This window comes from Ixodes scapularis, unplaced genomic scaffold, assembly GCF_016920785.2.
Source record: "Ixodes scapularis isolate PalLabHiFi unplaced genomic scaffold, ASM1692078v2 PGA_scaffold5__190_contigs__length_132052651, whole genome shotgun sequence".
Lineage (NCBI taxonomy): Eukaryota > Metazoa > Arthropoda > Arachnida > Ixodida > Ixodidae > Ixodes > Ixodes scapularis.
The window spans coordinates 102,330,969-102,402,795 of NW_024609880.1; the positions used below are offsets into that span (position 1 = coordinate 102,330,969).

Sequence of the window (71,827 nt, forward strand, 5' to 3'; positions counted from 1 at the left end):
ACTTTCACCGGGCAGGTAGAGTACTTTCCAAGAATACCTTTGGGGGATCGGGTAAAAAAAGAAAAAAATAAACACCGCCGCAGCCTCCTCTCCCAAGCGAGGGAGTCGCCAATATTCCTCTGGTGAACCTCGTCGGGATTCCTCCCTGAACCAGACCCACTGTCGGGTAGCAATACTGGCACTCGCCGGCATTGCTACCCGACGGAATCGTTTGGTAGCAATGCCGGCGAGCTATACTGCGGCCAATGTGCGCCTTCGCCGTCATCGCGCAACCTAATGCGGTTATTTTAGTTACCTTATTTCGAACAAGGGTAGTTTGTCTGTTCGTTTCTTTATTTACACCACAGGTCTGGGAGACTGGAGCAAAAGGCGGCAAACGTTGTAACTATAATCAAATTTCATTTACGATGTAACTGACCAAAGTATGCTGCTAGGCAGATTATATAACCCTTAACCTTTCTTCGGTATATAAAACATATTGAACAGTTCAACTGCCTGTTAGAGGAGTTCAATTACCAGTTTGAACAGTTCGACCACAAGTTTGAAGAGTTAGCTACCAGTTTGAACAATTCTACCACAATTCAAAGCTCGCAAGTTTGAAGAACAGTTTGATCATCAGTGTAACCAGTTCAGTCACCATTTTGAATAGTTCGAATAGCAGTAGGACCAGTTCTGCTATCACTTTCCCCTGTCTAGCTCTCAGTTTAGCCTGTTTGGCAAGTTCAGCTGTTTGTTTCTCAAGTTCGGCTGCCTGCTTGGCAAGTTTTGTTTCCTGTTTAGCAAGTTGGATTGCCTGTTTGGCAGGTTTTGCTTCCTGTTTGCCAAGTTCGGCAGCCTGTTTGGCAAGTTTGGCTCCCTGTTCTGCAATTTTGTTGGCCTGTTTGGCAAGTTCGGTCGCCTGTTTGACAGGTTTAGGTGCCAGTGTGGCATTTTAATGTTCCGATTCGGCCAGTTTATTTTCCTATATCGCCAATTCAATCAGTTCGATTTCCATTTTGCCCAGTTCAAATTCGGGTATGCCGGGTTCAAAATCATACTGTTTTTTTTTCAATAGGGTAGTGCAACTTAGCCAAGTGCCACGGAAGTCAACGTCTTCAAGGCTATGCAAACAAACTTTGTAGTTGTCATGATGGTTCTTATGCGCTTCGTGAACATAAAATTATTAAAAAAAATATCAAAGACGTTTACAAAACTCTGCAATGCGAAATGAGAGCGCAGCTCTTGAGGTATTTTGATTTTGCGATAAACCGTGCCCAACTATTTGTAAACGGAATATAATATGTGCAAATAGAGGTTACTCTGCTCAGATACTGGTTCTGAACCCTCCTCCTCTCCCGTGTACTCTTCCTCCTTCGTGCCGCCTTCCTCCGCATCCTCCTCTTCTTCCGTACCCTCCCCTCCTCCTCTTCCGTGCCCTGCACCCCTCCTCCATGGTACCCTCCCCTCCTCCTCCTCCATACCCTCCCCTCCACTCCGTACCCTCCCCTCCACCTCCTCCTACGGTTCGCCGCTAAATATAGCTGGAAAATTCACGCCACGTGATCTGAACACCAATCCAGTTTCCCCTCTGAATTTAGCGGGGAGAATGACGTCACATGACTCAGTGTCACGTCACCTACAAACAAAATCACTTTCCCCGCAAAATTTTGCGGTAAAATTGACGTCGCATGACCTCAACAGCAATTCAGTTTCCCCGCTAAATTTTGCGGGAAACTGAATTGGTGTAGAGGTCACATGACGTCATTTTAACAGCAAAATCTAGCGGAGAAACTGAATTTGTTCGTAAGTGTAACGACAGGCAGTCATGTGTCGTGATTTTTCCTTCTAAACTTATCGGGGAAACTGAGTTGGTCATAGGTCTGTGACGTCCAATAATGCAACGCGCGGTTAGGTTGACGGCGATGGGGACGGCTGTGCTCTAAATGTTTTCTTTGCACAAACATTTGCGCTAACGTACATAGCATGCCTTATTATATGAACCATAAACACGGCACTATGAATCTTTCCTGGTCCCGACAGGTATTTAATTTTTTTAAACAAGCAGAATTAAGAAAAGAAAAATCGTATCAACGGAAAAGGTGGCCTGGATATGATTCTCCGCATTGTGTGCGCGTGTTATTTTCCCGCTTTTTAATTAACATGCATTTTTTATATTTGTAGTTTTTAGTGTAACTTCGTATACATCGTGAAGAGAATTTCTGTTTCAGTTTTTAATTCACGAATTAAAGTGGCTCATTGGCTTTTTTTTTGTACTAAATAAATTTTGTCCATTAAACTAGCGACTTAAACTATGATTTAGCAATACCTAAGCTATTAGTTTAGGTATGGCTTAAAATGCTGACAGGCTCCACTATTCCTTCAACATTTCCTTTTTAAGAGCAACTTTCGTCTTGAGTTCTTGTCTCCTAACCTTTCCGTTATCAAATTTGGGAAGGTATTTCATAAAAACAACTCCTCCGTACAGGTGCTTGAAGACTGCTGCTTGTCCTGCAAACAAGAAGCTCAGGTTAAACAAGCACGAGGACAATGCAAATCAATCTCTTACAGGCTTCACTCTCTGCGTCTGAATATTTCTTATGGATATGAAATGCATTAAACTATACGGATTTATATTCTTGTAGCTTGTGGCTTTCAGAAAAGGCATGGTAGAAAGAGAACAAATTTAATCTGACGTGCCTTTAGCATTTCAGGAAGTAAGTTGACTGTAGCCATTGAGAGGTTGAGAAAGCCAGGGAATCTCTTGAGCATGCCCGGACCCTAGCACGCGCTCATTTGTTTTACTCGTGCTTTGACTTCGCATGCACACTCGAGGTACGCGAGACGCTGAGGCGTTATCAAGGCTAGAAAGCTTGCACTGGACGCGAGACAACTTAGGGACATCCGTGCTGTTCTAATTATATCAGTGACTAAAATGTTATTTTAATTTTCAAATCAAAGTTAGTTCAATTCAGCGAAGTGCCACAGAACAGAAGTTCACATCGTCAAGGTCATGCATAGAAACATTGCATTTGTTACAATGTTTCTTATGCACGCCTTCGCAGACATCGAATAAATTTTAAAAAGTTGTCTCTACAAAAAAATTTCTTCTGACGTATACAACAGGCCTTATTATATGAACCATAAACACGGCACGATCAATCTTTCCTGGTCATGGCAGGTATTAAGATCAGATTTTTTTTTATAAACGAGCTGAACATTCAGGTAAAATCATATCAACGTAAAATATGGCCTTTATATAATTCCCCGCATTGTGTACAAGCGTTATTTTCCGGTGTTTTAATGACAATGTGCTTTTGTATTTGTAGTTTTTAGCGTGACATCGTATACATCGAGAAAATCATCCGTGCTTCAGTTCATATTTCACGAAATAAAGTGGCTCGTAAGCGGTGTTTTTTTACTAAACAAAATTTGTACATTAAACTTGCCACTTAGGCCTCCAAATGCACAAGGTAGGACATGCTCAAAGTAAGCCAATGGAGGATATTTGAATATTGACAAGAGGATATATACCTGCGATGAGCTCGCTCAATTCTGTCACCAGACTCTCAAGGTTTTACTTAAAGCAACCTTTAAGAACGACACAAGCAGTTGGAGCCTCGCCGTACTTTGGATTCGGAACACCCACAACTGCGGCCTCTGCTACAGCCTTATGGGTCATTAAAAGTTCTTCCAGCTTAGCAGGGGTGACCACATTATTCATGTATTTTATCAGTTCCTATCGAAGTAGCAGCTAAATCTTCTGAAAAATTAGAAAGGTCATCTTCACAATTTTTGGAGCCAATGTTATTTTGTTTTTAAGTCGATTTGATTTATTCACGGGTTTGCACCGATTTCTAACACACGTCAGGAGTGTGGGCGAAAGGATGCCTTGCAGTTCGGAAATTTGCGCTCCTCCAGTTGCCACAGTCGTGCAAAACGTAAGCAAGGAGTACCTCCGCGAAGTGGTTTATGGTTGCTTTCTGAGGCATTCACATGTTTCTTGCAATCCGCTTTGAAGCTGATTTTAGTTTTGTACTAAATTAAAGGTACTGCGTGCCCCCTCCCTCTTCCCCTAAAAAAAGAAAAAATGTCGAGTGTCATTTTTTACCACATAAATAAACTACTCATCTCCGGGCTCTCAGTCAGTGCTACGGTTCGGACCATACTTTAAATGTTGAGAAATAACCATCATACAGTTCAAATGTTTTCTGCAATTTGTTTTAACTTTCAACGGGAAATGAGGCTCATTTCTTGTAGCTTCTAAAATCAAAAATAAAATGCTTACAAATTTTCAGTTGCATAACGGCAAGCTTTGAAACTTTTTCATCTGCTCCGGTTCATTAGCGTCATATTTGGACTTATACTAAGTGTTTAGTAATACTTAATATATTTTAATTCAAAAATTAATACATTTCTTGGGGGAACACGCACTTCGCTTGATGTCCTCGGCTCGTAATCTAAGGGTCTCATGGGTGTAAAAAAAGTTCGCAACAATATAATGTTTCCATTAGCGCTAAGCTCTCGGAAAGTGGCTTTTGTTTCTTATTTTTGGTATGGCAGACCTTCGACAGCCTAACTTTGGCAAATATAATCGAAAGGCAGAATTCCATCGTCTGAGTTAAAAACAAAATATGGCGTCTTTTGGCGACGGGGAACACATTCCTGTTTGAAATGTGCAAGCTCAAATGTATATTTAAACGGGTGAAGTGCTAATTTAAGGTTATTCATTTTGTAATTCTCATGTTATACTTGTTGTCTGGCGTTCGGCGTGGTTGATGGCGTTCTCCTAAAGGAATTATTTCATTGTGTCAAGTTCTTAGAAACAAACATCATTTTGCCTTTGTTAAACGTTTTGAACATTCGCAAGTGATGAAAATATTCTACCTACAGTCAAATATACAAGCAAACTAATAAGCATGTGAGACTAGTTCTATCAATTATCATTGAAGCATCGAATATGGATATATCTACCTATTTCACAAAACAGTTCTTGACTATTATAGCTCGAAGGGAAAACTGTGGTCAGAGAAATCTGATGAAGGGCACAAAAATAGGTCCACTAGCTAGACAAACGCAATATAACCATTAGGGTTTCAAATAGAATATTGGATTTGTTATAGAGTTTTATAAATAACAAGAATGAGACGAGTGTAGTACCTCTAGGGTACCAGCCGTTTGAGCTCACAGCTTCAACAGTAGCTTTAGGACACTCATGAAAGCTTTTCATGATACATGGTGTGTACATTTTGATTTCACCATTTTGATACGGGCCGATATACTCCCCGCTGATTAGGTCAATAACCTAGTGCTTCGGTTTAAAATTCCAGTCACTCTTTTCTTGGAATTAATTTGCTTGGGAGAGATACGGAAAAAGAGCGCCAATGGGACGAGGACAACCGCTGTTTTTCTCTCTTTTTGTTTTTTTGTCCTCGTCCGAAACGCGCTGTATTTCACTATGAAGACTTACCAGCTCGCCCAAATATCTATTCCTAAAAGGAGACAGCTTGCTTCACCGTTTTCGGAAATTGTTAAATAAATTTGGCAATATGTCGTAATGAATTGCCAGATTGTAATGTTTAGTTATTTCATTTGTATTTACGCCTAATTAGCCACCAGAAAGGTATGTTCTCGATATAGAAAAGGTTTCAGATAACGCTAAATAAAAACATGGTTGCGCAATGCAGACGGACTTCCTAAGCCAAGGGGGAACAGGATATGTTATATAGGGAACTTTCAGAAAGTAAGCACCTTCGACCGCATTAGTCTCGCGAAAGCATTTAATTTTGAGTCGTCCATGCACAGTTTTGTTCCCTGGTGCGTTAGTCACATGCTGTTTGTGGTTATTTCTCTGTGATTAATTTTATTATTATTGGTTTTGCAATTATCTCTAAGCCCAAGTAGGGCGACCCGCCAACCCCAAACTCCAATAAATGGTAAGTTTTTTTTTGTTTTTTTTTTTTTAATGCGTTAACCTTTTGCTTTTGCAGACACTGAATATATAATATAAAATTAAAAATGTTAAACTAATTAGGCTATGCGGCAAGCAATTATGCAGAAACAGGTGCAAAAGATTAAGGGCGACAGAAAGAGTTAGCGCTCATAATGCATTGCAGAGCACTAGGCCATTTATTATCCTAAGAAAATGAGTGAGGGAACTGAATAAAAACTTATGGAGAACTAACGCTTTACAACCTCTGATCTTCCAAACCACGCTTCTAAGATTTGATGTCATTGGCTATTAAAATAAAAACCAACATTTTATTACCACAAGTGACTTTTACAATAGATTCCAGAGATTTTGGCACAAATTGTCCTTACAGAATCTTATAAGGACGGGGAAAACCTTCTGCCGTAGTTTGTAAAAGGCCACCACATCAAAAGGTATTACATGGGAAGCTTTATTGAGCCAGACAGAAATCATTCAAAATTAAGCGTTTGTCAAACAAAGTGGCTCATCTTTTTTAAGTGATCACCTTTCTTGCTGGACGCACATTAAATATTGACTTGAACCAACACACAAGGAAAGAAAGTAAACAAAATGGTCACACTCCGTGTGCTCATACCGGAAAGTGTCTGTGCATGTTGCTCTTTCTAAGTATTCTCAAAAACATTTGCAACGAGACTAATTCATCACCTAGGTGTTTGAAGCATGAAGGTGACTTGCCAGGTAGGCCGCACCGTTAGTCGCCCTACAGTTCTCGTCATATTCAAGTACCGTTTTTTCTGCTACAAATACCTTTTACCGTTATCTAGGTCATATCCCGTTGTAATTGACAGTTTTCATAAGTCTATTTGTAAATAAATCGTACCTTCGTATAAGTCGCACCTATATAGAGTGACCCAAGTCACCAGGCTCGATCTGAAATAGTCCGTAAAAATCGACACCTGCACGTAGCAATCTAAAATTTTCGTCAAAGGTGTATTTCACGGGTCGGTTTTTTCTCGTAAAATTACAAAGCGTAGCTCTCTTTCTGTAAAAAATATAACCAAGAAACTTGCCAGGGTTTACGGCGAGCGGCGACGCAGACGACCAAATCCAGCAGCGGGGTGTGTTTGGCATTCGTATTAATAGATGGCACTACCTCATTATTGCGAAGGCTGGCGACCACCGTGGTTTATTGAAATGAACCTAAGCTTTTTTGAGATACACCTTTGGTTAAAAAATAAATGCGCACAATAAAAGGAAAACTTAAAAAGAATTTAAAAAAAAAACAGGTTTGCATAACGACGGCGCTTTTTCTGCCAAAGGATTTCGTCTGCGTGTCGTCTGCTTCCTTTCGCTGGTCGGTTGCACCTTCGGACGTTGCACCCGACGCCATCTATCAATATAAACGCTAAACACACGCCGCTACTTGATCTGGTCGTCTGCGTCGCCGCCCGCCGTAGACCCTGCCAAGTTTCTTGGCCCTATTTTTTACAGAAAAAGAGCTACGCTTTGTAATTTTACAAGAAAAAACCGCCCTGTGAAGTACACCCTTGACGAAAAGGTTATATTGCTACGTGCGGTAATCGATTTGTATGGTTCATTTTAGATTAAGCCTGGCGACTTGGTCACCCTATATATCTACTATCGGCGCGGCAAGAGTGCACTGATAAGCTTTCATTTGTGCAGTGATTACAATACACGCGCAAGCGGGATCCAGTTTCTATCAGTCAAACACAAAGTATAAATTCGAGGCAGAGTTTCGCAGTTAATACCCATACTTGTAGAAACCTATCAGCCACGTCATTCGCCAAGTGCGCCTTGTCGACAGCGTCTACTGACTCTCACAAGTGCATTGCGGCAAAGTAGATGCTCCCGAGAGCTTAGAACTTAGAGCTGTGGCTTGGAATCGGGCAGAAATATGGCCCCGCCAGGTACGGACGCAGGTATTTTCGGAGAAGGGAGGGGGTCAGGCGTATCAGGTGTTTTAGAACCCCCTCCCCCTCTCTCCTTTGTTTCCCCACCCTAAATTTTTACAGATGCACAAATCAAGAGGGGGTCAGAACATCCGGACCGACTAACCCGACCCCCCCCCCCCCCCCCCCCTCCCTTAATCCGCCACTGGGCCCCGCCGACGGCTCGCTTATCCTTGTGAGATCGCGTGAAAGCTTTTTCAATAGGCCGTTGGCTGTGTTTTTCGTGAAAACCCAGGGAGATGCAGACGCACATTTTTCGGTCCTGTTGAGACGGCGAATCCATTTCACGAAACTCGTCTCGCGAGTCAAGATGCGCCAGAAAAAAGCATCGTGTGACAGGGCCTTTAAACAACACACAATGGTTGCACTACACTTGCGTCTCCCCGAAAATAGCTGGATCGGCTTCTGCTTCCCCATAGTACCGTCAACTTTTCGATATTCGCCAGATTGAGTGAAAAGTTCGTAATTTGTGATTGGTTTTTCACTGGTGTAATATTTGGTGCTCACGGGCGTCGGGATTTTGGACAAAAACCAGCCCCAAAACGATTTGGACCCATCATAACGACCTCTCCTACGACGGGAAACCCGTTGGTGCCAAGCCGAGGCTGGGCGGGACGGGGGAAACGCTGGCTGCGTCAATGAGCGGCCGATATCACGCAGACGGGTGGACAGATGGGAGTATTTTCAACTCTCATTTCGTCTTGCGGAGGGTTGTCATACAAGAACTCCAGTTTAAAATGGGAGTAAAATCAGGTGATGTCGCTTCTATACCCCGTCCCTTAACGACCAGAGTAAAGTGGTGGTTTCTAGTTTTTATACTTCCATCTGCAGGAGTGAATGCTTTAGGTTTTGGAGTGTCATCAGCCTCTTAGTCTTAAAATCTCCCATCCGGGCTACTTTTCGTTTACAGTGAAGTTCCTGGAAATATCGTGTTATGCTTATACTTTCGGCTGCTCTCGCCCCGTACAAAAAGCGCCGTCCTCGTTAAGCCTTACTGTCCCCGCTTTGCTCAATTCGGCGCCACCATAATGAGATGCAGGCGACAGAAAAACTTTGTCACCTTGCTTTCAGGGACGAAATTTTCCCCTGTCTGAAGGAACATACGTGTCAAGAGGATCTCTCCCTTTAGGGAAGACTATATAAACCCTCTGTTTCTAAAAGTGTATACCATGCTTGTTCTGACGTCATGACATGACCGGCCATCCATACTTGCAAAATGCGGCGTACAGTTCGTTTTGAAGTTTCTAATTGATTTAGGAAATATTGAGGCGCCTTTTAATGACGTAAATATCAGAAATTACGATATTTCAGCTCACTCTACGTGACCAGCGCAAAAGCTTAGTAGTTTCCGGATTTCTCGGGCTATTCCATTAAAGTGGTCATGGTTTCATACTGCAAGCATCAAGGTCGGTGTAAACCGCGAGATGACATTGCTTGCCTTGATCTACCAACCATGTTTTGGATAAAGGATTCGTTAGAAATCACGGCTGAGAGTGCTTTTCTAGTCTCCCGCCGTGGCTCCCGCATGGGACTAAAGGGATGAAAAGACTCGAACAGAAATGAAAACGAAAATGTTGCGAGCATAAAGGTATTCCACGTCATAAATTTATCGTAGAGTTATAGCACCTCAATTTTGTTTGTAAGTATTTTAACAAAAGTCGGTGATAACGTAACGTACTGCATGTGCGTAGCTCACATATATAAGTACTGCGTTTAGGTGCGCATCAGCCAGGTGTTTCCGCATGTCATTTAGGACGGGCACGAATGTTGTAGAATGTTCTACTGACCGCTGTGTTTCACACAGGCTTAGAAGGGGCCTCTAACCAGAGTGGAGTGCGTTGTGTTGAGCTCTCTCGTTAAGGTCGGTAAAATATGTTTTTCTCTAAAAGAAAGAAAACAGGTCTCTTCAGCTAGCACAGTTATAATTTTTATATCTTTCGTTCCCATGAATTGATATGACTTTCAAAACTAGAATTGGCCATTTCGGTCTTTGTCATGACTTAATTTCGCCGAAGTAAAACTATTAAGAGAGCTCTGGTAAATTAACTACACTGCACCTTAATGAACCCCGTCATACTTTTTACCTAGTTTTATAGTTTGAAAAGAGTGTGTATTAATGTGTCCTTTTTACACCGTTAGAAAAAAAAAAAAAACGCCCGAAATGGACACAGAGATTGTGAACGGAGTGATACACTCAACTCTTGCGGACTTCGACGTTGGAAATAGCTACGCTTCCCAACTCATAGAAGAGCGATTGCAGAAATTATTGTCCAAGATAATTATTGTGAGTATGATTTTATTTCTATTCACTGCGGTGTAATTAGAAAGCGCAGTATATTGCAGATCAGAGGATCGAATATCCTGCGCTGTTGTTACGGTGAGGCGAGGCTACTGAATACAAGCTGGTTTTTATTAAATTTTTTTATTATTGTGCGGTGAGCGGACTTTCAAGATGTACCTATAAGTATATCTACAACGTATACGCCGTAGAATTGCGACCAATACCAACAAGCTAAGACGAACCGTTTTGAGCTTTTGCCTACGTACGTGACATTAAAGGGCTACTTAATCGAAATTCTAGCGCTCATTCTCTAGCTGAAATGTGTTTCATGTTGCAGCATAACCTCAAAAACACCAGCCTTCCGTTGAAAGGCCCAAAAAAATTAAATGTAAAGCTAATAAACGATCTTCGAATCTGCACCTGGCGGTTGCCCGTGAAGCTTGGTTGAAAGGTAATCTAGCAACGTTTGAGATCTTGCTACGTAGAGTATGAAGTTGCAGAAACCGTTACGTACTCGCACTAAACATCGGAACAGTGCCGCTCTTCGGAAGTACGCTCAATTGTTCAAAGCGGTTGTGAAACGATTTTTCAGCTTTTTCCTTCTTAGCTTTCCCCCCAACTCACAAATCGCGCATCGTAGCAAAAAGTTCAAGAAGAAGGAAAGGAGGGACTTCCGTCTTGTTCGGACCGTCGTTTATGTTGCCGGACACAGCGATTCTCGCCCTAGGAGAATAGCCCGTCGCTCAAAACTCGGACTAAAGTTGCTTTCCCCACCCTGTTCGCCCCCGAGTTGACAGAAGTGTGGAAGCTACGTGCTCTTTGGGCCAGTCACACGCTCGTCATCCCACGGGTACTTCGAACGGCTTGGTTGCAACGCGTTGACGCCACCAGAACGACGCATATGGCAAAGCTCACAACCACGCCAGCCTTGCTACGTCACAAATGCGGGGATACTTGTTGTTTCTTGTTTGTGCTGGATATCCCGTGACAGATCGCGCTCTGCGTTCGCTTCTCTTCGAGCTCTTGCTTGAGTACACCGTTTGGAACGAAAAATATAGCCAGTCGTTCAAAATACAAACGTGCGGTGATCACTTACTGTTATTATCCGTCATGCTTGACTCAGTTCCGAACGAAATTTCTGTCTCAATTTTCGTTTATGTACCCTATTAACGAGAACACAAGCATGTTTTACCAGTACTTCATGCCGCGCCGGTTTACGTTCCTAAATCCTCGTCTATAGTTTTGTTACTAAAATCCCCGTGACATTCACCCATTTTAATTGAGTGGCACTACCAAAGTAATCAAAAGTAACCTGATACTTTATAAAAATGAAAATTCAAGTTTAAAAAAAATAAAAAAATAAAGAAGAGTTAGGAAACCCCCCCCCCCCCCCCAAAAAAAAAATAAAATAAAAAAAGGTTGATTAATAAGGGGGCCTTTGAAAGAGAAAATGATATCAGAGTTTAGCTCATTGCTAACTACACCACGCACCTCCCAGCGCTCAATTTATTCTCAAATGTAGCGGAAGCGTAATGACGACACTGTGAAACTATGAGCACATTTCCCGGCTTTTAATCAGGAACATGTTCCGTAGTCGCTCTGAAGATCTGGGCCTGCGTCGATTTCTGATATCCAAAAAAAATTTCACAAATACATTTAACTAAATGATTTGCAGTGGCTTCCTAGAAATTGAGCGAATTAGCATAATAAATATTGACATATAGGTTCAAAGTCACCAAGAGAAACAGTAGTTACTTTACGCCACCCTATCCTTGTAGCACTCAGTTTGCATAAATGTGTTCCTAGACGTGCAGATCTATTTGTTGTAAACTTGTTGCACAAATGGGAGGAGCTGAATTTATTAAAAGGAGTTTTGCTTCAGCACCTAGAAACCGGCCAAAAGCCCTTTTTATTTGTCGAAACAGTTTACCTTGTTTTTCTTCTAGGCTGACACACATCAAAGCTTGACCGCCCATCAGCTCTTGGAAAAAATACGCAAATACGCTGTTGGTTATCAAAAGCATGGTGTAAAATCGGGCTCCAGGGTGTGTGCGTATATTGGCAACGCAGTTGAAGCAGTAGCGGCAGCCTTTGGGGTCGTGTTCGCGGGCGGTACGCTTGTCATGGCAAAGACAACCTACGTTGAGAGTGAGTTCTCGCGAATCCTCCATTTGCTTTGAATATTATAAATATAGCACCTTTCATAAAATAAAGATAATCTAATATTATGTCGTTCTCACAGGGGAATTGGTGTACACGATTGAAGACAGCCAGTGCACTTTCCTTCTGACTGACCGAAAAAGAGCATCAAATGCTGCCAAGGTGGTGATGCCATCAAGCATTAAGGTGGGAGATTATTATAGATTCATCGAATTGGTGCTTTGGCAACGCTATGATTGCTTTTAGAACGTTAGCACTAGTGCTCTGTTACATGCGCTGACCTCTGGCTGGTTTGGACTAACCAAAGTTCGCAACGTCGCCACGGGATGGTGACTGCAGCTGCACTGGCTGCGGAAAAAGTCTAGGAAACACTTTCTGCGGGCGCCGACAGATGCCAGAAGGGGCGTGAATGCGCTGAAGCCATTCTTTGAACAATCCGCCGCGCACACTAATGGCGAGTTGTCACGTGACATTCTGCTTTCGCTTTCGATCTTCCGGTCGCCATTAGTTTTCCAAGCTGTCGCTACGCCACAGCTAACGCGCGGCTGCGCCTGTGGAAAAGTCGGCCAGAGTGCTTTCAGTGTTCCCTCTGGAACGGAACATTAACCTCGGAGGACGATCTTGCTTCACCGAATCGATCGAAAAGATTTTAACCTGACGGGAGTCTCGAAGTTATGCGATGTATGCGCTCTGTATGACGCTCACCAGAATGCAAAAAAAAAGGAAAACTAAAAAAAAAAAACAGCTGTTTAGAGTTAGATATGCACTCCATTTCACCGTAAGAGCGTGTGGTGTATTAGCGATCACAACACTGCCGATTTGGCATGCACGGGCGCCCTTGCCGCGCAAACGTCGTTCAAAGCTGCCTGCTCCTGCTCGTGCTTGGTGCATCGGCGTTGCTCCCACTTACGGGTGCTTGTGGAGGTGCAGAGTACGCTTGCTCGTCAAGTGTAGCGCAGGTGCTCGCGTACCATGCTTTGTTTCGCACAATGTTCATAAGCTTGCAACGCTCTCGCGGCTTCGGATGCGAGCCTGCCGGTGCCACAAGCACGGCAGGCTCGCAGATGTGAATGTATCTATATCCCGATTCAACATAAATGCGAGCGAAGCCGGTGCCGCAAGCACGAGTATGCTTTCTCTCCACACATTAAAAATAAGTACTGAATCATCTGAAATCGTGTTCAAGATAATTGCAATTAGGCGGTTTGATATGATGAATCCCAACGATTTGCGATTGCTGTGAAGCCCAAGGTGCGGACAGGTATCCACATGACACTCACCCAAAATGCAACTCGGTAGGAACGATTGGGACGATTGCCGAAAGGACGTTTTGGATCTACAATTGAACTAACAGATCTAGAGCGGCTTCAGGCAGGTCGGATGCGAATGCGGTCTCTAATCGAGGTAATTTCCACACTTATATGACCAGAAATGTCCACACAACCGGCCTCGCGCCGCTCTATACTGACCGAGACGTCGAGACGCTTGGGAACATACAGAGGGCCGCGTGGCTGGCGTTTGAAGGTCGAGGAGCGGTACCGTAGCCCGTGTGCGTCCTTTAGCGCTTCCCAGGCTCTATAATTGTGTTGCTTGTGTGTTCAGACAGCCTTGAAGTTTGTGCGCCTCATTGCGTAACTTATCTCTCAGCCAGACATGAAGACATTTTCCAGCGCAGTACAACCCCTAACTTGGGGTCTTTTACGTGCACCACGCAATAGTGATTGCGCAAACACGTGCCGGTACGAAACTCATCCAGATCGGGACGGGCGAGGGGTAAGGATCGAACCCGGGAGGTTTTGCAGCCCAAGCTGTCGCTGCACACTGCGAGTTGAGACGCGTCAGCCCACTCAGCCACTTACTGGCCGGACTCTATCAGTGTTGGGTAAAGTACATCGAAAGGGTACTTCAAGGAGAGTACAAAGTAAATTATACCTGATATACATCTAGCAAACTAGTAAGCACACTGGGTGAAATGTGCTTGAAGTAAAGTACTACAAATACAATGTACTTTCAAAGTAAAGCACAAATATTTTAACACCATCGTTCATGATGCCCTTTCATTCCCCTATACAGTGATATTTTGACTGGTCTGCATTGCCCAGGGGTAATCAGGGTTGCATGACCTATTTTCAAAAACAGCGGAGAATATTCGATAAAGTGGCCACAAAGTACTTATTTTTAGGAGTTGAGCCAAATTACAGAATATCACTGTATTGTGATTTTCTTGCACTGGATTGTTGCAGTCAAGGGGGTTTAATGTACTTTAAGAGAGCATGACGTCAGCCCTGTAGCTTCCGCAAGCAATCCTCTCATAGGGAGTGTCCTCTCCTTAACCGAAAAAAAAACAGTGTTTGTGCAAGCGAGCTGGTTATAATTAATCATAACGTGACACCTGAGATTGGGGTGCGAGAAAATGAAGGAACTTTCAAGTTGAAGGAAAATACAAAAGATATAATGTCTGAAAACATCCTGACGTTTTCTTCTGTTGTCTTTTTCTTCGACTCGAAAGTTTAATATTTCCGTACCACAGTCTCAGGTGCTACATTACGATTCATTTCGCTCACCTAATATCTTAAACTTCCTCGCTCGCACTGACCGACCGAGAAGTAGCGAGAGTTCGAAAAGCTACGGGAAATCCGCCCCCAGAACAAACGGAGCGATGCGTCGCCTACTCACGTTTCTTGTCAGAAAAAAAATAAACCTCCCAATATTTATTTAGAGCTATCAACGCATCCTTTCGTGATACAAATTTAACAGAACTTCATTTGAGGAATGTACTATGAAGTTGGGTATTTTACTTTCCTTGAAAAGTACCAGAAAAAAATACTTTAAGTACAGTACATGTACATACTCAGAGAATGCACTTCAATTAAGGTACCAGTTTCCTAAACCTACTTCAAGTTGTACTTTAAATACAATGTACTTCAAGTACTTCCCAACACTGGACTCTATATTGGGAGGGTCCGGCCAGTGGGTTTGGCGACGCAGGCGCTGGAGAGAAGAAAATTGAAGGAAAGGGAGTAGAGCGCCGAAGAAGCGAGAGAGGTAGGAGAAAGCAAAGGCAAAGGGGAAAACACCCCCGTTTTGATGCAACTCGCTTTTAGCGCAGAGCACTGTTTAGGCTACGCGTCGTCTGCTCCGGGCCGACTTCTTATTCGCCTGAATAAAAGTCTGCGGTCAAACGTGGAGAAAACTTCATTCATTAGCTTCTTAAAGCATCGAGGAATAACACTATATCATTGTTTAGCCGGAGCCAGCGAAATAAAAGGAAAGAAGCGAAATTTGGATCTCGATCCTATGCATTCCATCGGGCGAATCAATGACTAGTGGGGCCCTCCCCGCACAGCTGGGAGGAGCCGGGAGTTCACGACCATGCGCTCGCGCCTCTGACTCTGTGCCGCAGGCTGATTGACTCACTCGGCTGGGGTGCGTTACGGCGGCAAGATCATAAATTGGACAAACTCTCCCAATATTCGCGTCTTGTTATTTGCCCTCGCGCGGCGGAAACGGGAAGCGCTCAAGTGAGGCCATGGCCTCCAAGATGCCATCTCGGAGGCCATGGTTCTCCTGCTCTGCGGACATGGCGGAACCACTCGCGATCACGGCTCGCGAAACGTCAGTCCCGAATGCAATCAACACGCTTGAATGTCCCAATGTAGTTCTACTGCCGGTAGGAGATTGTGCCTTATTAGAGATTTTTCAGTATTGCATACAGATGCAATTGCAAGCGCTGTGCATTGGCGTTGGAGTTGCGTGCTCCACGTTGCGCATGAAGCGTCGTACCCACGCTTCAATCAAAAGCCGCAATTTTGGCCTGCGCGCAAGCGCAGTGTGAAACACGCAAAGGTAACGTAAACACAGAATGCTTGCGTTCGCTCGTATACATAATATTAAAGCTTACTACTGTTTCACCGGTTTCCAACGACAACGAAACGTGCTGCTGTGAGCAGACGTGCAAACGGGTAGGCGTACCTCACAAATGGAAACGTTGGGATTGTCAAAACAACGGCGCCTAAAAATTGAAGTAGCTAAATGTTCTGGGAACATTGGTAATTTAAAGAAACAAAATACTCGAACAAGATATATATATATATATATATATATATATATATATATATATATATATATATATATATATATATATATATATGTATATATATATACATTTCTTTTATAGAGGCGTGCGGTGGAATTGTTTTAAAGGGTTGACGGGAGCGGTGGAATTGTTTTAAAGGGTTGACGAATACTCTGGAAGTTTTGCCGATTCCCAGAAGTTGCCTCACTCATAACACCATAAGCTTTGCCCAAAATTATTGCCATTTCACATGGGTATTTCAGATTTTCTAGAATGTTTTAAATGATTTTAGACTATTTTTAGTGATGATTTCGTAATTAAAAGTGCTTCAATTGACACCGGTGATGATAAGTTGTGCACTTTTGGTTGCAATACTCGTTCGCGCGTTTGAAATTATATCCGAAGCAACAAATTTTCTTATAAAACTAAAACTACGTATTAAAATATATTAATTGTATTGTTAATATTAAGATAAATTGCGCGAAAGTAGGCAGGTATCATTGTGTTTTCTTTTGGGAATTTGAAAAAAAAAAAAACACTCAGACATCGCTATCAAGATAAACAAACAGTCAAACACTGGATGTAATGTAAACGTCACTCGTTGCTCTTAAACACACTCACCCACTTCTGATCTCTGACTCGGATTCCGTCTTGGGTTTTAATGCGTAAGCATTAACTGTCCCATGGAGCGAAGCCTGTAGTCTGTAGAACAAGGAATAAATTCCCGTTGGCTGCGACGCCTCATACCAGATACCTCGCCACGGAAGCCACTGGGGCCGTTCAAGGTCAAAGCGGATGCGCGTCAGGCAAATATAAAACCCAATGAAAAGCACAGCAAACGCAGATGCATTGTAACGGAAGACGTGGAAGCAAAGGGGGGGGGGGGGGGGGGGAGGTGGGTTGTGCGCCTGCGCAGTGGGGGAGCGGGATGTCCATGACGGAATGCAAGTGTGAAAAAGGAAGATTTGACGTACTGCTCGTAGGAATGTGCTGCGTGCACGAAGCCTTTCGTGTGACATATGTGTTACATATAACGGCTGCGCGAAATGCTCACACATTTCTTTAAAAATTAGATCAGCGGCATCAGTGATTTCGGCCCATCTTTTTAAACTTCCTATTCCCTAGAGTAAAATATTAGATGTAGTGTGTTTCTTCCGTCACACAAGAAAACATCAATTTTATCTCTGTATTCCAACCAGGTAAATAAATTGTAGTTAATTTTTTCACTTGACAGTGCCGGCCATGTGAGTGGCGTTAATGTATGCTATTTCCTATGACAAAGGGGTAAATTTCACTAACTGTGCTCCAGCTAGAGGACCCGTCAAGGAGTGCACTACAACTGCTGCACGGGACCAACACCACCTAGATTGAAACATGTGAACAGCCTCGTCTACCTCCTCGTGATGTCATCATACCCGAATGGTGTCGACTCACAAATTGCGCCTTGTTCCAAAGCCGAGCGTCCTCCGACGATTTGGAGGAACACCGAAGTCCTTCTGCCCACGACGCAACGCTCGCGACCCTTTCTCTGCAGATGACCTCAGTACTGTGATAACGTATAAACGCTAGTGCTCGAACTTTGATAATTTTTGTGGTTTTTATTCGACACACTACCAGTTACAGTAATAAAATAATTTGAAAAGAAAACTTTACTATGCATCTTGTTTTTTTTCGTGAACTTTAAAAAAAAAACCTTTTGCTTGTTTTTTCTTATTTTAAGAGCGACAGTCTATCGCTATTTGAAACGCGTTAGAACTCTATTGCAATCGGCTATATGTATATATTTTTTTTTTGTTTCACCGTACAACAAACACAGCGACTAATATAATTTTTTTTTCTTTGATTCGCAGGCATTGTTTTGCATAGGAAGCGCGCCCGGGTTCATCAATGTTCTCCAGTTTCAAGAACTTTCAGATGCCTCATTCACTCCCCACGTACCTACTGACAACGAAGAAGAGGTTGTGGCAATCCTGTACACGTCAGGATCAACGGGTCTTCCGAAGGGCGTGGAAATATCTCACAAGGCTTACTGTGCCGCGTTTCACACGTTCAGGTACACGCGCTGATCAGAGTGTTGAAAACTAACCAGTTTTCAAAAAACAAAAGTACATTATGCATACCGGCAGCCTCTTTGTTTTTTTCTCTATTTTTGTACGGAAGCAGGCACATTCAGGATATATAGTTTTTCAAGTCCAGTAAGAAAAACGCGGGAGTATATTGTACATTTTCTTAGAGCAGTTTTAAGTTAAAAATATATCGTTCGGCCTGATCGAGCACCAATTTATTTTTTTTTTAACATGTCCAGTTGTGCGATCTAAAAAGTGAATTATAGCAACCAAATCTGACCTTGCTTGAACCATTTCTTAACGCTGTGAAGCCGTGGGGGAAGCCGTATCTTTAAACAACCCCTAAAAAGAAAAAAAAAGAAAAATAGTTTTTTTTTAGCATTCTGCGAAAATAAATCCTACGCAGAATAGAATATTTTTTGAGAGATATTAACGGCCAGAGATTTATTTGAAATCGTTCGCGCGAAATTTGTGACGTAACCGGTCATTCCGGAATGGCCATCTCGGTCGTAAAGGCGAAGCCAATTCACCTCTTATTTACGCGCCCGAAATACCGAGAGAGAAAACAAGTGGAAAGCAGGCTACCGCTGACTGAATCGCGTCTCGCGCCGTCAACATTGCTCCACCATTTCTTCTTTTTTTTTTTTTTGCTTAAAACTAATTTTTTGACACGCGTGTCCCAACCAGACTGTTAAAAAAAAGCTTTTTTTTTTTTCTGTTCGCGGGCTATTTAAGTATTATCTCACAAGATCTGTCACACTGCGCAGAAACACTCAAGTCATGTTAAGTACATTGCACCTGAAAGCAAAAGTATGTGAAACAAACATGTGTGCCGTATTTTCATGCGTTGTTTGTTCGTTTCTTTGTTTCTCTGATTTTTGCACGTTTTATGAGCACATTTATTCTAAAAAAAAACTTTGTATTGTTAAAAAGGCCTAGAACACGACGGGGAAATGGTGCAGGCGATCATACAGCGAGGTTCCACGTACTGGCCCTTCGTGCGTAATTTGTTTGTGTGCTTTATCATATTGTTTTGTCCTGTTCTGTCTTATCCTCTCTGCTTCCGGCCGGATTACTATATACTACGTTATACAAATATATTCCTTTATATAACGATATTACTTTACATTATCAATATACTATTTTATACAAAGAGTTTAAAAATTAATTACAGCAGGTAGAGAAATCTTTCCTCGAGTTTTTAGGCGGCTGTATTTATTATGTTAGAGTTCTTATACACCGCTTTTTCTGAATTTCAGGTCTGCAGGAACTTGCACTGAAGAAGATGTGTTCCTCTGCTGGAATCCTTTCACCCACGGGGCGGGTTTTGCTATAGCCATGTTTTGCATGTTTTCAGGAGCAAAAATAGTCATAACCGATCCTTCGATTTCCTACAAAGCTTTCGTGCAGGCTCTCAGAACGCATGAGGTGAGAAATTTCGTGTGAAAATAAGAATAAAAATAATTTCTAAGGAAAAAAAATACCCAAGTCAGGCCACATAAATTTACCATGAAGGAGCACACAGTGACTCAATTGCATGGTTAATTTTAACAAAAAGCCACTTTCCTATATGGCGAATGTTGAACTTTTATTATAGTCTCAATCAGGGATGGCCAAAATACATGCGAATATGTCTCGAAATGCAAATACAAAATACCTAGTCAAAAATGCATTTAATTACAAATCTAATTATATTTCCTAAAAAGCATTTAAGTAAAAAATACAAATGCAAGCAAATGTATTTGGTCTCCTCCAAATACTTTTCTAAATACATTCCTCGAAATTTGTGCCAGCGACTTTAGGGCACCTGCAACGGATTTCTGGGTATCTCATATTAATTTTGCATCGCACACTCGGGAGTTAGTGTGCGAGGCTCTAGTAACGTAAAAGGAATATAATAAAAAAAATATGTAATCAGCTTGGACGTAATCGGTGAAAAAAGTACAGAGCTTCAAGCAGTTTTTTTGTCGATTACATTTTGGTACAGATCAACAAAGAACCTAGGCGACCAGGACGCGCAGTACTAGCTAGAGAATTTTTTTCATTGTTGCAACTCACTCCAGTTACGAAAATCTGGACGACCTGCGCATTTAGAATGTTCCAGGCAAAAGTATGGATGGAAATCAGGCTGGAAAGCATCACAAGTTGTCACAGCCACTTATTTAGCCAGTCTGCCTGTGAACGTCGATTTCATCACTCTTCTTGCCCTGGACTAACACCGTAATCACAAAGTCACTAAACGCTTGTTCTTGATTGAGAGACACTGCATTCGGTGCAGAACGTAGTTTTTTCCTGCTCTGGAAACGTCTTAGGGTGAGCAAAATGAGTCGTGACAATAAATTTGAGGGATGTATTTTTGCCCAAATACTGTATTTAATTACAATTGAATTTGAAATACCCACGTTGTAGTATTTAAATGCACACGTCAAATACATTACCCAATTTGTAATTAAATACAAATGCAAAATACATACAGTGTTTGAAATAGGTATTTCAAATACATGTATTTGAAATACTGCCCATCCTTGGTCTCAATACACTAAGCTGTGTGACGATGTTCATTTTCTTTTTATGGTAGTAAATTCGGAAAAACTGGCCGTAAGGGCAGTATCGTCCGTGTTTCTTTCTTCTGTGATTTTTTTTTTTTTTGAGGTAAGGGTCGTGTTGTTTTTGACATAGAAAGGGGCGTCGAAAAACGCAATTTAATTTATAAGAACATATTTAGGGTAGAGCCAATCTCCTGGTTCACGTGATCTTTATTTATTATTTATACGGTATTTACCTCCAGACAGCGTTACTCTGTACAAAAGGAATCCGTAAATAAAAGTGCACGTCGAAACCAAAATAAGCGAGTCTACTACGACGTAAAGTTTAAAAAAAAAAAGATTTATAAACCGAATCTGCAAAAAATGAAATTAAAACCACGCAATAGACACCCTATATGAAAGACAAATGGGTATGAATCGAATCTAAAGAAAGCACTTAGAAACCACAAATTGACTATAATTATGACAGCTTAAGTGGACAGCAGGTAGACATAATAAAATGCTTGTAAGCGCCGCATAAAAAACGAACACGATTACAAAAATTACTGACCTCGGCAATAAGGTTGTAAAAGAATGACACGACATTCAGTGACAGAAGCACGAAAGGAGGGTCTACAGATGGCCAAACAAAATAAACCATAAAATTAATAAGTACTGGCAGTCAACGTAAATGTGTTGTCATGTTCTAAAGGATATTCCTCAACAAGACTATAGAAGTTCAAGAACTAAAATGCAAACTTGATAGTGATTTCCATGATGTGAAGAAGAATGACCGCCTGATATTTGAATTCTTTTCCGTACTTTGTTTTGATTGTTGGCGCCTTTCTCAGCGTCCGTTAAATCGTGTAATACGGCGCTACGTTAGCTTGTCCAGATGAGCTGAGGCTGATTTGCAAATTAGTTGAAACAACTTACACTAGAACAACTAATGGCAGGCCCCATTTTTTATTTAGTTCGCTACGGCATTTTTTAAAGAAATACCTGCAACCTGTTACTAAGGCTGCTTTGATATGATCGTAGCTACGATGATGGTAATGTCGACCTATTTCTAATAATGTTACCCCCCTCAAGCTTTCATTTCCTGAGAATTGTTAAAAAAAAAGCCAAAGAACGCCGTATATTTTCACTGAATACCGAACTCGCCATCAAATTTGGAAACATTGGTATGCTTGTCAATCTGGTGGAAGAACCAGTTTAAAACGAATACAGTTCTTGTCCACGAGAATTTTGTACACGGAAACACTAACGCGTGCTATTCTAAAAACTTACCAAAGGTGTTCTCCGAAAAAAAAGGAGTGCCAGATACCAATATCTACTTTTGCAAATCCAAAAATTGCAGGATTTTTCAATAGAGACCTACTACTTCAATGGTCGAACGTAAAAATCAACGCTGTCCTTCTTATCTCTCCCCATCTTATCTTTTTTTGTTGGTCGCATTTACTTTGTATTGGCTTTAATGTGAGGATTATGATTATTAGCAATTATACATTTTTATATTAAAGCAACATTTTTACTTTAACGAAGATTATCCCACACGCTCGAGTCGATTTTATTATGGTGATTTAAATTAAAATTAAAAAAAAAAACATTCCCTTAAACCAGTCTTCTAAATATAATATTTATATCACGATTCTTTAGAACCGCATCCAGGTGCAAACTCCATCGTTTCTAGATGATGTGACTTTAATAGCATACATATTACTTTAATATAATGAATCTATTTCAACTGAAACAAAGTTAATTGACCTAAAGTTTAAACAAAAACATGTTTTTGTTTTAGTCCTGCTCGTGAGTTTGTATCTACCACAGCGCAAAAAATAGGTAATGACTCTTGATTTGCTTCTTACTACTGCGTTCGTACACCTTAGACTTAAAAAAAACACGTTGACACGCAGAAAATAAACTGATTAAACTATCCGACTGTCACGCATTAGCTGGTCAGGTTTGTTTATCCGGGTTGCCGCCTGTTGAAACTGCAATCCTTCCTTATACCTAGCACAATAAAAATTATAAAAAGCTAAGCGAGAGGCAACAAACTTCGTCTCTTATTTCCTTTAGTCGTACATTAGAGGTCTTCAAAGGGAGAGCCCATTTCTACGGTTGAACCTTGCTTGCCTGATATCTGTTGGGGCCGATGACATTCGTGCAAAGGCGCGGTGGGAAACTAATTTAATGTTTACTTATATTGTTTACGTTCCGGAATTCGGTATGTGAGTAATGTTTGTCCATCCAACTTACAATCCATGAAATATACTTTGATCCACCTGTTAAGACACTGCCGATTAATGTAGCGCTATTTAAGTTCAGAATTATTTAGATAAAAATATTTACATCCAGGATTTCCGAAAAATACAATAATATTTTCGGGACCAGAAAGTTGTAATCATTTTACACGAAGTATCTATGAATAACCTTAGACATGGCGTTAACTTTCTTTCTTTTTTTTTTTGTATCTCGCAGGTATCTTTTTTTATTGGCATCGCAGGATGGATGCAGAATATTGTGAATGAAGTCCGAAAAAACAACGATAGTGTGCCTCGAGTAAAAAAAATCATGATAGGTGGTTCAGTGATCCCGCCTACGCTTCCACGGGAGATTCGTGAAATCTTCGACGTCGAGTCACTTCTCCATGGCTACGGCTTGACTGAAACGTTTGGCTTAATGTGCACCTCTCCTGTTGGACAAATTGCCTTCAAAAATAGCGCAGTTCCTCTTGCCGGTGTTAAAATCAAGGTATGCCTGAAACTTATCGAATGGTACAAGTCTTCTTTTCGTCAGGTTTAAAATCTGCAATAACAGTGAAAAGTTCCGTTTCTTATATATTGACGAAGATCAGAAAGCAAATGACTACAAGCAGCTAAATATTTTTGTAAGTACAGCAGGTGCGATAAAAAAGTTCCGAGACCAATGTAGTAGCTTCAAAAAGGAAAGTGATGTGCCGGCAGCACTCAAAGGCAGGGAACTTTGTGTCTCATTGTGCGAAAGGGTCTCGATCTGTGAAGATTCGGAGCTATGCTACACGAGCATTTTGCCACAATGCGCCAGGAGGTAAAGCGACTTCGCGATTGACTTAAAACAAAAGCAAGAGACAACATCTATTCTCAATAAAACTCGTTGCAACTCATATCAACAGTTTCTGTTCTAGCTTTGACGAGTCTGACGCAAAACTGATCTTTGCTGTCGCCCTGGTTCTCAGCCTATAGTGATATCGCCATTGCGCCCGTGGCTTAATCCGATTAGATCGTAGGGTAGGCTCCGTCTGGGCTTAAGATGAAACGAAGTATAGTCAGGAGGCGAGGCAACACTCATCATGCGCGACACGGAAGTAACTATGTTTGCGGGTCCAATCCGCGAACGTAAACCTACTCTCTGAATGATGCATTTATTTTAACCTTTGCTCTATTCTAAAGTAATGCTTTTTCATTGGGTTGCCTTGATTTACTTTAGTATCACCCCCTATTATCTAAAACTTTCATTCTAAGAGAATAGTTTTCTTATTAAGCTAGCTGGGTGTACCCTACGATTGGACATTTCATTAACACAGGTCGTTGCAAATATTTGACTACTTTCTGAAACGGTAGTGCAGCTGTCTCTTCAAGCAAATGTTATTCGAAAAGAAGAAAGGATTTGATGATCTACTATGATGACCCAGGTCATAGACATAACCAGCGGAGACTCTCTCGGCCCGTACCGTAATGGCGAGATTGCGGTTCATGCCAAAGGCGTCATGAAGGGCTACTACGGGCGTCCTGAAGCTACCGCTGAAGTCTTGAGCAACGATGGATGGTTGCGTACAGGTACGACGTGCTTGTTTCTTTTCAGTTTTTTTCATTCCGACCCGCAAGAAAATGGCTTTCTAGGTCAAATCGAAATATTTCAATTGCACCTACACGTTCGTGGAACCGGAGTGTTATTATACACCTTTTAAAGTTCATAGCGCATAGTGCGTCTGAGATCTTTATATGACGCTGTCAATGCGTACTGTAAGATATGCGGATATGAGCTGGGGCAAACATTAACCATATAACCAGTCTCAAAACTCTGAGGTTTGGTGTTCAACCAACAATGTACATAACTATAGCGGGCTTTATTAATATTATATGAAGATTGTCGTGACATCAGAATTCACCACGATCTTACTTCAGCTGCTAGATAGATGTGCGCACGAAAGCGTGCAGGGATGCATTCCTAGACACTCCTCGGCAGTTTTTGAGATATGGCATGTGGTGTCCTCCTATTTCTGTGTTGTTATGCATATGGCCGATAGTCATTGCGCATTTTCTAACGTTCATTCCCGCGACGGAACGAGCGTTTGTTAAAAAAATCCTTCTTTAGGCAATTCATCATCGTTCTCGGCTTGTGTTCGAGCCCCTCACGAGGCAGCTTACCCTACACAACACCTGCCGCAAATCGCCGCCTTGACAACCCCGATGATGGTTGAGGGGTGACTACTTCTCTGGTGAGGCATCGATTCAAGCTCCGTGGGATGTTAAAGAAAATCAATTCAAACTGGTTGTTAAAGGGCTTTTATATTAATGAAGTGATTTGATGCGTGCGATTGGTGAATTTTTATCTCAAATCAAATTCGACCCAAACCGTGCCAAATAGTGACCAACATGTAAGTACAAGTTAAACATTGAATACCGCAATTTCTTTTTGCAATGCACAAAACCTTCACAAAAATGCGTAACAAAAAACGAAATCCACCTGGGTGTCTCTTTTACCACGAAGCTACTGAATAAAGAGGGATAAATACTTACAAGATTACATTTTAATTTTCAGGAGATTTGGGCTACTACGACGCTGAAGGACGGATCTATGTTATTGAGAGATTGAAACAGATGATAAAATGCATGGATAATGTCGTCACCCCTGCGGAGCTGGAAGAAATCTTGAACACCCACGAGGCTGTTGCAGAGGCCGCAGTTGTGGGCGTTCCAAGCTCAAAGTATGGCGAGGCTCCCACAGCCTGTGTCGTTGTCAAGGACGGCTTCGAGAAAAAACTCGAGAGTCTGGCGACAGAACTGAAGGAACTCATTGCTGGTATATGTCAAGTTGCTGATATTCCAACTTTGTTTTTGGTGTGATATATGCGTGTCTAACTTGCACAGTTCAAAGCTTAACTTTTAAGGATAACGCAGAAATTTGGTTTTGGGAAAAGCGCCCCATGAGCTCTAATCAGTAATGCTAAATGATAAATAGGAATCTCTAGGGTGCCTTTCCCTCTGCCACCTTTACCATCGCCTACCCCCTCCTTCTCCCCTCTTTTCAAACCTACCTCCAATTACCGATATCTTCCTCCCTCTTCCCTACCTTTCTCTACCCATGCCTCTCCAGTAGGCACAGGATTCTACAAAAATAACTACATATCCAGGATCAATTATTTGAAATAAAAAAAAATCAAATCTAGAAAATACCAGTTGCCATACCGAGGCCACCTTTATCTCATAAATTAGTGCTTTATTTGTTTGTTCGGTGCAGTCATTGTTTGTAACAAGCTATGTGAAGCTTTCTGATCATCAGAAAGGTAACTGTTGGATTTTTTATAGGAATTTCAATATTCATATGTGGAGTGTAGTAAGATTCACAATGCAGCCGTAATAATATTGAGAACGAAGAGGGGAGGAAGCGGTTATGGGATTTGTTGCATTAAAAGGGAAGGGAAAGGGAAAGTGTGCTCTCGAAAAATTGAGCCGCTCCTGGCTAAATGTTTTGCCAACTCTCCCTTTTCTCGCCCTAACATTCATGCATTAAATTCAAAATTCAATACCTTCCATGCTCCTTCCCTTCTATATATATATATATATATATATATATATGAACAAATAGGTGCAGATGAATGAACCGTACTTAATCCAATGAATCAAAGAATCAAAGTTTTCAGGAACCCGCCGAAAGCCAAAAAACGGCGAGGCTAGGATTTGAACTCTGGGCCTCCCAATGTCCGGTTGGGTGTGCCAACCTCTACACCACTCCACCTTGGCTTTCTGGCGTTTCTACCTGTCTTATTGATGCACAAGAAACGAAATGTATCCAATCGGAGGTGTTCTCGAAACACACGCCGCCGCGTGGAACGCGGTACGACGCTTAGTGTCACGTAGTACCTGCGTATATATATATATATATATATATATATATATATAACGGGCATGGTGGCGGGAGGCCGAAGGCGTGGGTATAAAACTGAGAAGAAAAAAACCCTTAGTGAAAAACAGCAACAACGGACGATTTAATCTTCGACGTTTCGGCCGGAGTCCGGCCTTCGTCAGCTATTATATATATATATATACGCAGGCCAAATCGCTCCTGCCAAAACTACTCATCGCAACCAAAAAAGGCTTGTGGCGTTGTGGTCCTGGGCCAGGGGCCCATTTAAGCAAATTATTGAAGTCCGGGAAAATTAACTTGTTAATGTTTTTGGCTTAATTAACTTTTTAATATTGTGTTTAGGGGTATGGTTTAAATTAGAAAATTGCTCAGCATCATCGAAAACCACTAAACCAACAAATTTCAAAACGATAGAAAAGGCGCGAAGCTTTCTACGGCTTTCTAAAAAACCGCACAAAATCGACGGGTTTTTAAGTTTCGGTTTGCTATCAGAGCGCATCTCAGCCCCGGCGGCACTGCGCCCCGTGGAGAGATAGTGCAACCATGCCTCTGCTGCGTCGCGCGATGACAGCGCAGTAGAGGTTGGTTGTACTATCTCTTCGCGGGGCGCGGTGACGTCGGGGCGGAGATGCGCTCCGATAACAAACCGAAACTTAAAAACTCGTCGAATATGTGCGGTTTTTCAGAAAGCCGTAAAATGCTTCGCGTACCTTCTATCGTTCTGCAATTTGTTGATTTAGTGGTTTTCGATGATTCTGAGCAATTTTCTAATTGAAACCATGCTCTTAAACGCAATATCAAAAAAGTTAATCACGGGAAATTAATTAACAAGTTAACTCTCCGGGACTTTAATAATTTTCCTAAATGGGCCCCTGGCCCAGGACCGAAACGCCACAAGCCTCTTTTTGCTGCGATGATTAGTTTTCGCAGGAGCGATTTGGCCTGCGTTCTCTAAAACACCCTATATATATATATATATATATATATATATATATATAACTGCACATATGAGGTCATCGTTGTTGCTTGAAAGAGCTATCTTCTTAACCCGAAGAACTCAAACTATTCAATAAAAATTTGATGCCACAAATAACCACCTTCAAAAAGGTAGGGCGTAAACTAGAACATAAACATTGATGGACAAAGTATAAAAAGGGACAAACACATGCAGTGATGTGTTCCTTTCTATACTTATTGTGTTCGTGTTTATGTTCTAGCTGACAGTTATACCTAACATGTACAAACTAGCTCTACTTGAGACTGTGCTTCAAAAAGGATCTGCGTATTCATGGTAATAAAAACCCGGGACTCAGGAACACAAAAGGGGACGAGCACAATGTTGTCATTCCTATTAGTACCCCGTTAGAGCCGGCTATTATCTAGCAGTGGACATGGCTATATTACATTGACTTCTCTTTGAAACTGAAAATTAAGAGAAACACTATTTAACTTGTTCCATAAAATGTGCAAGCGCTAAGAAGGCAAATGTGCTTTGTTTGTGCCATGCTTTTTCTTTAATTCTCAAAATTGCATTAACTTGAAACGTAAACGTCTTTCTGCTTTTTAATCTGCAAATATTAAGGTTACATGAATGGAGTGTTGAGCGTGCAAGAAATTAATACAGTTTGTATACGCCTTTTTTTTTCTGTTTCAAAGGTCAAGCAGCAGTGTTCAAGCAGCTGTATGGAGGCGTTTTCTTTATGAAATCTCTTCCCAAGTCCGATAGCGGAAAGATCCTGAGAGAAGACCTCAAGAAAGAGGTTGCCCATGAAATAGAGAAGTTGAAAAAATAGTTGAGCTTCTCGGAATCCACAAGTTACACCAGAATCTAACCTGCGATAAAGGTGTTGCTGTATTTCACTTGTAATACACAAGAATAAAAAAACTGCGCCGGTTAAAATAATGGGGATATTTGTGAGTCGGGTTTTAATTTATAAATAGATATAATAAAAGTGAGTTTTATTTATGGTAGTATAAAGCAATTGGCCTTTAATGAAGTGTAGTGTAGTGTTGGGACGATCCGGTCGGCAGCAGACACGAAAAGAAGGCAACCCTATTGGCCTCGAGATCGACCTAGAGGTGGCGCTGCGGTCGCGCTATCATCATCATCAAAGCGGGGATAGGAAAACGGCCGCCCCATAGGCTCTCGACGGTCGCGCGCGAGACGGCGTAGAATCTTGCGTTTATTTTGTCGCATACTGTCGGTGTGAAAACAATTCTAGCGGAAAAGGGTGCAGTACTTTTCGATGCTTCAGTGAAGATCGAATCGTGTTGCCAGCCTGCGGCCCAAATTTATATAATCGCTTCTGTGGGTGCGTCGTCTGCTCTAGGCAGACGTTGGAAAGCATGGATCACCACGACTGATGGCTGTCTGCGGCTAAACTGGAATATTTATGTTAAATATTTGTTTCTTTTAGAATTAATGTATCGGTTTATCAACGTGGGAATTTAAAGAAATAATAAATTCCAACCCAGCTAACATAATACTGCTACTGTGAGCTTGAAATCGCAGCTTCTGGGCTTTTTTTTTTTTAACGTCTAGCTTTTGCAGTAATATAAATATTTAGAATGAAGATAAGTTAGCGCTGTATTGAAAATTACCATGATCTTGAGTTCCTCTGCCTTTTTACTGTTCCATAGTGTGGGTAAGGTTTTTGGAGTCTGAACAAATCTACTGCGTTGCGATGAGGAGAGAGTGTTTCTTCTAGTTAAAATCTGCAAACTGCACCTTGGCAGCACAACTGAAACAAGTGAAGCAAACTGTTCTAATATATCTGCCGTGACTGTAATAAAGAAGTGTAACCGAGCAACGGAACAATGTTTCTATTATTGAATGCTTTTCTCGGTAGTGCGGGTTCACCCGCTTCAATTTTCTGGGTGAGAGCCGCGGATGTCAAGAGGCTAATACTATAAATTTCTGGCTAAATAATCTTGTATTCAAACACGGTAGACTTTGCAACTCAAGCAAACGACGCGCACCACGACACACGGCAGTTTATCGATTAATTTTCAGACTATTCGAGTAATGCTTTAATTGCAATTTTTTTTGCCGGTGGAGTCTTGTGCTGGAGAAAGTCATCAAGAAGTAAAATATACCTGCTTTAATATTTTTGGCGTGTTTACTTCTTTTGTGACACAGGCTTGCACGGTAAACCACTTCAGCGTGCTTGTCATTTCGCCGAGGGTGATTATACTGTTTAAATAATAACTTAAAAATACTTCATTTTAAAAGGCTTCTGTGTTCATATTTATGTAGGACTCACAACGCGAAGTTTAGAATGGGAATGCAATATGCCATATATGACATAGTAAAACCAGTAAAAAAATATATATAGTTTTAACGTCTTTCACGCAATATGATCGGGGAAAAATCAACATACGGATTAATTGATTGATTAGTCTATTGAAGGATAGCGATCAGTCGGGTTAAATTTCTAATCAAACCACAGACCCACTCAACATTCAATGCTTAATGAAAGCCACGGTTTGTGCGAGATAGCAAAAATACGTGGGACCAGCGATTGTATAAAAAACAACACACTAAGATTATGGAAGCTTCCGACTTAATAATAATCGCTTTGCTGAATTTCTACGCATGACAAACGATACAACACAACCTTTAGTAAGAAGAAACGGCAACAAAAACATAAAACGTTTAATAAGAATGTCAAGCTGAGCCTGAAACGGGCTTGCGTCGTCGAGATCCATGCTTCTGAGCGTGCGCCCGTAGCAGATGACGCACGGCGGTATCCCCGCTTTCCTGCGTTTCCAATTTCGGCCGCACGGTGACGGCGCGGTTCGATCTCGAGGCGAATAAGAACCCACAAACGATTTATGGAGGCCGGGCCATCACGTGAAGATTGTCGAAGATAGCCATTCTCGACAAATTCGCCTTCTACTTCCGCTAGTTGTGCTTTACAAAATTGTCTTCCTTTCCCTGGCAATATCTAACAAACAGAGATTCCTACAGGACTAATTAGAGAAGAAAAAACATTTCTCAAACTTTGAAGCAAAAAAAAAAAAGACAGAAAACATTATAATTGTAATTTTGGTTATTGAATTAACTAAGTAACACGCATGTAGCAAAAGCTCGCGATGCAGAACCCAGAGATCCTGGGTTCTGCATCGCCACTGCCACGTAGCGGCGCTGTTGTCGCAGCGATGGCCCGACCCGCTCGGTCCGACGTCGGGGTACCCTCGGACACGCAGCGAAACACATAGTTTTTGTGAGGATTAACAAAGTGGATTACCAAACCCTGTTTGTTGCCAGTGTAACACTGTCCGAAGTGGGGCAAAATTTCCTGGCACATTTGAGGTAAATTCACGCCCGCCCGGCCTTTGCAGTTTTGGCATTCTTCGACATTCGACAACAGGCAAGCAAGCTCGGAGAATTGGCTGCGTCTATCGTGATATCCGTCACGATAGACGGAGCCATTTCTCGCTATGCTTTGGTCGTTTGCGTACTGAAATACAGACAACTTCCCTCTTCTGTGTGTCCTGTGTTTGTGTCAGAAGTTCATGCATAAACCACTGGATGCGTTCCACAGCCGCATTTGAAAATGTACTAATTTGAAGACGTCTTCGTCATTTGAAGGAAGCGGGCTGTTCTTGTTATTGTATTCGGCTACATCGAGCCCTGCTACTAGAACATCTAGGGCGGTGAAAACGGCTGAGTTATTCGTCGCGTATGTTTCTGCGAGCTGGTGTGCGCTAGACCACGGGGCACCGATTCGCCTCGAGAAACTTTCGCACAGCGCTGAACTCACAACTCTTTGTAGTTTATCTTCGTCTTCTTCCACATATAGTTAGAACAGAATCTGTAAATTATTTTGCCCTTCTTTTCTTCTCGGCCTATTAAAACCAATTCGCAAAATAGTCCTCTATATTCTTCTTAAGGTGAGGTAAGCTAATATACCTATTGACCCAAGCACAGCTTGGGGTTCCACGCGCAGCACGTGCTGGCCTCAGCAAAGGTAACTTTTCTAAAGCGAATGTCTAAAACAAATTGCGTCTTGCACTCGTGTTCGTCAACGATTTACTTTGGTTATTTACTTCGAACCTTTTATGCGGGGAAGGCGTGCTCTCGTAGCGCGTAGAACAACAATTCCTGCATTCTCCTTGACGCTTGGGTAATTTATCAATAAGTATATTCTTTTGCAGATATGGTGAGAGATAGGCTGCTCACGCATCCACCGTCAAGCCTGGCAATATGCTTTGCTTCAATTATTTCCCTAGTTAGTTAATTGTTGTCTTGGTCGAGCACGGTGCTATTACGTAGTTGCGCCACACACCCGCAATCCCGGCAGTGGAGACCTAGATGTCCGGAGGTGGCTCTAGTAATGGTATTGTGGTGTTCGCTGAGTCGATCTATGAGGCGCCGTCTAGTCTGGCCGATATTGGCGACGTGTGCTATCGAAAACGTCGCTGTGGTCGGCCTTGCACGTTTGACAGAATGGTGACTGTGACGTCAGCAAAGGTTTTCTCAAAGACAGAAATAGGAGTAATGTAAAAACTTCGATTTTGAAGGTGTTGGCAGTGTTGGTTTCAGAGCGCAATGATTTCATACTTCCACCCTGCTCGAGAGGTATTCACACAAGAGAGAAATCCCGGAGATTTCTCCCCGGCACGCGCATCCCACGACGAAAACTTCAGGCTTTGCGATGTGCAAGCGCCTCGCGTTTTCATCTCGTGATGCGGACGTGCCGGGGAGGAATCCCCAGGATTTCTCCCTCGTGTGCATACCCCTTACAAACGCCACCCAACTTGTTGTTTGCAAGGTAATGAAGTCACGAGAGTAAACCCTACATGGGCGCCACCAAAACATCTCGCCTCTAATAGCGTTTTCCACGGGAGAAATAAAGGGTTACCCGACATTTTCTGTGCATTGGACGAAACTGGAGTTGTGCTTCTTATTGCAGCGCTCTCTAATCGGTTTGAAAAATCATTAACCTTTTGGCACATGCTGGAGAGCTTGTACGGAGATGAAAATACCACCTCAACGTTGATTTTTTCGCCACTTTTTTTCAGTGGGCGAAGTGAATAAAAGGCAGAACAATAGGCCTAGTTGACCTCTCTCTTGATGAAGGTTGGATGACCTCCCTTCTTTCCATATATTTGAGGAGGTTTTCTGCAATCGACGTAAATAAAAAACCGGGGTACCCTGCTGCTATGAGGCGAAAGGTTTGTGCATCGAAGCTGGTTTTGATCAAATGTTCATATGCCTGGTTAAGTGAGTTTTTGAGGCTTCAATTTACGATTCCTTTCGTGACCAGCCTGGAGTGAGCAGAGCTTAAGTGAAGTAGCGGCTTTTACCCCATGGCCGATATAAACAGCATATGTGATCGCTCAATCAAAATAGTCGTAAATAAAGGAATCTGACAGGCTTCCTGCCTGAAAGCTCGTGGGTAAGCTTTAACGAATTTATGCAGCCTTTGAAATTGGATAGAACGTCGGCCATCATCGAAGCAAACCATATTGCCACGCATGACGACGGATGCGTGAATAGCCCATCTTTCACCTTTTCTGCAAAATTATTGGCTTACCTCACCTTAAGAAGACTGTCGTGGACTATTTTGCGAATTGGTTTTATTAGGTTGATACGAAAATGAAGAAAAAAATATATGTTTTGGGGAATACCCTTCGTGACAGGGAGTGCAAATCGGAAGTTCGGCCGATGTTTTATTCTCGAGTTATGGACAATTTAAGAAGCCGAGGCGGAAACTGACCTTTCTCTCGCCTGTCGGAGGTGTCATGTTTCATTCCTTTTTGCTTTTTGCCTTATTTTGGTAGTGCAATGTAACTCTTTTAGGGCATTCTCAGTATATCAGTTATTTATGGTTAATAATGTTACTGCGAATATTTATCCTCACTTTTGTTTTAATTATTGTCAAAGTGTGTCCATTTGACAATATTTGTCAACGTTTGACCAAATATTCCGTGTGACCTATTTTACATATCGTAACATATTTAGTATTTTCAGAAAGCTAAGAGTATACGTTTGCTATTGATAACACATTTATTGTTGTGTCTAAAAGAGAAAGGGCAGTGCATTTTCGTAAAGCAAGGACTATTTCAAAATGTTTGCAAATTTGAGGTCGACTTTAAAAAAAAAACCTTTTATTTTACTATTTTTTTTTCTAGCTAGCTATTGCAGTGCTTTATAATGTAATAGAAATATAAATGTAATATGTTGTTTGTATGGTGGCTACAAAAGCTTGAAGTCTGATGTTCCACTGTTTTGTCAGTAAACGCAGACAGTGCAGCTTCAGCCCGCCACCTCTGTACGCGAACCGCCTCTACACTAATAACAAGAAATCTGCTTCAAACAGCTGGTTCTGACGTTATCCGCTCTCCTAGAGTTCAGCCGCCTACAAAAGGGGTCGTCACCATTACAACTGTAGGATTTGCAGCCAAGTTGTCACCGCAGCTAAACGTGTCGTGAACTTCTTCCAGGTAGGTTTGCGCTGCATGCTACTTTGATTTTTTAAGTATAATGTTTTTGTCGACTGCAAATCCCCTAGAGTGTGAACATTATAAACGTTGATGTCCGAGCGTACCTAGCGCGCATTGGTCGATTTTCAAATAGATCAAAACAAAGTTTGCACCACCTACAACCAGGACTATTAAATATTTCCTGTCCTTGCTCGTTTGGTTGTTTTAAGTTGGTTACTGTCGCAACTGTTATGATGATCTTACTTTCCGCATCCGGGGATAAGGAGACAAACCCTGGCCCTCTGACTTCCGCAGAAAAACTGGATAAGTTGCAAGATGCTATTGAGGCATTAACAACGAGTTCTACTTGTTACCAACAAGGAAGCTCGCAGAAACTAGACGCAATCGATGCTGGGATTGCCCGTCTTGGGTTACGGGTCTCTAACTTGGAGGCAAAGGTCAACAAAATTACCAGCGTAAAGAAAAATGTTGCCACCCTTACCAAAACGCTGGGTAATGTTCAGCGTGAGTCTACGATTGTGCATGACCACATGACTGCTTACGAAAGGTCTTGGCGATACAAACAACCGAATGCGAAGAAACAATTTAATTCTGAAGGGCTTGCCCGAAGGTGAAAACATAGGCCTTGGTTTCAAACCTGATAAAAGAAAACATCACTGAAAACCTAAGGGAAATAGAAAGGGCTCATTCGCTTGGTCGAAGGCGAACCGGTTCGACCCAGCCGGTCATTGTCAAGTTCCTAAGCTTTAAAAGCAAAGATGAGGTCCTACGAAATGCTCACGAACTAAAAATGTGCTGTCTCCAGAAGTTTGAATCTCTGAGGATTTTTCACCCAACTTGCAATCCGCTACACAAAAGTTGTGGGATTTTACGTCCCAATTGCGAGACCAGAATATTAGATATAAGCTTTCTTTTGACAAACTACGTGTCGGAAATCATACGTATGTGTACGATTATGAAAATTCGGCTGTCATCCGATTGATTGTCCCACCACGTGCAAGTACACGTCCAGCCGAGTGACTCGCTCGAAACAAACTAACTTCATCGGTACCTTATCCTAGAAATGTAGCAACGTTATCTTTTTTTTTTTCGTAGCGAACTTTCGCAGCTTAGTTTTCAAACAAGATGTTTTCGAGTGCATAACTTCGTCATGCGACTCAGATGTTATTCTCGGTACAGAAACTTGTTTGACATCCAGTGTCGGGAACTCCGAACTAATCTTAAGTAAAAACTACAAACTTTTCCGAATAGATCGAGTTATTATGAGGGGAGTTGGCGTACTCATCGCAGTTAAAAAGAACATTCCCTGCCCTCTTCTTAAGTGCGAATCCACCCTGGAAATAATCTGTATCCAGGTAGAGTTGGACTTTCGCCACGCTTTGATTGGTGCCTGTTACCATCCACCGAGCACTAACCCTGGTGACTTTAACGAGAGCTTGTCCACCTGCCTTAGCACAGTAAAGAGTGCTTACCCAAACGAACCTCTGATGCTTTCTGGAGAATTTAATTATCCAGGAATTAATTGGGAGACACTCCAGTCATTCCCAAACTCTGCGCATTGAAGTCACTACAACGAGCTTCTTTGTTTGCTAGAAGCGCTTGAACCAACACCGAAGGTGAACGTTCCAACACGGGATCTTGCAACTTTAGATTTGCTCTTGATATATAATGCTGAATATGTAAATTCAACTAAAGTCATTGACCTCATTACTAACCACACCATTGCGCATGTTGAAACATATTTCACTTTAAAGCGCTTCGGAAACTCCCGTAAGCAGATTCCTGATTACACTCGAGCAATTATTTACGGCTAAAACGCGGAATAACTTTATTTGTTGACCAATAGTTTATAACTTGCGCGGGTCGTTCGTTGGAAAACAACTGGATAAATACTGAAACTACACTGCAGCGCCTGCTTTCAGCCTACGCACCCATAACCAAATTAGATCAAACACCCTTTCACCTTGGTTTACGATTAACTTAAAGCGCTTACTGAACAAAAAGAAATGACTCAGCGAAAGCTTAAAGGGGTAGTGAGGATTACGATTGGTCATCTTATGGTCTGTTTTTGACTCAGACTAAAAGTGAAATAAAGAAAGTTAAGGAAGAAATTTTTGGTCATAGGTTATCACTCCTTCTCCGTTTCGACCAGCGCAAGTTTTGCAAGGCTATTAATCCAACTTAGCACTGGCGTGATTTGCAAGGTGTGTGAGCTTGGACCTGTGTATTGACGGAGAAGATACGCATACCATCTAGACTCCCGGACAAACTTAAGACAGAAGGAAAACGTCTAAGTAACCCGGCATGAATCATTGAAAATGGAAAAGAAACGTAAACAAAATATATGGATGATTTTTGGTCGAATTTTTAATTTAAAAAAAAACACATGTTATAAGTCGCAAACGGCAAATTCGTCGGATTGTTTTTGTTCTCAAAGTATGGACCGTTGGAGCGGTCAAGGTGGAAACTGTCGTTTTTCCAGCTTATCGGGAGTGCCATATTTCACTCCTTCCCTTTTCCTTACTTTTTTACGCTACATCGCTTTTTGGGAACACTCTCGACATTTGCTTTTTTATGCTAATTAAGTGTATAGGTCATAACATTCTTAATGCATTTGTGTCGGCTTGCAAGATGCTGCTTTAGAATGGGGATATACCGATTGCTCCATATGATTTTCGTTGAGTGTCTCGTCTTGTGATAAGCTATAGTTCGGAACATTGCATCCAAAACTTATGAGGAGAAAACCTCACAAATCATTAGTGAAGGTATTGATTGCCATTGAATGCCTCCTAAGTCATCGGAAATCCCAGCTCCCGGGTATAAGCTTCAGCACCACAATCGAGGAGCTACGAAGCAAAGATTTGAAACTGTGTTTCAGACAAAGAATGTGGCTTTGTAGTGCTCACTTCAGGAACGTATGGAGCAAAAGCCTCTCAAGCTGTGGCGATAAACTTTATCCCAGTAGGGCAAAAACAAGGCAGGATTGCAAAGCAAGCAATCATGAAGCTGCTGCAAGGGAACAACCAAAATAGCCTATAAACAAAGATTAAAGGAACGAAGAAGGGGCAATCGGAAGTATTTTTCGCGGCAAAGACGCTCAAAGCGGATGTACCGTTTAGGGCCATTGTATCTGAGAGAGGAACCTGGCAAGTGCATTTTTCATCCTTCTTGGCGAAGCAACTCTCTCTAATACATCCCAATGATCCGTACGTTATTCAAAATTCTGAACAACTGATTTCGTATCTTCAAGAAGATGGCTCAAGTGTCGCCTCTGCTTTTTCAATAGACATCCAAGACATGTATTATTCAATACCCCATGCAAGCCTCCTGTCAATTCTTCGCAACATCATAGAAGAGCAAGGCAGCATACCGTTCCAAAGTGCGGCGGGAACCAACGTAGATACCTTTCTAGAACTGCTCAATGGATATCTAACATCGATTGAAGTTGCGCACCAAGGCCAACACTTTCTACAAAAAAGTGGAGTGTGCATTGGGTCTCGCATAGCCCCTCAACTGTGTGATTTGTTCCTGGCAGCACGTGGAAGTAGCATCAAGGATAGCTTAAAAGGCAAAAGAATCATGTCAATCTTTAGGTATGCTGATGATTTTCTGATACTACATGCCAAAGAGGTGGGGGATAAGACCAATGAATGCAAACAGACAGTCCTGCAGTGCTTCCAAGAATGCTGCACAGAATTGGTTTTGACACACGAAATAACCGTGGATAACTCCCTACCGAAAAAACCAGTATGATTTTAATCGGAAAACAAATTGGTTTTGTCAAAACCCAGTTTAAACAAACCAGGGAACATACTGATTTCCACTACCCAGTTTAAACATTTGGGGTTTCATACTGTGAATGAAATCGGAACTCTAAAACCCCATTTTGGGCATGCTGGGTTTTAATCGGTAAGTATATATGGAAGTAAGAACCCAATTTGGGCATCCTGGGTTCCAACCGGGAAGTATATATAAAAGTAAAAACCCAGTTTAGGCAAGTTGGGTTTTGGCTGGGAGATGTTATATTTGTAAAACCCAGTTTCGGTAAACTGGGTATTAACCCGGGAATACAGCAGTGTATAACCATTTTTCAGAGAAGCTGGGTATAAATTGGGAAGGTGGGCTGGTTGACTGATGACTATAATAACTCTAAAAGATGATGTGCATGGTGCTTTTCTGTAAAGAAACATATCAAAGCAACGATCTAATAAAGTTTGAAGTGAATGCGCGTGTAGAGGCGAGGTGGTTGCAAGCACCGGCATTAACAGTTAAGTGGGGAAACAACGAGACAGGAAATCACAAATGTCCAAACACAGATTATTATTGAGCGAACCACATCCTTAAATAGATAACAAAGTAAAAGAGCCGAATATACCAGAAGACGACTCGGATAACGCCAACTAGGACACACAAACCTAACTAGGCGATGACATATTGAATCCCCAAACCAGGCTTCACTACAAAGAGAGTACAGTTGGATACAGACTAAATTTAGGGTACACGCGTCAGGATAAAAGTACATAAAATCACTAAAAGAGAAACCATAGGCATTGACCAGGCGATGACATAAACCCCAAAACCTGGTTTTACAACAGAGACGTTGACACGCGATGACACAACAAACTTTGCTACGTAAAGCAGGTATCTTTACGACCTTATCCGACTATAACCAGTACGCCACTTCCTGTATGGGACAAAGCTCAAAGCGACAAACTTTCCAACAAAAAATACAAACAAACGAGGGGGTCCTTCACACAGAGTGTGCGGGAAATTCCGAGGGACGCCCCTTGTGGAGAGCGCCAATGTCGCTGGATTCTCCAATCCCTTCCTTCAAGAATTCGCGAAATTTAGTAGTTGCGAATTTTGTGGCCTCGTCCACAAGAATGTGCAAACTTACTAAGTAGACGCATATCTGTACCCTTTTCCACCATTCGCGAAATTGAAGAGTTTTAGAGCAACTGATTTAGAATACATGTCCAACTGTATATTAAATACATAAAGGGGGAAATTTATAATGCTCTGCAAGAAGCCAAACATTTTTTTTCTACGGTTCTTGAGGTAAAAATAAGTTTAGCTTAAAAGAGGACGACTAGAAAACAGCTGTTCTTTAAAAAAAAATACAGATCACTTATTACAGCTATATACATCAAGCCGTTTATACAGTGCAAAACGAGGCTCAATATGACGCTCAAATTCAAACATAGTCCTCTTTAGTCGCGTTCAATCTGATTTGGTAGCGTGCAAACATAGCTGGACACGGGGTTCTGAAACCTCATAAAAAGGCATGCTGCCTTCAGATTATGAGGCTCCAGGACATGTAAAGTACCAACCATGGATACAAAGCAATCCTTAATATGTGAAGGAAAATGCCCACTTTCTATAAGGATAACTTTCTTGCACAGCAAGAAAACCCTTCCACTGAGGGAAATGATCTTTGTTATTACAAAGAAGTCTCTTTCGTTTGTCTCAATGACAGATGAGTCGGACTTTGTGGCACGCTTGTATGCTGTGCTGTGAAAAATCTGCCGTCTGTAAACCAGCCGTGAGTATTCCACACAGGTCCCAGGACATGGCTGTCCTGTAAAAGCAGCGTGAACTTCTTTTGGAGTCTCTAGTTGCTTAGCATGGCCAAGCAAACAAACATCCCCAGCAAAAAGAAAGTTTTCTAGCTTTGCATATCCCAGCATTTCTCGGCACAAGCTTGCAATGTGCTGAGAGACCAGTGAAGAAGAAAGAAAACACTCCAGTTGTTGAGACATCACAACTCTCTCAACAATTTGGAGCGGTGCACCACTGGCCCCAGTCACCAGCTTGACGAGCCGTCCATTTCCGCTCTCGAAAACAAACGCTGAGTGAGCCCAGAGAGGTCCGAAGCGGCGAGCCACCTCTGCCAGGTGCAGCATCTGATGGACATTGAATGTCATCGCTGTCGATCCATGCAACCGCTGCGTGTCAACAACGAAGAGCTTCAGCAGAGTGTCTGCAAAGAAAAAAATTTTAAATATTTATTTTTATTTTAAGGACAAGTGAGCAATATTAATAAGAGCCACCCTCAGATCATGGACTTGTTGATTCCTGAACAACAGACTGTGCTTGAGTTACCAATGTCCGATATCATTGCAACCCTTTACATACATACTAGAGTGTCGCCCTCTTCTCCGTGTCAACTGAGATATCTACAGACCGCACACGTAAAGTGCAGATGTGCAACAGAGCTGAACACAGATGTTGGCAAAGTGGGCAAAAAAAGCTGCTCTTGAGTGCGGCTGGGCATGTATTCTGGCCAAAACCGATGCGATGGATGCCACATCCTTCCTCCAGCTTTTTGATTTTCTTATCTTCAGTTCCTTTTCTCAACACTTATTAGTTTCTTTTTACAAAGGCTCTTAATTACACGCTGGTTTCCCTCACTTGGTCACATGATAGCCCGGCTAGCTTTTGCATAGAGTATAAGGTATATTAAATAAGATTAATTGAAAGAACTAGACAAAACTTGCATGACAGAAGTGCAAATATGCAAGTTGCGTCAACACCTCCAAGTTTATCAAGGCAAAAGCCTTATATGTCTCATCGTTCAGTCGACCTTCCAAAAACGTTGGTGACACAAAGGTACCATAACTTCCCATTGGCTGGGATGCATCATATCAGTACCGGCTTGCTAGAAACAGCGTCTCAGCATAGACTAAGTGAAAGAAAGCACTGCTAAAGCCAGCGCACGAGCTGAGTGGGACTCAACCCGCATCTCAAGACGCTCGCACGTCCCAGCCTTTGTAGTGCTTTCTTTCACTCAGTCTCAGCCGAGATGCTGCTTATAGCAAGCCGGCCCAGGTGCTTCGTCACGGAAGCCGGCGAAGCCGCCGCTTGAGGTCAAAGCGGACGTGCCTCAGAAATAAAACACAAAGGAAAGAACAGCAATGCAGATGCACCGTGAATGCCAATGAATTGGTGCCAAAAGTGTGTCATTAGAGAGCGCGCTGTCTTCGGAAGCTCGCTATCACCGGGACCACAGTCAACGCCACGATCCGAGTGAGCCAATGAAACGGCACCAAAAGTGTGTCGTCATAGAGCGTGCTGTCTTTGAAGGTTTCCTATCACGTTTACGTGACCACTCAAACGAATTAGAGGCAATGAAATCGCAAAGTAAGACAAAGCGAATTAACAGGAGACAAAGTGAATTAAGTCAAGAGCGGCGAGTGCAGACTCAAGCCGGCTCATGTGTCTGTCTTTAATGCATTGGCGCTTGGGCTTTCGCCTTCAAGTCGTTTTAGGGTTAACATAAGAGCCCTGTTAATTTTTTGAAGTAGCAGAAGTGAACAACCCCCTTTCGTGCCTTCTGTGTTGGAACAAGCTCTCCTTGCTCACATTACAAGTAAAAAAAAGCGCATAGATGTTCAGAGAGGTCTTGCCTTGCAGCAACCAGCAGCACCCAATGAAAAGGCAAGCCAGCTGCAACACCGCACTCTACAATTACCATATGTCTAGACAAAGTAAAAAAATATAATGTGGAAACACTCACCAGCACGGTCAATAGAGAGCTGCGTGAGCTGATCACTGAGGAGGATGTGCACAGCCTCTACGAACTGCTTGAGATGCGCCCAGTATTGTTGCGGCAGCACGTCGAGTGTACAGGGGAGGGAGTAGAACAACAGCCAGTGGCGCCATTCACTGGCCTTCCAAGATCCTCGAGTGCCGAGTGGCCTGGGCAGTCTTGTGAACGAGTGGGGTGGCTTGATCGCTGCAAGCCGCCGGTTCATCTCCGCAACACGAGCAGGGGTGCCTGCAAGTTCAGTCAATGTGTCCAATAATAATTAAAAGGGTGATGAAAACAAAACAGATTCACCTGGTTTTCACTTTCCGGCTTCTTTCACCATTACGAATGATATTTAAGAAATGTTTCAGCAAAATATTGCCTCAATATTTGTGTTTAAATTTATGTTTAAGAAATAGTTAGCTGAAGAGATCACTCAACTTGGGTGGTTATTGTGAGAGTTGAAGTATGTCACGTCAGGTTTGCAAGAATAAAGAACAATCACAAACGTTTTGTGTGAAAATAAATCAGATTGAAAACAACAGTGTGCCAGATGCAATCCCGTCATACATTGTTTGAGTCTCCTGTTTCGCAAACAAGCAGCATTCCGTCCAATGTTTACAGGCGGACTCGGCACTGACAGACTAACATCTGTGTTTGCATTTTCTAACTGAGGTTTTGTTGTAGGAGTGCTGTGGCTTGCAGATGTGAATTATTTGGCAACGTCAATGCTTGTCACGCAGATAATCGGCTATGACTTCGGTGCGTGAGCAGGGTGATGCACTTCGGCTCTAGGCTGCTAAGACTGATGCAATGTCTCCGCTTCCACCGCTGCACTTCTCCACACGGTGTTCCTCGTTTATTTCAATAAGTGTTCTTGTGCCGACAGCAAATCCTGCGAGCTCGTGGAAAAGCTTAGTATCAAGAGCGATAGGCCTGTTGAGAAAGCTGCACTCAAACAGCAGCGAGAGGCCGGCAGGGCAAGTGGCAACGGTATTGTTTGTCTCTGGGCTGTCTGTAGGATTTTTTGTTACAAGATTGTACAATTCTCTTCCATTGTCACTATTAACATTAAAAAAGATATATCATCGCAGTTGCCAAACTAGGAACTGAAAGCGTTGGACAAAGCTGCTCAACTCACCACATATGTACAGTCGGCCTTAAAAAATATGAACACAAAGGAGCAATGGCCCGGCCGGCGATAAGGCGACACGGGGCGCTACGATAGTGTAAGCATGCTAAGGCCACAATTACCGAATTAGTCCACTTTTGGATACACGGGGGACGTCGGCACACCGAAGCCGTTCCCAAAGCACGTTTTTCAAACGACACTGTTTGACCGCGCACATGTATTCTGTTTTCGCTCACTCCTTGAGAGCAGAACTATCTTTTTATCTTTGTTTTACCGTCATTTACGATTTATTAATGGTAAACTGTCAAAACTAACAAATGAAAAAACTGCCCGTAAAAAAAAAAAAAGGAAAATGATTGCAAACAATAACTCTCTTCAAGCACCCCTGCGATTCAAAAGTGGGAATGCCCCGGTCACTCTCATTCCCAGTGTTATCACGAAATACAGCACATCTGGCGGTTTCCCCGCGCCGGCCACGCATCACCTTTTTTAAGGCCGCGTCTACATGACTGTGCATATGTAGTTACCAAATAGCTTTGTTGCCTTATAATAGCCCTTTCCCCTGGCAAATAGCGAGCGCTCGGCGAGCGCTCGCTGAGCGGGTTCTAATTGTTTCCCTCGCGAGATGAGAGCAATCTCTCCGCGTGCTGCTTGAAGATCTGGAGCCATTGGGGCGCTCGCCGAGCGGCTCCAACCGCTCCGTGGAAAAGTGGCGGAGCGCGTTGAGCGGTCCGGAGTAGTGTTCCGCGCTGCCTTTTTCGGAGGAGTATGATCTCTAGCCGACTCTCGCAACGTCTCAGTTTCGTTATCGACATTCCCGTGGGGGAGTGAAGGAGTTTCGCAGCTTTTTTGTTTAGACTGCTGGGTGGGCTCTCTTGGTGTGCTTGTTTTCGTTCCCCTCGTCATGACCGACTCGCTTGAGCATACTGCGGCGATGACATAGTTGCAGTTAATTTCAGGAGGTCTAATAAAACGCAGTGACAGCGACGAAGATACCAGCTTAGCTCCAGCTCGAGTGACGACGAGGCAGCCATTCTCGGCGAAGTATTTGCAGAGTCGTTTGGCCGGCCGGCGAACAGGCCCAAGATACCGCGTTACGTCGAAGGCGTTGTGCGCGCCTATTCAAATGAAGAGCTAGGTATGTCGTTTGTTTGTTTTATGGTCTCTGTAATGTAATTGGAATAATTAGAAGACAACACGCCAAATACTCCGCAATGTAAGTCGCCTTTGCAGGTGACGATCGCTTTACGGCATACGTGTTTGGTATCGCTTAATAGCATCCTACGGCTCGTACAAGTACTTCTAGTTGTTTTCATCGGGCTTATATAACTGTAAGGAAAAATTAATTGTGTCTTAACGTCGGGGCCACCGTTAGTCAAGTAGTAAGCAATCAAGTTTTTGTCAAAGCATACAGTTCCGATCAGAACTTCATGCTTTCAGTAAGATAGCAATGGGAGCCGCAACTGTTCAAAAGCGAGAGCAGACGCTCTGGAAGCGGTGGCGCTGGGAGCGTTACATTCGATTTGCTCCGCTGCGTGTACCACTGGGATGGGTCACGTGACCAATCGCTCACAGAGGCCGACCGCTCGACGACCACTAGCACGGAGCGCTCGGCATTTGCCAGGGGAAGGGGCTATAAGTCACCACATGTTTGACTGAAAAGTAAACATTTGTATGGACTGCAATTGAATCGATTTTCATTTCAGTGGGGACAGGAACAGCAAGAGTCTATTGTGAGCGAGTTCAAAGAAACAGGGCACGTGGCAGCTGCTCTAAACAATGAAAAATTGTGGGATCTCTGTGCATTCCGGACCATGCGATGGACCGCATTTGTATGTTGCTTTTTGAGCATAATGCTTCGATCTGCGACGAAGTGCATTGTTAGCAAGAATGCTCGATCATCGATTTCAGGTGTATGAAGACAACACAGAGACATTTGCGACTGCAAAACCAGTCGCAGTCTGTATCGGTTAAAAGGGTTATGTCAAAAAATTATCTTCTAATCTGCCTTCCAATGCAGTAAGTGCTGGCAACCATTCCTTCTTACAGTTCTTGTGTGGGGTTTGGTGTGAAATATACGCAGCCTGTAAAAATCTCCACGACAGTGAAGTTGTCTAAGGCATTTTCCATCGCAAGTGGAATCAATTCACTGCACTGTTGTAATCCCCGCCTGTCCCATCATCCTCCAGCGCGCTTGCTTCGGTTCGTGGTTGGTACATCTACTACAACATAGATGGTAACAGCACCGGGTCGTGCTCAGCGAGTTTATTTGAGACTGGTTTTCGGTGCACCTCTATGAGCGTGATGCAATTCTGGGAAAAGCCAGTACAGTGTCAAACGAACTGTTCATTACTCATGACTCAAGTCTGTGTTACATCCAATGAGTGTTATTTTGGTTTCGATTTCAAACTACCATGATGAAAACGTTAATCTAGCTAAAAAACAGAGCTAGCAGTTGTTATATGTATTAGAAGCGCTTAACAAAGTTATACCTGTGTCAGATGGGCATTTAAAATTAAACTCAGCTGAATGGCATTTAGGAATCAGTGAAACAATGTGTGCCTCTAAGAATGCTGAGAGTGCCACGAATGTCACTCGGTCCCAGGAGTGCAATCTGATTTGCTGATTGCTTAAATACCATTCTACTAAATGCAGGTGCTCGTCTGAGAGCAGTGCTGTTGAGTGTGCCAGCAGCTTGGAGTCATGTTGCACACAGCTAAGGAATGCAGAAGCAGGCAATACCAGCAATGCAGCCTATGTGGACGTGTGGAATACTTTCAGCATCATTGCTCTTTTATACAGTCAGCAGCTCTGGTTGTGCTTTTTGATTGCTGCTCATGTACTTTTGGAGTTAGCATATGCCAACATTTTATAGTGCAGCTTTCATGAACTCCTGCAAAAATTGCAAAGCCTCTTTTCCAAAGTTGCAAAGCCTAGTTTCAGTGTGCTTCTGTGGTGCGTGTGTGCACAATGGTAGCCAACATAATGTTTTGGGACGACAGTGCCCTTTCAAAGCATGTGAAATTCTGTAGAGTTAACTTGCAACCTCTCTCACCATCATCGCCCCAATGAAATATTGAATAGCACAAAGAGTAACCATTCGAGATATTCTTGCACAAGTCAGTGCTACTAAGTGTGCTACTTTGTGCTAGTAGAGCATGAAGGGGCACACTTTTAGGATATTCTTATGTCTTACTATATTCATAATTTTGTGTAGAAAACTCACCAATGTAGTATCTCTTTTGGGAGTTTGATGAAGTAAGCAGTTCCTCGGTGATCTGGCGGGTAACGCCCAGAAGCACGCCGTGCATGTAGTCCACCGTGAAGCCCCACACTAGGTCAAAGTGGGGAAGCTTCACGGTAGGAGATGGGCCCTTGTACCCATTGATGGGCACAGAGCACTCTAGACCAAGGGCCATGTCCCTCAGAACGCCTTCCGTTGTCCTGTCTGGTGAATCAGATGAATTGATGTAGCGCACACATCATGTGAAGCAAAAGTTAAAATACATAAAGAGTTCATTTATACATAGGCCAGGTGCATGCTGTGAAATAAAGCCATCAAAATTGAGAAAAGAAAGACAAAAAAAAAGACTGATTAATAAGTCTGGTTTACAATTTTTAATAAAAAATAATGCATTTACATTAAGTATAATTTAACTCTTTGGTCACAAATTTAGGCACCTCAACCTTGATAAGAGTTTATTACATTCCTATACTCCTAGTACAAATTTGGTGATATAGGGGTGATAACTTGTGCTATACACTCCAGTCATGGCCACAATGTCTTCCTGAAATTTGCAATGGGGAAGGATTGATCACTGCAATGGAACAAGCACACTCGTTTTTTACAGCTTCATTTTTCTTATATATTGTTCACCAATGTTTGCTACTTCAGGAAACCTACTATACTCGTTTTCACCTCAATACCGGCTAGTAAAAAAAAGACTAGCTTTTGCGGAGGGTTACTAATTCTCATCTTTCTATACTCAGTTAGGTACGTGTTTACGACCAAAATGTAACCTGAGTAAAATGCACAATGAAATGCCCAGCACGTCATATGACGAGTCGGAAAAATGGCATTTGATCGCGCTAAAGGTACTTGGCCTTTAATTGTGCATCAGTCCCATGTCGAATGCGTTTAGATTCAGCCATCTTTCCAACATATTGTATGATGGACCAGGCACTGTGTGCATCTAGCCCTTAACAACTAGGATTTTGTATGCAAAAGCTCCAATAAATTAAAAATCACTCAAACAAAATCATTGCTCATTTTTTGCTTAAATTTATTGAGCCAAATAGTTAATTTGATTGCAATATGTATATCTCTCTGCCCACATTTCAAGGGAGATAGTAAATCAATGTGGTGTAACATGCTTGTATGGCTCTGGAGAATAGAAGAACATATTCAAATATGTCTCTGCTACATGGCTTGTTTTCAAATGTGAAGCACCTAAAGGGGTTATGACACAAAAATTAAACGGATAGATTATTCTTGAAATGGAATGCTCATAGGCTACATAGTATATAGACAAAGTTATGCAATTTTTAGAGCTCTGGTAATTGCAATATTCAATTTACGAATTTTTATCACTTTCATCTGGCGACCAGGCAACGCTGCCCAAGTTAGTCACACCATGGTGTCCATAAACCATATGACCATGAACGCTCTCTCGTTCTAGGCACCCCCATGATCACCAAAGCTCTCCTCGCCGTGGTACGATCAAAACCGCTCACGCAACTCGGTAACCCGAAAGCTATTCTCACTCTCGCCCCGGCTCGTTGACCTTCCACCCCGCATGCGCCTGCAAGATATTCTCGGACGGTGGTGACCACGGCGAGTTCGTCCGTAACTCGTCGTCGCTGGAGCTGGTCGCCAGCGGGTCGCAGTCAGATTGAACAGCTTCCAACATCTCTTGATAGCAATCACTCTGATCGCTGCTGCGATCATTGTCAAACATTTTGACAAGGCGAGCAATGCCGTAGACATAATCGTCACGGACCGCATGCACGCAATGTGGAAGGTAAACGAGGCAGCTGAAGCTCAAGACGCTAAGAGAGCCAAGTCTGTGAATGCGTGCAAGGAGACACCGCGCTGGAGGCTGGCTATGTAGCCAGCCTTCAGCTCCGCCCGGATCCGGCCCTCCGAGGGACCTGCATATAAATCGATTTACCCATCGAAACTATTCTGCCATTTTAAAAACAAATTTAGCAGGATTATAGGAGCATCCAATGGGTCCTAGCAGTATAGTTATCTTATATTTTATTTTTTTTGGCGTGTCATAACCCCTTTAACATTGTGCTTTAGCACCAAAGACAAAAATATGCAATCATACGTTACTGAATAATTGTCTTTGCTACAGTTCGAAACTGCAAAGTAATATTCTCACCCTCAATGTAGTCTCCTTTGATTAAGCACCACGGGCAGCCAAAGTAACCGTTGAACAGCACACATTTCTGGACCGCAGATCGTGCTGGTGCATCAAGGGAGAAGCAGATGACAAAGGCTCTCGAAGAATGGCGGGTCCCTTGGTGCTCCCAGGCAACTGGCTCCATGCTGTTGATGTCCTCAACAAACTTATTGAGGAATAGAGCCATGTTTGGGTGTCCCTCGCCAAACCACAGTCCTGCGAGGGTGCAATGCTCAAAACGCTGGGGGACCGGCAGTTCGTTCACGGTGAACTGGATGGGCCAAATGGAAGCCCCAGATGAAGAAAACACTGGACTGCCATCGGTGTTCACGGTGAGGGTGAGGTCACTGGCACCCAGACGCCCGCTTGCCCGTAGCTGGCAGTGTGTCGTGGCTGAAGTAATGTCTGCGATCGCTACAGGCTCACTGGATGGCATACTTGTAAGACTGTCATGTAGCATGGCCTTTGTTTGACTGATGACCTGTTTCAGCTGTTCGTGCATTTTCAATGTTACGAAGAAAGCCCCACTCCTCTTCAGCTCATTGGCTTTGTTTTCTTCCTCGCACGTTGGGCAGAAAAGGGAATCCATTCCGTCACGAGACGATAACAGGTCACTGCAGGAATTGCAGTAATAGTGGTACTCTACCAGTTTTTCGGTCTTCGACCCCCACAACTTCCGAAACAAGTATTTGCTCCGGGGGAAGACGTCTGCCGCCGGAGCGAAGAAAATGTTGCCCATTTTCACGAGGTCGTCCAAACCCTTCCAGCTCAGCCCATTTGCCGATAGGAAGGACATCATCAGCGCGACCGCTTCGGCTTTCGTGGTGGTTGAGTGCGGCAATGTCTCCGATCCGAATTCACGAAGTCCTGCCGCCAGGAATTCCTCTTCCGACATGGCATCTGGTGGAGGGATGTTTTCGTCGACGTACTGACCTCCATCGGCCGTCTCAGTGTCGTCTGCGCTGTGTTCCTCGTCACTGGATGAGTACAACTCGTCGTCGTCGTCGTCGTCGTCGTCGTCGTCGTAAGTGCCACCGGGAGGGCTTTCTGATCCGGCGGGTTCCGAATCCGAGTGAGCCGAAGGCTCTCGTGTGTGCGACTCGCTGTCGGAAATGTGGACAGCAATCGTCGATGGCAGGCTTTGAGAAGACAATTCTGTATTTGCGGAACTCGTCGATGAGTTGATGGCCCTATAATGTGCCATTGTCGACTTTGGAACATCAAAACTATTACCCTTCTCGTAATAGCGCAGCCGCCGACGCTTGGGTTCGCCGCCGCTGGCCATATTTTCTGCGGAAGCTCTAGGGCCCCTAGACAACCTTGGCTCAAGACTTTACAAGGACACAAACGCTTTTAAGATGTCACTGAAACAAGAAACTCCGTAGGGGCATAGCAGCCTCGCTGGCAAACTATGTACATCACCATGCTTTGGCTCCTTGGCGTAGCTCGCTCGATCAGCTCAACGGCGTACCTTTAGAAATGGATTGGTTTGGATTAGATTGTTACTGGGGGTGTTGCTGTTGTCTCGATACAAGTGCTCAAAGTTAATTTCAAGATTGAGATTTTGTTTCATTCAACAAAAATATGGTTCAATAGTATAAATTAAAACATACAACACACTAATGCGTACTATTATAAAAATATTTTGAGAGGAATTTAATTTACTTTTTTTATTTCCATTAGTTTTTTTTTCGATTCGATCCAATCCGTAGCCGATTGAGTTTCCCTTTACCGACTTTACTTTCTGCTCGTCCTTGTTCCTCGCTCAGTTTCAGATTTCATTTGTGTCTCGGAGTTTATTTGGTTTGTTTTGATTATCGCTATCTCTAGTCTTGTGGCTTCTGCGATGAGGTACGCTTACATCAAATATGTTCAAGACGGGAAGCGGGCCGTTCTGCCTGTTTCTCTAATACAGAGGTTTTGTGCGAAGTCGAACGACGACCTTCCTTCGGCTTCCGTGAAAGCTTACTGGAGAATGCCGAACGGTGATGAGGAAGGATATTACGATGCCCATGTCCTACACCTTGCAGGTGAGTACTTTTCTTTTGTTGCGTTTGTCACCCGCACAAGTTTAGAAACGTTATGGACGTGGTATTGCTTTGTTCGACCATAAGTCCGAACGCGGCCGATCCTACGAGCAGGCGCAGCCAATCCGACGCCGAGACCATATCACGTGACCTGCCTAGGGTGCCCAGACGTCCCGTTTCCGCCGGGACAGTCCCGTTTTTGAGGTTCGCTTCTGCCGTCGCGTCTTTTTATGTTAATATAGAATCATGTCCCGTTTTCGCAGGAGTTCATAGTTTCTAAATTGGCACCGAGCGAGTCGAACCAAACCGAAACTACGCCTGTTTGTACAAGTATATTTCACAAAAAGTAATCGTAGGTACTTTAAAATTTTTACCCAGAGAGTAATATTTAGAACTGTTCTTGCCCACAAACACCCTTACTCTCGCGAAGACGCGTAAATATTTTTTGAGCTGCTGGATATAGCACGCATGTAGAATTTCATTATGTTTATTTTCTCCAAATCTTGTAGTTTAATACGCCCCCCTCCCTCCCCCTTTTCCGCTAGGATGTCCCGTATTCTAGCTTGAGGAATATGGTCAGCCTAGACCTGCCGGTTCCGTGCGGCGGCGTGCGGAGCACATATTCCCCAGAGTTTAACACAAAACTGTTAATGACAAAGTTTTGCTGAACTAAATGGTATAGGAATTCCTTTCCAGAGGTACTATCCGGGAAAAATGAAATGCGAACACAGGAGCGCATGGCTCGCGGTAGAGGCTGCGCCGCCTGTAAGTGAGCCTAGGAGCGAGGGTGTGTGGCCTACTTTGACGTGTTCACGACCCTCCCTCTGCGCCCCCCAAGCTTCAGCAGTGCGCCTCTTAGTGCGCTGAAAGCTATCACCGCTATCTTTGCTGGCTCAGCGCGTGCGGTGCAAAGAAGCTCGCCGCACTCGCCGAGCAGGCAAAGATAGCGGTGACAGCTTTCAGTGCACTGAGAGGCGCACTGCCGAAGCTGGGGGAGAGCCAATCGAGGGGCGTGAGCACATTGAAGTAGGCCACGCACCCTCGCCCCTAGGTTCACTTGCAGGCAGTGCAGCCTGTACCGTGAGCCACGCGCTCCTCTGTTCGCATTTCATTTTTCCCCGATTGCACAATCGGGGACGGCGAGTTGCTGGCTGGATGCTACAAGGGGGCGTGTCCGGGGACCAAGTGGGTTAATAGGTTTGTAATTAGCAGCCGCAGACTGTTGCCACGAAGCGGGGTGAAAGCGGGGGGGGGGGGGGGAGGGGGGGGGCGTAACATGTTCACCAGGGATACATGAGCTGTCCGAAAAGGGTGACTGAAATGGCATGAGTTCTCTGCGCAGTCGTGCATGTAGCAACTTCCGGTGGAGCTGCACTACGTAGTGGAAGTCTCAACTCTGTGCAAACTTGCACTCAGAGTTGCGACTTTAAACAAGTGCAGTCAGTAAGAGCAGTATGGTGGCAGCTAGTAGATGTGCACAATTTTTAAAAGCCCTTGTTTACAAGGCCATCATGGCTACCATATATAAACAACACACGTCTAAATGCAGACTCGTGTATAATCCGTTACGTAAAATTTTCTCTCGCACTGCACTTAAATGTATATATAATACTCATTTCTTGCAATTCATTACATATTTTTATTGGCAGATAGAAATATCTAAAAATCTAAAGACTTATTGAAAGCACCTGGCCCACTTCCACAACTTGAGTCAAAGCTAATTAGTTTTCTGATATTTATGCAGCATAATGGTTGGATGCCTTGGAATCTGGTCACTTTTATTCTGGTTGCAACGGTGATTTGTCCAGTGCAAAAAACTTCTTATGTGCTGCCACTCTTTTTGCATATGAATGTACCAGTAATTTTTCATTATCGCTTACAGAAACAGAGTCGGAGGTCTGCAGGTACCTGGCCAAAATTAAACGAGTGTCTGTTCCGGTAATTTTTACCGAGGATGGCAAAATAGTAAGTATAATTCATAATTTATCCCTGAATATGTGGAGTGTCTTTTTATTTTACAGGACATTAAAAAGGTCTAGCCCACACAATTTTATTAAATAAAGTAGGATTTTTAAAATCTAAAGAGTCAAATTTTGGACGACAAATACAGACGACCACTCTCTTGTATATAGCAAAAACATTCTTGTTATTTTACTCTTTCGATTGTAAACATTCAACTTACAGTGGGCTGAAGCTAAGCAAAAGTTAAATTTTTTTGTAAGGCCTAAGAGCCAAGCTTTGTGGATAAGATGGCATGAATAAGAAATACCGGACTTGTCAAATTGGGGCTATACTAGTGAACATTGCTCACTTGTTTTTTACTAGCTGAGACTGTATGAGCATTGCTCTGTACAGCACTGAGAAAACAGATTTACTAAAGCTGAGCAAAACATCCTTTGCTGCCGCGTACAATTTCATATGCTTATTTTTTCTTTAGGGTTCTGTCTGCGCTCACGGATTGTTGACATTGTCGTCTGTTTTCTTGTAATCTTTGCAAAACATTCAGATATATATATATATTTTTTTTTTATTAAAGAAAGAAGTGGAGCGACCCAGGTCCCACGAAAATGAAACGTCAGGGCCTGCAAAGAAGCAGAGGCCTGCTAATGGTGCAGCTCCGACTGCCAAAGAAATGAAGCGGAAAAAAAAAATAGCCCAGGACCGTCGAATGGGGGAGTTCTTGCCACCGAAAAGTCGCAGCCGTGCTCCTCAGCATAGCCACTCAGACACGGACTCAAGTGGTGACGACGAGCTGTGTCTAAAGAGTGAACTCCGGCGAGCCAAAAGAACAATCAGGCGTTTGGAAGTGAAGCTCGAGCGGTCGGAGCACACAAACCGTCGCCTGACAAATGCCTTACTGCTGAAGATTGGTGAGATTCCCGGTATTAGAATAATGTTGTTCACAGTTTTCTTATTTCTCCTCGTTTTGTATTTTTATTGTACAGAGGCAACAGCTAACAGCACAAAGCTGCCTTCGTCACCTGCAAGGGCCACAAGGAAGCTGCCCACTACTATGCCTGCAGCATCCACTTCAAAAGTGTCTGAAGTGCCCCCTCTCGTGGCCCCGCCTGTTCAAGGTAGATTTATATTGTGAATATTTTATATAGCTTTCTGGGAAAAAACATTGGAGCATAAAGATCTCTAAGTGCTTTTCTGCTACACTGCTTAGCATAGCCCTTAAAAGTTTTGGTTAACGCAGCAAGGGTGGCAAAGGTGCGAGCGATAGCATTTCCAAGCCTGATTGCATTTTCAAGCAGACAATAGTAGCCACAAAGTCATTTTATCGAACACACTGATGTGTGCCAAAGTACTACTGTATAACCTCTCAAAGAAAGCTGTGTAGTGAATTCTCTTAATCTGAAAACATTGCTGACAGAGCAAGCGTTTGAATTTTCGGAGTGGTCGGTGGTGGTTAGACGTGGCTCCTCCTTGTCAGCTCCGCTTGCATGATTCACGTCTGCGAGTCTCTTGAGATTGGTTCACCCTATAAAGCTCACGCTTGAAAACTATGACAGTCTCCTAGCAGTGGGTAACTGACACCACCATTTTGTTTCCAGTTTGCTAAGGCTGCTTCTGCTGCTTCAACTATTTCGGTTTGTAGAGCGAAGATGATTGGAAGTCAGCAGCAGATCACCTAACTTTCCAGAAAATATAAGGTCGCATGTGCAGGTTTCTTAGCAATATTGGTGTGCAATGGAAGCTTGGTTTGATGTAAAGAGGTGAAAATTGTACGGTAAAAGCAGGGGCCCAAAACAGAGCCTTGCGATGTGCAGCAACGCAAAGAAAACCTCACCCCGTGAACGGAGTGCAGTAGTACGCCCTAAACTTGAGACCAAGGTTGCGGGCTTTGGTCAGCGAACTCTAGCTGCGTAGAATTGGAGTAATGCTTAAGTACAAATTTCTTTGCTTATTTTTTTCACATTTTGAAACATGCTCCGGTGCATGGTTTCAGGTGCATGTTTGGCAGCAAACGATCAGACATCTGTGGGCTATAAAATATAGCTTCACTTGACTTATTTTACCACCCTTTTATGTCAATCATCTAGATCAGGGGTTCTTCAGCTGGGTTCCGGGGAACACAGGGGTTCCACGAGCTGGTCTCATGGGTTCCGCGAACACCCAAATTGCAACCCCTCCCCCACCGCAGGCTGCGCGGCAGGATTGGCAAAGCGCTTTCATCTCACTTTGTACTGACATCGCGATTGATATGGTGGGGATATATGGGAAGCAACACAAGCAAAATTGCCTATAGTTGTGCATTTGTTGCTTCTCGGTCGGCAAATAAAGAGGGGGGGGGGGGGGGGGGGGGTTCTCGGCAGTTTTTGAGGCTTCCTGGGGTTCCGTGAGACCAAAAAGTTTGAGAACCCCTGATCTAGATAATTCTAACAGATTTCTGGTTCCCAGTGCAGTCAAATTAAGAGAAGTTTACTTTAACAGTACTCCCCCAGGCAACTTCCACGTGATGAATGACCAGCTCTATGGCACTTTATATATATTTTACTATCAGAGGCACCAGACCCAGCATCACAGATGGCACCACCGCTGGCCTGCTCGAGCAACACCTCTTGTGGCACGGGGAGAGGTGATGACGTGCCAGAGGATGTAGCCGTCAGTCCTGTGGCTGGTACGTCCAAACAAGAATGCACTGCATGTCTGCACAACTATAGACGCTTTACAGCGGTTGTGCGTGGGCGCCGCCATAATTGACCTTCAGTTTTTGTTTCCTTTTATTCCGTTCACTTCACTTGGTCATTACCACAACAGACCAGGTATTTGCCATCTTAGATTCTATAATGTCCTCCCCAGCATTGACCTTTGTGGAGGCTCGTCAACACCCGCCTCAGTGGCTCGACATCTTAGTAAGACAAGAGAAGGTCAGCAATGGCGGCTGTAATCTGGCACGTGTGTAAACCGTCTATAACAAGATGATGAATATACAGCTAGCTGAACCTCGTTGGTATGTTCCCAGTTGATAAGCTTTCCCCGCTGTTGCTTCCACGAATGGCAGTCCCATTAATCTTCCATAGGGGTATAGGTATTAATTTCCTAGCAATGCATGTTCACATGAAGAAAAATTAAAAATTGGTAATTGCTTTGTGTCTCAAATAACTGACCCCCTCTGCCAAAGAGCATTATTCACTGTTACATTTTCTCGTATCACGCCTTCATTTACGAGGTTCCCTAAAAAACATCAAGGATGTTGTACTGTAGTGTGAACTGAACTTTTATGCATGCTGAAGTTGGGACAGAATAATACTACTTAAAAGCATAGTCCCCTGCATTTTCTCAACTTTTGAATTGGATCAAAAGGTCATTTATTCTCTCAATTTAAATTGTTACTTGCTCAGTATTTTACAACTTATCATGAACCTTGCTTTTGTGATCACAAGAGGAATGTGTTCGATACAATAAAAAATGCTTTAGTGATAGCTTACATTTGAATGCAGTTCTAACCTCTACAACCATGGTTGCAGTTGCTACCCAGTTAAAAATACCCATTGGGTCTAATTGGTTTTTCCAATTGGTACCAGCTGGCGTAACCATCTGTGTTTTCGGACTCCCAACTGGAAAAATACCAATTGGTATTTGTCCAATTGGAAATAAACCCATTGGCATTTTACCAACTGGAACCGTTACCAGTTGGTACTATTCCAGTTGGAACCGTAACCATCTGTGTTTTCGGACTCCCAACTGGAGAAATACCCATTGGCATTTTTTTTTCAATTGGAACCGTAACCAATTGGTTGTATTTCAATTAGAACCATAACCATTTGTTTTCTGACTCCCAATTATAAAAATACCAATTAGTATTTTCCCCATTGGAAGTGTGACAAGTTGTGTTTTGGGACTTTCAAACTCGAAACTACAAAAAGAGCCCACTTGCTTGTTTTTTAGCTACCATTCATTGGCACAAATCTTGAAGCAAGAACAAGCAATTAGCTTAACTGGACATTCATTGTATGCACAGGATGCACAACAGTGAAGAGTATATGTCAAATGAAAGCTTTATTTTGACTAGCAGGATACCTAAATATTACAGATTGAACGTTGAGACCAATGTTTCGCGGAACTTTGATGCAGTTGATGACAGGATCGCCATCTCATTCATGCTCAGCTCTGCCTCCTGCATGTCGAACATATGTACCAGTTAAGTTGCATATCTAAGAAGCATTATGAAAGAATGTAGCAAAGTCTAGACCTACAACAAATGGGTACACACTTGGCTCACATGAGGTCAAAGTTGTATGATGCTCGACGCGTCATTAAAGGGGGAGTACAACAAACCTTGTACTTTCAGTAAATACAGCTTTTGATTATTCATTGACATTCACAACCTATAAAACACATAGATTTTCTATCCACGCATGGCAGTTTCACAAGAAACAAAAAAAAATTAACAGCGTTTACCTCCTAAACTTGCAGACAGAGCAAGTGACCACATGATCTGAAGCTGATTACATGCCACCTATGTTTATCATATCCACACCCTGTAGTTGGCAAAGCACAGGGCACACAATGAATTCCACAGATTGCTAAGGTTCGGCTACTCCTGTCGTCGCAGTAACTGAGCACCAGCCACTACTTGAGTGCGTGTTGAGGTATTGTCTTAAGCTCAAATAAAATGCTCACTCTGTGCTCATGTCCACTGTATGAGCCACACTTGAATATTGTCACCATGGGTATCACAAAGCTTTATGGCAAAGTTCTGAGGATTGATGTTGTTGGCAATGACGACAACACTATCCCCACAACCAAAGGAGAGAATGAAAAGAGGTATTCGCTTTTACTCTAAATTATGCGGCAAAAAAGAAGCTCCTTGGTCAGTGGCATTGCGTGCAAGTTTTTCGGGTCCCACTGGTGCCAGGAAGCTTGTGTAGAGTGAGAAACATTCGACATAATATTGTTACACGGCTCCTTTAAGTACAGCGTTCCCCCCAAATATAGCGTCAGCGGTCCGAAACCAAATGCCAAAGTTTCAGAACTAATTTGTCTCAATTAAAAGTTATAACTGATTTTAAAAAAAATATTACGAGAATGGGGCCCATTTTTGGTAACTGGCACCATTCAGCTCCATGTATTCGAGAGCTGTTAGCCACCATTTTCCCACTAAAATTTACACCTGTACTTCATTTTCCCACTGAAATTGACACCTACTCCATTTTCCACTGAAAACTGAAACCTGTAATTCATTAACAATGCACTCAAGATTATTAACTAGTAACTGCTCACACCACAATTACAACTTCTGAAAGCATGACACCTAATGGGTTCACTCTGTCTAATAATGCAAAAAGTAAATTAAGACGTAATCTGAAAAGCAAATTTTGGATATTAAAGTAAAATGTGGCAAGTCAGTGCTTTCAGGAGGAATCCATAGTTTCTTTTTTAGATGCGCCTAAAACACTTTTTTTTTTCACTGACATTTCATTACACTGGGTAACAAAGACTTTCAAGCGGACAGCTAAAAAAAGGGTCTGTTTTGTAGAGCTTCATTCATTCAGGCTCCTACCCTGCAATGACCATATAGCTAGGAGTGTCTCAGGATATTTATTAATAATAAAAAGCCTATTTGCAATGCAGCAAGCACCAAGAAAAGATTATAATGCAATTAAATGCAAAGGTGCAAGCGAGCTGGACAATAATGTTGAAAATAATCCCTGGAGAAGGGGAACAACTTCCAAATAGTAAACAGAGTATCGGGTATCGTTGTCGCGTACCAGTCACGTAGCTGTGTTTGGAGATTTATGTTTGTCCTTTGTCCCTTTGTTCCCCTTCTCCAGGGATTATTTTCAACATCAAGAAAAGAAACAAAGAAGTTTCCTTACCTTGCACGCTTAAACTTTGTTATCCATCCTTCGCGCTCCAACGAGGCGGCAGGCCAAATGAAGTAATTATAACCACACAACTCAGCACTCGCAGCTATAAAACATGACTTGTTAAATCTCTACTGTAACCATGCAACAGATGTTGTGCGTGCCATCGGTATGATCGGAGCCATGTGCGCATAGAGATCACTCGCGGACGCCATCTTTGTTTGCCCAGTGTGTACAGATGCTTCCAACGATTCCCGCCGATTTTAGCGGGAAAAAAAATTTACACGCGATATTTAAGAAATCGATTACAACACAATACAAAACAAATAAAGAAATCCTTCCGCTTTCAATTTTCATGTCCTCATTTTGAGATTTAAAAAAGTATGGGCAGGTGATCTGATCAGACCCGATAGCGATATCCGATATAATGCATGCGCAAAGGAGGTGTCAGAGTATCGGGTATCGTTGTCGGAGGCATCGAAATGATCAACTAAAAATCTTCCTTCGATACAAAAAACAATATATTTTTAAAAAGGCCATTTTTACATTCACCAACATCTAGAGAATATCCCCAGAAAGTTTCATTTGTTTTGACTGCATAGTTTTGTTATAAATTATTTTCGGTCCACCACTGCTAAAGAAAAGCTAGAGGTTCAAGCACTTAGAACACATTTTTCTCCAGTCGAAAACTATTGTTTTGCAATGGCACAAAAAGAAAGGCCCACTCATTGTTTTTGCTAACTGGAATTTAATGGGCAACGCAACGGTGACAGTTTCTTTTTTTTTTACAAATACAAAAGTCTATTTGATTTGTCAATGTGATGTTAGTATAAAATAAATTACTTTAAAAAAAATTTGTTTTCTCAGTTGCACTGAAAAAAAAATGTTGCGTATTACATTAGTTTAATTCCCAGTTATAGTTTTCCTAAACAATGTCAGTGCGTTCTTGATAAATACGACTAATCTTTTGTACAATTTATGTATACACAGATAAAAATTTTCAAAGCTGACCCTTTTGAATAGTGTCCTCCCTTAATTGGAATGTACGATGATTGGTTTAAATCCCAATAAGACTATTTACTATTTGGAAGTTGTTTATTTCAATTAATATTGGAATAATTAAATACTCAATGAAACGACCAATTGGTGCATCACATACCAATTGGGCACTGCCATTCCAATTGGGATCTCAAAACAGATGCTAAAGGGAAACATTCCATTTGGGATAACCAATTAGAAAAATGTAACCCAATTGGTATCACTGGATACCAATTGGAAACAACTATCCCAACTGGGATGACCAGTTGGAAAAATGCATCCCAGTTGGAATGGCCAGTTGGTGGATTAGGTTCCAATTGGAAATCTCAATTCCAATTGGAGTCACAAATTGGAAAAATGTAACCCAGTTGGTATCACTGGATACCAGTTGGAAACAACTATCCCAACTGGGATGTCCAGTTGGAAAAATGCATACCAATTGGAATGGCCAGTTGGTGGATTAGGTTCCAATTGGAAATCTCAATTCCAATTGGAGTCACAAATTGGAAAAATGTAACCCAGTTGGTATCACTGGATACCAGTTGGAAACAACTATCCCAACTGGGATGTCCAGTTGGAAAAATGCATACCAATTGGAATGGCCAGTTGGTGGATTAGGTTCCAATTGGAAATCTCAATTCCAACTGGAGTCACCAATTGGTAATGCCAAAACCAATTGGATTCTGTGATTCCAACTGGGATTTCTCAGATTCCAATTGGTACCAACTGACTTTCCAATTGGAACCCATGGGTATTTTTAACTGGGTACAGTAAACTTTCGTTCATTTTATGCACATTCTCCAGCTTATTATTCACCGGGACAAATTTCCTTGCACAAACCTCACTTCCAGGAAAGCACTAGGGAGACGGTTCTTTTGTATGTTCATTGTGACAATGTAATTTTTTAATGTAATCCTTAAATTTTGCTCCAAAGGTATTGGAGACTTCAAAAAGGGTAAATTAACACACAATACTGTTTAGCTTTTAACTTATAGATACCACTGCTTCCTGAAGCTGCATATGAAGCTTGAGGAGTGCGACATGATGGGATGGGGGAGAATTGGTGACCGAGCGGGCTAAAGCGCACACCCAGGATCCTGGGTTCAATCCCTGCTTGTTTTAATCTCGATGGGCATCGTTCTGTCGTGCGGTCAAGTATACTACTACTGTTTGGGGCACATTAAAGATCCCAGGCTGGTGACAATGAACCAGTGTCGCCTCATCCTGGCAGACCGAGCTTACGCTGCATAAACATGAACATCCAATTTGTCTTTTGATGGGATGGGGTCGCCATATCTTCTGCGAAATTATAAAACTGCAAAGTTTATTTACACAAAGACGCGGAAATTAAAGCTCTTTAGCCTTCCTGTCTGTGGTAACCTGCAGATTGGAAGCCAAACAGTGAGCAAAGTTTATTCAATAGAACACACATCTATTTAGTAGCTGTTGTCAAGTGTCTGCAGACCATGTGGCATGACATTGCAGTCTCGAGACCATGACATCACACTATCATTGTCTTAAAATTAAGGTAGGAGACACCTCTAGTGGGTGTAATCACGTTTCTGTCACCTTCTCTAGGTAATTTTCATTTATTATTACCTGAAAAACTGCAAAAACATACAATTTTCATATTTCCGGATTTTTTACAACATTTCTGGCAATCTTACAGCAAAATCTAAGGGTTGCATGAACTCTACAGTAGAACCTCGATAATTCCACGCCTGTTAATTAGGTTAATTCAGACTGCCAACACGGTCCCGGCAAACATACGCATTAACATATGGCGCCAAACGCTCACTAATTCGAAGGCAGACGGCATGCATCGGATAATTCAGACTAGCCTCAAAATCCATTGCAATTTCGCAGAGCATGAACGGTGCAAAATGTGCATTGCAGGAGCTGTGAGCGGTGCTGGGGGGTCTTCTTCAGCCGCTCACGAGAGATGCAACGAGCCACAGCTTCTTGTCAGGCCAAGCCAAGCAGAAGCTGCGAGCAGCATTCTCTTCGGCACGACGGGTTGCGGTGAGCGGCGAGGTGAGAATGCAAGCCCTCTTTTCTATTGCCCGGAGGAACTCAAAGCTCCGGCAGGCACCAATGGCCACCGTCAGTGGGGAGAGCCTGGCTAGTAGGCGTTCTGACGCAGCTTGCACTGCCGGGTGTTGAAATGCAGATGGCGCCACACACTGCCGCACGGCCACACTGCAGAGCATGCACTGCGATGGTCATCCTCTACAGATGGATGGTGGTAGCAGCGACAGTAGCAGGTAGCGGTGGAAGTGCTTCGGTTCTTCACGCCATTTTCGCCCTCATTCGTAGTGTCTGTGGTGTGCAGTTGAGCTCTTCTGCTATTTCCATTTTTTTCTATGGCATGCTTGGTTTCGGGTCTGCTTTTGTCTGAGGTGAACTCTGTTTTGGGTATGATCTGTACACTGTTGTATGCCTTATCATGTCTGCCTTTGCGGCGACGCTGGTACCCAGAAAAAGGCCTGTGCGAGGAGCTGCCAAAGCATCGCACCGCCAAAAAGGTTGCGGAGGCTCTCGTACTGAGAGTTTTGCTTTAATGCGCCCCACAGTGCGCAGCGCAATGCAACACTTTGTTGAGTTAAAAAAAAAAAAAGTTGTCGTCGCCGCACATATTTTTTACGCAACGCAAGCGGCCATAACAGGGTTCTTCATGAATAGATAGACCATTTCTGCGTCTCTTTTTTGTCCATTAGATATTTCAACACTTTGGTAATTCTGACATTTTTGCCGGTCCTGTGAGACCCAAATTAAGAATGTTTTAGTGTATCGCGTCCTCTTAGTCAACATGCGTGAGAATTGTCTTTCTAGTGCTTTCCTGGAACTCACATTTGTGTAGGGTGACGATTGACGAGTGGATGAAACCCCCTTATGCTGAGTTTATGGGTGTGATCAGAAAATGTCCAGTATGTTTCTTGATTAACAGTACAGTTGAATCTCGTTAATTTGAACAAGAGGGGAACCGAATATTTGTTCAAACTGACAGTAGTCTTTTTTAATGAGGTGCTAACATGTCACGTGTTGTGAATGAGCGCACGGCAACAGCTTTCAAGATTTGATATTATGTTGGGCGTTGCCGTACATCACGCATGCGCAATACTAAGAAAAAAGTTTGCAGACTGTAATAACTGCACGGCTAATAAAGCATAACTTTCACCCAGGAGACGTGGAGAGAAAGCAAAGCTGCATCACTAAGCGCTTTCCGGCTACACTATCGTGCTACCGTGTTAGGAATTGACGGCCGCAGTGTATACGGGTGTCTAATAGCAACGTCAACATGGCACTATACAGAAACGTGATGGTAGCTTTCCACTTTCTTTAGGAATTTTGCTTTGGTACCAAGATCCTTTGCCGCATAGTTCCCCCGACTTGCCACAACAGACGAAAGTAATGCGCCGCAAAAAGCGTGCATGCGACACCACTAAATCAGAGAAGCTGTAAATTATGCAGCTTTTTTTACCATGCGCCACACAATGACCAAGTTTCCCGTGGCACAGGGAAGATGTGATGCCGGCCGCATTAGCGGTATATGCCTGTATTTTCAAGACTCAAACATACACTTCTCCCCTAAAAAATAGGTCTTCATAAATAGCTGCATGTTACAGTTGAAATCGAGAAGCAAAACTGAAATGAAAAATGAAAGAAATACTCGGTGTACACTGTTAGCAAAAATAACACGTCCAGACGTGTAAACCGTTGTCCCATAGCGGACACGTCGAAACGTGTTCGTTTTACACGGAGCCATCTGTGTTTTTCGTCTACACATGAGGTGATGTGTAAAGTTAACACGCTACACCGTGTTTGCCTTCCGAGAAGCACGGTTCAACGTGTTCCTTATGAAACATGGCGGCCAGCAGCCGAGAACAGGCGAGGGACGAGCCCAGCCAGCCGCGCCTTTCAGCAGAACTGAAAGCATACAGGACGCGTTCGTTCTCGTTCGATGTCTTTTATGCACAGTAAACAGTCTCCGAGCGGCGGACATAGCTACGTGCAAAGGTACCTACGTGCATCGTCGGCGGTCGGTGGCGTAGGCAACTACGACAAAACCGCTAAACAAAAAAAAAAAAAAAAAAAAAAAGAAAAAAAAAACGAATATTGAAATTACATGGATAAATAGCTCAAGCAAACTCTTGTAATCGGGCGGTAACTTGCGCCACCTAGTGCGATTTCTAGCAACCAATGAAAAAAAAGCAGGAGTCGGTTAATACGCTGGGAACTATCACGAGTAGACTGCTACTCTCATACATTACAGACAACACGAGCACCACGTAGGACACAGCAGCGACACATACACAAACACAACACCGACACTACGCCCGACACTTCCTACTAACAACGGACTCTCCCCGCGGCGTATATATGCTTGACATGTACGGGTGAGCTCTTTGGTCGCTGATCGTTACCGATTTATAGAAGAAGACACAAAACACGGCACAATGGACAGCCGTATGTAAGAACTGTTTGCATTTAAAAAGTATGGAGGCAAAATCTGTAAAATTAGTCCTTTGCGAAAAACAACGATGCACTAACAATAAATCTTAAACCGGCCATGAAAAAGTTCAAATTTTTGTTATTTTCATGCTCGACCAGTGTTATGAGCAGTCCGACTCGCTTGAATCAAATAGAAAAACAAATGATTGGGATTTTATCAGTACGTATTCAATAATCAATGGAAATTATACTTGCGCAAGGCATTTTTTATATATATTATTGTGAAGGACATCCGCCCAACACTTCACTTCCGCTAGTTGTAGTACGCGTACGGGAGCAGACGCCTTCACTTTTGGGGCGTTTTGATGCAGATTGTTGTCGTATGTCGTGTTGGTGTCGAGCGAAGCGGTGAGGCTTGGGAGTTTGTGACCGGTGTTATTCGTGATCATTAATGTGGCGCTGATGCGTTTTTTTGTTGCTTTTTTTTTAAATATTTCTATATAGCCACATTGAAAATTCACGAGCCCGTGGCACTGCATTATGCTAAAATCGCGAGCTCCTTCTCTGTTGACGTCGTTTTTCTGGTAGCAATCGTGGATACTGCAAGCGTTGAAACAGTGCACAGTCTCGCCTACATCCGCGGTGACGTACTCGACCTGTTGAAACTTATTGCTTGCGTCATTTTGGAGTACGCAAGGCAATTATCTCGCTGCTCTGGTTTCGGTTATAAAAGCAAGGCAAAACGCTAGTAGTTCCCGCCCTCAGTACACGTTGGACATCTTCCACACTTTGACACTGGATAACTGGATGAACGAGGATTTACATTTACTTCAGAGGTCACACTCGCCGCTTCCTCACCGTCGAGCAGCAGGATCAGCTGGCGACAAGCCGCGTATGAAAGGCTCGAGCATCAACAGCCCAAGTGCACTCGGTGCCGATGCGGGCGATGCGGGTTTCTGTCAACCGCTAGCCCAGCACAGACCGTGACCGTTCCAGCTCTTCGTCATGACGCGGTGTTGCAGAAAGCAGCGTATAATACCACTACACGGACCACCGAAGCGAACGCACTATTATCGTAAATCTTGGCTTGTGGTTGCGCCTAAATTTGTAAATAATCTTATTCTTTTTTCTGGAGACGCAAACGAAGGGCATAACAAAATCGTGTGCATATTCCGCATACCTCGCAAAAGCATCAGTCACCTTGCGAGAAGCGCAAAACACGGTGTCCGCACCGTCCTGACTTCCCAGTCTTTTACCTGCTTTAGAGCAGTTTGTACCTGTTAGTAGGTATGTCTACTGAAACTGCAACTTGAAACTTGGGGCAGTGCCAGAGTGAAAAGAGACAAATTCGGGCCTCTTCCCAATGTAAAGAAAAACCACTATGTTCTCTACGTAAAAAATTGGTCTCAGTTCATGGATCTGTGGGCAGGTAGAAAATCTTGCCCTAGTTTATTCACACCGCATGATGAGCGCAACAAACTCACACGAGTCACACGAGATTTACAGGAAAACATCGGTGGTGACTTAAGTTTCCCTGAAATTCTGTATACCCGGTCGTTTGCGGGACCGAATCATCTACTCGAGCGGTGTACGTCGCTGTGCGAACACGTCGCTGTGCAAATGCAGTCTAACGACACGAAGCATAGAAACGGCAGATGTAGGGAAACTATCCGAAGTCCCTTGTTCAATTAAAACGACGTAATTTTGTTGAAAACGCCCGCAGCATTTTACTCACGGTATGCGTCGGGAATCTTCCACATTTTGAAACGGAACGAAGGAAGATTTACTTTTAAAAACGCTCGCTACGTCCTCCCGGACCAGCTGGACCGGATCAGCTGACGACGACGGGGCTGAACCCGTCAAACGCAACCCCACAACAACCAATCTGAGCTCCGTGTTAGTGCGGGTTTCTACCTCCAAGCACCGCACCACACACCACGAACGTTTCGGCTCTTTCTCGCATCGCCGTGTTGCCCCAAACAGAACGAGATCGCCGAAGTCAACGCAGCGCTGTCGTGAACCTTGGCTTGTGGTTGCGCACTCGTGAACCCTGCGACACCCTTCGCTTTCAAAGCACACACGACGAATGGTACTTTCCGTCTTCCGGGAACAACACAGGGGCACTTCTACGGCCACGTCGCCACGTCTTCACTATGCCCTCGCAAACTGCGAAGCTCTATGCGAAGCTTCTCGCGTCCCGTCAACCCAAAACAATAGCGGCGCCATGCGTAGATTTTCTCCGGTCAAACAAAAAGAACGAAAGCCAACCGGCTCTTGCTTCCAGCATACATCGGCGCTTGCGCCGTGGCCAGATCGTTTGCAGTTGAAGGTTGAAGCAAAAACGAAACCAACTGCAATGTCACGTGTTCACATTGAAGACACGCTTTTTATATCCATTTTAACTGTTTTGAACGAATAATTGGACCCATGACTTTATTTGTGGTGTGTAAGAAACTATTATCAAGAGCCCTAAACTAAATGCAAACATGGGCGACATGAGGGAAGCCGCATTGCCATCGACCAGGAAATGGCGGCGAGCCACGGTAAGCGCGGGTTTCGCCAACGTCCCGCGACATGGCGTAATTGCTTTTGGTGCATATCTGTTTCCGAGACATGTTTCTTTCCGCGGCATTTGTCTCGACGGTCCTTTCTAAATGTGTCCCCAAGCATTCCGGTGCTTCGATAGCCGGCAATGCCGCGGTCGTCGCCGGAGGCGATGCGTGTTATCGAGGTCGGCTACACGGTTATGCGTGTATGACCGAAACAAAACACGTTTTTTACAACCTCGCATGATATCTGAACGTATTATCCGTTACTCATAGTGTAAATTTATGGTAATTTGTGTAAATAGCGTGTTTTTCACCCCAAATATTCACCAAATACACGGCACTTGCTAACAGTGTAATGTGGTTAGGTTTATTTATGTTCGCCATTTTGGCATTGGTTTCATACTCTCACACATATTTACTTGTGTCAAAGGGTGTTGCTCTTTGCCTATTTATTTTTTTTTAGTTACTTCATGTACGCTGAACTTACTTTGGGGCGTTTGATCCTCAACGAGAGACAGGATACCAAGTATACGCTTGCGGCATCATCGTTCAAATTAACCTTTGCACATTTTTATTCGTTTGAATTGCCTGGAGCTTTCTCCCTTTCAGATACATAGCACAGTCGAATCTCGTTAATCAACTTGAGGGGGACCAAACATTTCTTTTTTTTAATAAAGCAGAGTTTGAATTGCTGCGAGTTTCCTCCCATAGAGACGCATAGGGTGGGACCTGCATGTTTGATTGAATTATCTTCAAGTTTGAATTAATGAGATTGAACTGTACAACTCTCCCTTTTCTTGCATGTAATAAAATGCATTATATTTGATCTTAGATGCTGCTGAGGACCTTGCTGGGGGTCCTGCTGAGCATCTTGCTGAGCATCTTGCTGTGGATCCTGCTGTGGATCCTGCTGTGGATGCTGCCAACAGTGCTGGACCTTGTAGGAAATCGCGTACCGCCGCCGATTCGCCATTTCCCACGTGGTCCGTCAACAAACCGAGTCCAGCCTGGTTCTTTCACGGGAGCGGGATTCCGCTCCCCGTTTATTCGTACAATAAAACACAACACTACAAAACACTCAATCTAAACTACAAATACAAGCTACATTACACAATTATTTACAAATGCACGTTCAGGCTAAATCTAAACACAAAGGAGGCCCTTAGGCCTCGCGTCCCGCGATATCCTATATCCGGTCGCCACCCACTTGCCTGCCAGTGCCTGCGTCTCGGTCGCGTCCGGAGTTCTTAGCGGCCTCTCGCCCCCTGCCCCACCGAGTATATATGTCGATGGGCGAGGAGGTTTCTCCTCGCCTGCCACGGGGGCGCCTGCAGCGCCCTCCAGTGGCTAGGAGAGAAAGCGGCGCGTCGGGAGCCGAATTCGAGATCCCGATCGACCCCGCGGCAACACGACCATGTGATCGTGTCGCGGCCAAGATTGGCCAAATGGTTTGATGGGCGCCCTCGTGAATTCACGGTGCGCCATACTCCCCTCTCCTAAAAATCGAAGTACGCCGGAATTCAGACGTACGGCTAGGCTGCTGGGAACACCGTCGCTTGGTTTGGCCTGGAGACCCCCCACACGCACACACACACCGCTGGTCCCATGGGTCGTCCTCACTGAGGTCCATCAGTTCGCCCGAGACCTGGGGTGCGCGGCCACCACACACCTCACAGTAGACTGTGTCGACTTCGGCTTGGCGGCGGCCTCCGGGGCAACGGGGTCCTTGAGCAGTGTGCCTGGCCACCATGAGACTGGCCCCTCCACAGAGTGGTGCACCGGAGAGGGACTGTGGTTGCGACCCAGCTGCGACCGCCCTCCCGGAACGATGCGGGGCTGGAAGTCCAGTGTCACTGAGAACTGCACCCCGGCGTCCTGCGTGGCGTCGCGGACATCCCACAAGGCTCCCCGAGCTGTGGTTCCTGCCGGGGAATACGCTACCAGAAGACGAGGAGCTCAGCCCAAGCTGGTGTTTGTCCAAACGGCGACTCCTCCTTTCATCCCTCCCAGAGAGGACCATTCGGTGCACACCAAGTTGCGTCTCGAAGCAGCAGCCGCAGGGGCGATGACGCACAAGATGGGAAAAGTCCAAGGCGTGCGCCCAGCGAGGGAGCAGTACCCCAACATCAACAGCGACGCCGCACACAAAAAAACAAAAAAAAACAAAAAACATTCAAAGCAAAAACAAGAAAAACAAACACTGAGGGTTCCGAGGCACCCTCCCCCCACCCACAAAGAAAAACAATAAAAAAAAATGCCGGGAACGCCGATTTCGGATCGCTCCCCCTCTTCTTCCCTTTCCCGGGTTACGGAACGCCGATTTCGGATCGTCCCCCCTCTTCTTCCCTTTCGCGGGCCACGCACTCTACGAGGTTCCGATCCCATCGGGTTGCCTCCGGCTACGCGTGTTGTAGCTGTGCCGCGGTGGTCCCAGGAACTCCTGAGATCGTTGGCGCCCGCGAATGCCCCTTTGCGGCCGCTTGACCGGCTCATCCCCTTCCCTGGGGAAAAAGGGTTTCAGTTCGCCGATGTGAACTGTCCCGCGGACTAGATCAGAATTCTGGTCCCTCAGCGTGTATGTCAGTCGAGACTTCTTGGAATCGATGACAAAGGGGCCAACCCACTTGGGGGCCAACGCCGCCGAGAAGAACTTAGTCGCATCGCTCTGCACGTGACTTCGCCGCAGAACGGTGTCGCCCACCTCGAACTGCGCATCGCGGTGCGCTTTGTCATAGGTGTTCTTCTGCTCCGCCCGCGCGCGAGCCCTGTTTCCGCGGGCGGCGTCCAGCGCCCTCGACAGTCGCTCTCTTGTGCGCGTCGCGAAATCCTCGTACGAGGGCACCGCTCTGGCCGCGCTCTGTCGCGGGCGAAGAACCGCATCGGTCGGCGTAGAGAGTTCTCTGCCGAAGTTCAAAAGCGCAGGCGTGAACCCAGTGCTGCGGTTGAGGTTGGACCGCAATGCAAACGAAATCGAATCCAAATGCAGATCCCAGTCCCGCTGCTTTCGAGCATACGCCCCGAGCAGCGGCTTGATGTCGCGGTTCCGCCGCTCGGTCACATTTGCTTGGGGATGGTAACACGAAGTCTTACAATGCTTAATCCCGAGGGCCTGGCAGGTTGCCGCGAAGACTTTCGAGCAAAATATCGAGGCGTTGTCACTCACCAGTCTCTCGGGGAACCCGTAGCGACACCAGACCTCGGACAGCCTGCTCAGGACTCCCTTGGCTGTCACCTTCCGCATTGGAAACATCTCGACGAACCCGGTGAAGTGGCAAGTTACTACCAACACATGTTGATAGCCTCCGCTTGACCGCGGCAGGGGTCCCACCAAGTCGCAGGCCGCGATCTCCCATGGCCGCGTACTCACGATGGGCTCGAGCAGGAGGGGTAGTCTGCCGCCCCTGGGCTTGCGCTCTTGGCACACTGCGCAGCTACGGACATAACGGCACAGCTGCCCCTTCATGCCCGGCCAGGTAGCGAAACGGCGCAGCTTATGCCACGACTTCGGTGCACTGCCATGACCGTCCGCATCGTGGTAGTGACGCAGCGCTGCCACTCTGAGATCGCGGGGAATCACGGTCTTGAACGACTCACTTGAATCGCTCTCTTCCGGGAAGTAGCGCAGCAGGACGCCGTCCCCATCGATCAGGTAAGACTCCAGCTCACCTGCTTCAATGTCTGACTCCTGGGCGGTGGCACTTGGCCCTCTCGGTGTTCCGGAGTGCCGGAGCGTCTTTTCGCCCGTCTGGTCAGGATCCATCTCTTGCCTGAGCCGGTCGAAGATAGCGCGACAAAACGAATCGCTCTGCTGTGCTTCGTACAGTTCCGTTCGGTTGAACGCCGGTCCCAGTGAGGTAATCGCCTCAGCCAGCTGCGCGACGCCGCCACAGTGGGGAGCGGAGCGCGAGGCGGGATTTCCCGTCTCCCGGGGGATGGCCCCGCCTCCGTAGTCTGCTGCCTCGCGCGGTGGGGGATCCACGGGTGCGCGGGAGAGCGCGTCGGCCACCACATTTGTCGTGCCCTTCCGGTACCGAATTCGGTACTCGTACTTCTGCAGTGTCAAGGCCCAGCGCGCCAGTCTTCCGGCGGGTTCCTTGATTCGGGAGAGCCACGCGAGGGCCATATGGTCCGTCTCGATCGTGAATTCCGTCCCCTCGACATAATGATCGAACTTCTTAAGAGCAAAAATGATGGCGAGGCATTCGCGCTCACTCACCGTGTAGTTCTTCTCCGCCGGGTTCAGCGCCCGGCTGGCAAATGCCACCGGGCGGATCTCTCCCTCTGTCTCCTGCAGGAGCACCGCGCCGAGTCCCTGGTCGCTGGCGTCCGTCTGGATCGTGAAGGGCCTATTCAGGTCTGGCAGTTTGAGGGATGCTGTACGCGCCAAGGCCTCGGTCAGCTGGAGGAACGCCTCCTCCTGCGGCGCCTCCCAGCTCCAGGGAGCAGCTTTCCTCAGCAACTGCGTGAGGGGTGCCTGCATGGCGGCGCAGTTCGGGATGTAGGCTCGGTAGTATCCTATCATGCCGAGAAAACGGCGCACTCCCCCGACATCGGTAGGGACTGGGAACTCCAAGATCGCCCGCAACTTGTCCGCGTCGGGGGAAACTTTTCCTCTCTCGATCTGGAATCCCAACAAGCTGATCTCAGAAGCTCCAATTTGGGCTTTAGTCGGGTTTAGTGTGAGGCCGGCGATTCGTAGTTTGCGCAACACGTCCTCGAGGTGACGAAGGTGGTCCTCGAAAGTTTCCGAGTACACAATGATGTCGTCCAGGTACGCGAGCGCGTGCTGCCACTTGGCATCTCCGAGCACCCCGTCGATCAACCGCTGAAATGTCATCGGTGCACCTGTTAATCCGAACGGCATCCGAGTGAACTCGAACAAGCCTCGGTGACACACGAATGCAGTTTTGCTTTCGTCGCCCGGGCTCATCTCCACTTGGAGGTAGCCTTTGCTTGCGTCGAGGGTAGTGAAATACTTCGCCTTCCCCAGATTCGAGATGATTTCTTCGATGCTCGGAAATGGATACGCATCTTTTACGGTCACCGCGTTCAAGCGCCGATAATCGACGCAGAGTCTCGATGTTCCGTTCTTCTTGGGCACCAAAACCACCGGGAATCCCCACGGTCCTGATGACCGGCGAATGATTCCCGACTTCAGGAGCTCATCGACTGCGGCATCTATCGCTTTTCGCTTCGCCAGGCTCACAGGACGCGGATTGGACTTCCAAGGGCGTGCGTCCCCAGTTTCAATGCGATGTTGCACCTGCTTAGTGCAGCCCGGCTGTTCGGTGAACATTTCGTCAAAGTTGTGCA

At 44.0% G+C, this 71,827-nt stretch overlaps 3 protein-coding genes across 3 annotated transcripts; 2 read left to right on the plus strand and 1 right to left on the minus strand.

Moving 5' to 3' along the window:
* The first annotated feature begins 10,039 nt into the window (after positions 1 to 10,039).
* LOC115315175 (4-coumarate--CoA ligase 1-like) lies at positions 10,040 to 28,907 on the plus strand. The gene is made up of 9 exons (XM_029974413.2): positions 10,040 to 10,162; positions 12,106 to 12,307; positions 12,402 to 12,505; positions 18,245 to 18,447; positions 19,720 to 19,888; positions 23,467 to 23,739; positions 24,659 to 24,803; positions 25,789 to 26,049; positions 28,771 to 28,907. The coding sequence occupies exons 1-9, from the start codon at positions 10,040 to 10,042 to the stop codon at positions 28,905 to 28,907; spliced, it is 1,617 nt and encodes a 538-aa protein (XP_029830273.2).
* Positions 28,908 to 31,876: 2,969 nt separating this feature from the next.
* LOC120844897 lies at positions 31,877 to 49,838 on the minus strand. The gene is made up of 3 exons (XM_040216896.1): positions 48,614 to 49,838; positions 46,453 to 46,674; positions 31,877 to 31,965 (listed from the first exon to the last, which is right to left on the minus strand). Exons 1-3 carry the CDS (start codon positions 49,836 to 49,838, stop codon positions 31,877 to 31,879), a joined length of 1,536 nt encoding a protein of 511 aa, XP_040072830.1.
* A 642-nt stretch (positions 49,839 to 50,480) lies between these two features.
* Positions 50,481 to 54,226, plus strand: LOC115319760. Its single transcript, XM_040216897.1, has 4 exons — positions 50,481 to 50,664; positions 52,544 to 52,626; positions 53,198 to 53,531; positions 54,219 to 54,226. Exons 1-4 carry the CDS (start codon positions 50,481 to 50,483, stop codon positions 54,224 to 54,226), a joined length of 609 nt encoding a protein of 202 aa, XP_040072831.1.
* The last annotated feature ends 17,601 nt before the right edge of the window (positions 54,227 to 71,827 follow it).

Bases quoted from the DNA above. Each gene is read 5' to 3' on its own strand.
- LOC115315175 (XM_029974413.2), top strand. From the start codon at position 10,040: ATGGACACAGAGATTGTGAACGGAGTGATACACTCAACTCTTGCGGAC. The intron at 10,163-12,105 runs GTGAGTATGATT...TTTTTCTTCTAG, and splicing joins TATTGTCCAAGATAATTATT to GCTGACACACATCAAAGCTT. The intron at 24,804-25,788 runs GTACGACGTGCT...TTTAATTTTCAG, and splicing joins CGATGGATGGTTGCGTACAG to GAGATTTGGGCTACTACGAC.
- LOC120844897 (XM_040216896.1), bottom strand. From the start codon at position 49,838: ATGGCACATTATAGGGCCATCAACTCATCGACGAGTTCCGCAAATACA. The intron at 46,675-48,613 runs GTGAGAATATTA...CTGATTCACCAG, and splicing joins CAAAGGAGACTACATTGAGG to ACAGGACAACGGAAGGCGTT. The intron at 31,966-46,452 runs GTGAGTTTTCTA...TGGTTTTAATAG, and splicing joins CCAAAAGAGATACTACATTG to GCCGAGAAGAAAAGAAGGGC.
- LOC115319760 (XM_040216897.1), top strand. From the start codon at position 50,481: ATGAGGTACGCTTACATCAAATATGTTCAAGACGGGAAGCGGGCCGTT. The intron at 50,665-52,543 runs GTGAGTACTTTT...TATCGCTTACAG, and splicing joins CCATGTCCTACACCTTGCAG to AAACAGAGTCGGAGGTCTGC. The intron at 52,627-53,197 runs GTAAGTATAATT...TTTTTATTAAAG, and splicing joins TTACCGAGGATGGCAAAATA to AAAGAAGTGGAGCGACCCAG.